Below are 70,596 nucleotides of genomic sequence, written 5' to 3'. Positions count from 1 at the left end.
GGACCAAGATCAGGGACATCAGATAGGATGTTTAGCTTCACCTGGGGTGCAAGGTAAACCCATAGTTTGGGTTTCTTGCTAATCGGCTGGGTGCGGTGAGCAGATAAGTAAGAAAATGTCCATTTTTAATAGCTTCGTGGACTAATGAGGCAACTGTAGTAATAGACAACCAACTAATGTCTTGGCTTTCGGCACAGAAGGAAACTAGTATTTCCTGAGTATGTATTACATGCGGACACTTTATGTAAGCCATCTCATTCATTATCCCAACAGTCCTAGAGAGGGAGTTTGTTATTCCTACACTGCAGATAGGGACCCTGAAGTTCTGAGAGGTTAAGTAACTTGCCCAAGGTCACACAGCTAGTAGGTTGAGGATATGAATCAGTCTTTACACCGTAACTTAGTTCTGAAGAAAGGATGTTCAAGAGCAATCCATGCCGAACTTATTTCAGCTGAGTATTTGGACCTCGTCATTTTAATAGCACTGGATGAGACAAAACTTACAACTGAGGTAGGTACTGTATACCACTAACCACATTGAATAAAAAATGGTGAAAACACACTACATAGGACATAAAACACAGTCCATGGGACATAAAACGGTGAAAAGGATCATGAAGGAAATATAACAAGAATTTTTACTAGAAAATGTTGTATAAAATCTTGAAGTAGGGTCTTTCTGTAAAATGCAGTATCTATAGATTAGAAAGATTAAAAGATCTACTATAAAAGTAAACTATATGAAAGTGGACAGGGTAAAAATATAATATGATATGTGGCATCAAGCTAACTCATTAAAATTAATACGAAGCCTGCCAGAATGACTAAAATTAAAGGGCTAAAATTACCAAAAGTTAATGAAGATTTAAAGCACCTGAACTCTCATACACCACTTGGCTGGAGCATAAATTAGGTTTCATTGAAAACTGTTTAGCATTATCTGCTAAAGCAAAACCTACACCTACATCCTGACCCATAAGTCCACTCGCAGGTAAACACGCAAAACAAAATAAGGGCACGTGTCTGCCTGGTACCTCAACATCCATAACAAGTTTCTTTTATTTTGAATCCTCACCAAGGATATGTTTTTACTGATTTTTAGAGAGAGAGGAAGGAAGGGGGTGGGGGGAAGATGGAATAAGAGAAAGAAAAATATCCATGTGAGAGAGAACCATGATCTGTCGCCTCCTGACTGGGGATTGAACCTGCGCCCTTTTGGTGTCCTGGACAACGCTCCAGCCCACAGAGCCACGAGCCAGGGTGCCAGTTGCTGTACGATAGCCAAACACTGCAAACAGCCCAAATGGTTCCCGGGACTTGGATATTTCCTATCTCTTGGCTTGAAGGTCTTCCATGATTTCCTGCTGTTTTCCAGATCCACTTTTATTCTCTATTCTTCTTGCTTTAAAGCTCACAGTTCCAAACAGGGAAAGAGCAGCACCGAGGTGGGTCCCGGTGGCTGCAGGGGGACAGAACGGAGACACGTGGGTGATTCCACACTTCACGCAGCAGGTCAGAGGATGAGGCAGTGAGAACAAGACTCGGGAGCTGGGGACAGAGAATGAATTACCACGGGAAGGTTTGAGAGGCATCCCGACAATACATAAATTCATAAGAATGAATAATTAGACACAGAGAATTATACTCCTGACCTAGAGTTCTGGCTAGTGCTTAAATCACAGTACATCTGTTATGAGCCACAGGCACAGTAAAAGGTGTAATAAGAATAATAAACCACCTTATATTTCTAGAGTGAGCTTCTTCTAGCAAGTTCAAAGCACTTCCTTCTACTCTCTCGCCCACTTTCATAACATTTATGAGAGCTGTTGTTAGACTTACTTAACAGATGAGAAAACAGATTGGGCTAAAACGAAATTGAATTTGACGTCTCTTAGCTACAGATGACAATATCATTTTTCACCTAATAAGCCTTCTTTGTGAGCAAATAGGGATGCGATTAATAATTACACTCAGACAATGAGGTGGAAACCAGAAGCATCCAGGGCCCACATTAATTCTCACTTTACAAGCCATGTTCCAGAGAGAAACTAGAACGAGAAAACTTTCATTTCTATGCTTTTCACATCATCCCCCCAAACTTCTTTCTTGGGACTTTGGGAGGTAGAAGACGGAGGGAGCAGGTTGTTCAGAAACCACGGAAGCCCAGAAGCCCAGGAAGTGGCTGGGATGCCCTGTACCCGGCCTGGGGCAACAAAGCAATTAGCCCCTCAACGTGTCCTGATTTGCGCAGCAGGAAGAGACCTGAGAAAGGAAGGGCAAGGAGGCAGGGGCGGTGCCTGTAGCCAAAGGCATTTGAAAATCACACCCAAGCCTCGGCTCTGGGGGGTTGAGTAGCTGCAACAGAGATTGGCTGCCTTCAAGCCTGACATAGTTACTGTACAGCTCTTCACAGAAAAAGCTTGCCAATGCCTGGTCTAAAGCAAAATACTTCAAAGTTTTTTGGGGATTTATAAGACATACAGACATAAAACACATATGACAACAATAGCACAGAGGGTGGGAGGCAGAAATGCAAGTATATGGTTGTACAGCTCTTTATTTTTTTATTTATGAGAGAGAGAGACATTGATTTATTGTTCCACGTATTCATGCATTTGTTGGTTGCTTCTTGCATGTGCCTTGACTGGGGATAGAACCCACGACCTTCATGTTCTGGGATGGTGCTCTAACCAACTGAGCTCCCCAGCCAGGGCCTGTTGCAGAGTCTTACACTCTGCCAGGGAGACTGATGATGAAGATGTGTATTGCAGGCCCTAGAACAACGTGAAAGAATAATAATAAAGAGGCATCTCTAATTAGCCAAGAGCAAAGATAAATACAACTGTAAAAAGTACTCAAGTTAATTCAAAAGAAGGTGGAAAAAAAGAAAGAAGCAGCAAAGAACAGAGGGGACAAATAGGAGGAAAATGCAAGGTAGTGATTTTGACCAACTGCATCAAAATTGCATTAAATAAATGGTCTAAACAGGCGGATTTTTTAACAAAGGAGTCTCTATGTGTATTGTCTGTAAGAAACCCACTTTAAATATAAAGACAGAAATACGTTACAAGTAAAAGGGAAGAGGCTGGAACAGGAAACGCCCTACAGACACACCAATCCCCAAAGGACTAGGGAGACTCCATTATGGCCGGCAGAGCCGACTTCAGGACAAAGAGTGTGGTCGGGAACAAAAATGAACACTATGTTATGACTGATGAGTCGATTCTTCAAGAAGACGTAACAAGGCCGGGTGTGTAGTCCCTGCAATAACAGCTTCCCAACCCAGGGAGTGGAAGCTGAGCGAAAAGAAGAATAGACTAATGCAAAGCTATAGTAGGGGGGTTCCAACATTTCTCCATTAGTAGTGGATAGAGCAAGCGGACAGAGAATCAGCCAGGATATGGAAGATTTCCACCACACTCTCAACCCACTTGACCTAACTCACCCAGCACACGCTGTCCAATGACAGAGCACACATTCTTTCCAAGGGCGCCTGGAACATTCGCCAAGACAGACTGCATTCTGGCCTGGAACACAAATCTCCATCAATTTAAAAGGACCGAGTCCAGACAGAGTGTATTTTCTGATCACAATAGAATTGAACTAAAAGTCAATAACAAACGAAGTGTGACGGTAGCCAATGTCTGGAGGGTGGGAAGCCGGGTCCCCACAGGGTGGGGGCAGCAGTGGAAATCAGCGTGGCGTTTCCAAGGGTAAATGTGGCTCGCTGTCTGCACCAGGGATTTGCAAGGTGTGCCCCGTCTCTCGCAGCCACCCGTGTGTAGGGATGATGCTGAGGAAGGAACCAGAGATGTGGATAAAGACTTCAGCACCAGAAAGTTCAGCGTAATGTCTTGTTAATAGAGAAAGGGAGGGGACGGTGTATAATCTTAAATGTGTAATAATAGCAAGTTAAATAGATTTGGATACAGTCACACAGTAGAATGCTGTGGAGTAATGCAAAATATTTTTATAGAAAAATACTAGCATGGGAAAATGCTTGTCAAATACAATGTCGATGTGAAAAAGGTTAGTAGATCACGAAGCAAAACATAGTATGTCTCAATAGTGTGTGTGCACATGTGCATGTAGACGGTCATGTGTGTAAAAGACTAAACAACATGTATCATCATGTCAACCTCAGTAATCTCTGATTATGAAATAATGAATAATTATAATTTCCTTTTAAATTTATTTATTTATTTATTTTTTGGAGAGAGGGGAAGGGAAGGAGAAAAAGTGGGAGAGAAACATCAGTGTGGTTGCCTCTCGTGTGCCCCCTACTGGTGACCTGACCTGCAACCCAGGCGTGTGCCCTGACTGAGCATCAAGTCAGTGACCTTTGCTTCACAGGCCTGTGCTCAATCCACTGAGCTACACCAGCCAGGGCTAATTTTCTTTTTTGTGTTCTCATAAAATCCAAATCCTCTGGACTTAATATGTATTGCTTTGGGAATCAGGCAAACAAGTTTTATTTAAGAAACCTTTTCTCTTATGCCCAGTTTGAAATACATTATTTTTAAACAAAGTGTACTGCTACATTATGCAGAGATGCACGTTTTGTTTCTTGTTTGCTTAAATGAAAGGAGCAACTGTTCAGCAATGTGCCAACATAACACCCGGGCGGGAGTGGGTAGTTAGGGGGCACAGAGAGAGGACAGCTTGAGAATCAGAGGAGGTGCCGACCCTGCAAAGCAGAGGGGGGCGCAGCTCAGAATGCTAGTTAAAGACACAGAGCAAGGGCACACACACACATATGCACACCCATGCAGGGGAGGGGTGGGAGCAGGAGCGGAGACAACGAGGCAAAGAAATAGAAAGACTCAGGGAGAGGAAGAGCTCGCGCTATGGCTGCCTTCGGCCAGAGGGAGTTCCTCTTCTTCCCGTGCCCCGCCCTCCCCCACCACCTCACCCCCACAGAACCACCTGTGACACTATGGGACACCCCCAGCTGCCTCCCAGCAGAGCCCCCCGCCCCAGGTTAGAGAGCCGCTTGCTGGAGGGATGATTTTCTTTGTGCCTTTCTGAAGCCGGAAGCACACTTGTACCCGGGAGGCCTCTCTGCTCTGGTGCAGATTAAATCACCACGTTGTTTCTGTTTAATGTTTTGGTTGTCAGATAATCTTTATTGAAGTATTTTCCTTTGTAGTCCTTAACTAGCTGGGCATCTCACTGCACCACTGTCGATTCATCTATGATGTCATGAGGGGGGCAGCCGTTAAATCACCACGTTTCGGGGTACTGCCTGAAAGACACTGCGTTAAGGGCAAAAATAGACATTGATACCAGGATTCTGGGCCCGATAGGGTCTACAGGAAGCTTACAACGGCCTTTAGAATCAGCGAACGCATTAGAAAGTTGGCTGACAGTCGACTGACTCGTGAGACGGAGGAGCGAGCGCGTGTGAGGTGCAGGAACTAGCAGGGATGGGCGGCTCTGACCCAAGGCTGCGAAGCCTTTAAAATACACCCAAAATCTGAGACTCCTCCCTTTGGGAGGTGGAGCTTAATTGCCTGCCTCCTGTGGGCAGAATGCGCCGGCTTGGCTCTGATGAGTAGAACTGAGCAAAAGTGAGGGTGGGGTTCAGGGCCAGCCACCCCGAGATGTGCCTCTCGGCCCTGCAGATGATTTGGGGCTGCAAACAATCAAGGCCCAGAAGCTTCAGGAAGAACCTCTGACCTTCCCCCAAACTGCCTAAAAGAATTCATGATGGAAGGTCAACTCCAGAAGAACTCTGGCCCCAGCGTGACCTGACCGAGGCGTGATCGACAGGGAGGAACCCAGCAAGGCAGTGATCAAAGTGCCGTCTGTGACCGGCTGTCCCAGCAAACATTTGCTTACTAAATAGTGACTCTCTCTTCACCCCGTGAACGGCCCTGAGGCTGTTCCCCCGAGGCCCCAGGCCTCTGCCTCCTTCTTCCCAGAATGACAACGATACCTCATTTGGCCTGGCTGTCTTCAGAATCTTTTATGCTTATATAACATCCCCATGTGTGAATTTAAAACTTGATTTTCTGCTGTTAATCTGCCTTATGCCATTTTATGTATTCAGCCAGCCATGAGAAACAAGAGGGGAAGGGGGGATTTTCCTGTCCCCTACGGACCAAATCATACAAGCCACAGCGATCTCTCTCTCTCTCTCTCTCTCTCTCTCTCTCTCTCATCGCCTGCTCCAACAGCCAGCTTCTGAGAGGCCCACGTGGTGAGTCGGTAATCCTGAAAGTTCACCTTCTTCAGAGCAGCCCTCCCTGCCCTAGTCAAGCCCTCTAATGACGGCAACCCCAGCCAACAGCCTGACCTTGGGAGAGACACTGAGTCAAAACTAAGCCCCTCCCAGATTCCCAACCCTCCGAATTTGGGGGTAAAGTGTCACGGGCCAGAAAACTAACACAGGAGAAAGGTGAGAGGAACCCTGAATGCTGGGGCTGGGGTGACTATTTCAGCTTGATTCAGATTCACTTCCTCTCCCCTCCCCGCCCCCCCTTTGCCTCTGCTCAGGGAAGAGGGTGAAGGGAAGAAACTTCGTGGGTCGGGGGAGTAGATCTCAAAAGAAAGCCTCTAGCCCTCCTGTTGGAAATAAGAGCCAAGGTTCTAATGTTTAAAGCCACAGAGGTGGGGGGTGGAGGAGTGTTCATTCATTCATTCAACAAACGTGTGCAGAGCACAGGGAGCCTGGCGCCGGGCCATGCTCGGGCGACGCCAGAGGGAGGAGCAGAACAAACACCAGGCCTGCCCTCGTGGCATCTACAGTCCCCTCCTCCTGTGTCCGGTCACACACACACAAAGGTGCACAGACTGAAGGCTGAAGCGTCCATTGCTGGCTGCTCCTTCGTCCAAACAGGACTCTGTTGTGGTAGAAAAGCAAGTGTGTTTTATTTTCTGGAACAGATGCCAATCACGGCATCTTTCTGGAGGAGGCACTGACACCTCCAAGGACCTAGGCACCTGGCAGGGAAAATCCAGCATCCAGCCTGCTGGTGGCCCTCTCTTCCCAGCACAGCCCCCGGGGCACACACAGGCCACTGGGTCATCTCCCGCTTGGGAAACAGCCTCCCCAGTCCCGCCCCGGTGTACACAGGTATCACTGTGGGTTTCAGTCCGAGGTGCTGCTGGGGAGTGAAAGTGAAGCTGAAGCTGAACCCGAACCTGGCAGGGAATCCCGCCAGCACACCCTGGCTGCCCTGCCCATCCTGGCACTGAGCCAAAGCTGTCCTTTGTCCCCATCAGCCCCAGATCGGGTGTCAGGGCAAAGCGAGATGCGTGTTTCCCAGCTTCTCTCCCTGGATCGGGCCTCCGTGGTTCCCGGTTCTGGCTCCACCACCCTGTTGCCTTCACTCCCCCCCTGCAGCTGCTCCCCACCTTCTCCCCCAGATTCCTCCTCCCCTGCATTTGGACCTGGGCCTCCCGGCTCCCTGTGTGGCCACTTGGCCCCTGTCTCGATGGTTAGCGATCCCCCAGGAGGGAGCCACAGTTCCCAGGCCACTCACTCCAGGGAATGTCTGTGAGCCCAGCAGCCTGCAGGTGACCACTGAACTGTCACCTTTCACATGCCTGTGTGATTGGAGACCAGAAATGTCCCCATCGTTGTACCTCAAACAACTCCTCCTGACGGTTTCTGTGACAACAGAGGACGGGACCCTTTTTGTTCCTTCGGTTGAAGGAGAAATAATTTCCCTTTATTTCTCAGCAGTGACGGCCAATCTACCAGATACTGACTGGCACCTCTGTTCCTTCCCCCCAGTCCTCAGCCGTCTGGGGACAGCTCATCCCACTCACACCCCAGCAGAGCATATTCTTCGTAAGTCCTGGAAGTGACCGTCTGCAGTAACCGCCGCGCAGGGGCTTCCGATGCCATCCCTTCTGCTGCTGTAGAGCTTTCTGAGGACACGGTCACTGACTGTCACAGCCACGTTGCTGTCACAAACTACACCCCTCTGCCATTTCCCTTCAAGCTTCCTAAGTCATTCGGACCAACTTCTGTAGCCAGTGCATCTGGGTAATCAAAGTGATTCGCTAAGCCCTTGGATTCTCGGCAGCTCAGATCTTCCGTCAGACGTCAACAGGTAGGTAAGCAACCAGCCTCAGAAGTCACCAGGAAACTGGTGAGCTGTGGCTCCTTCATGCCCACCCGTGAACGGGCAGAAACCATGCCCCAGACTTGGGCGTGAGCTGCCCGGTCCCTGCCCTGGGGCTTTCTTATGGCTGAGAAACTTCTCGGCCTTGGCGTCAGTGCTGACTGACCAGCCAGCCACTCAGGCAAGTCTTAGAAGCAGCACCCAAGACAGACACAGAATCTCAGCGCTCTTCGGCACCAGAGAGCACTGTTGGAGTTCCAGTGTGTCCATTCCAAAGCCGACAGGATGTGGTGCGTACCTGTTCTGTGCCCGGCATTGCTGCGTGCTGGCGCCGCCAGAAAGAGCACCCGGGGTTCCTGTCCGTTGGGGACGGCTATGGGCTCGGGACAAGCCCTACAGGACTATGGAACACCAGCTTTGAAGAGGGGTTGATATTTAAGCTGGACTTGGAGGGATGAGCTGGAGTTTGCCGGGAGTAGACAAACTCTCTCACCCTGGCGAGGTGCCTGGCTGTGATGGGTTCAGGGGGATTTATGCAGGAACCAGACAGAAGAGGGGCGGGAATGCCACTAGGTGAGGCTGGAAAGGAAAGGGCCAGGTTACCTATGAAAGATTTTACCTGCCAGGCTGAAAAGCTTATGTTTCACTCCTTTTTTTTTTTTTTTTTTTTTTGACTGGCTGGCATTTGGTCTGATAATAAAAGACAGATCCGATGCTTCACTAGAGCCTTGGTTTTAAGCTTCATCTGATCTCGTAGGGATGAAAAGTGGCTTTCTCGACTCATTTTTTTAAACCTCTAGAGGACACTTTATCCAACATAATCTCTTGTTCTTTCTTACTCTGACACGAAGTTGCTTAAGAGTGAAATAATTCATTCCTTTATTTCTCAATATTGCCAATTGTACGGGGTTTTAGGTTTTATAAAACTCTGATTGCTTCTGGCTGCTGTTACTCAGGGGAAACCTGAAGGCGCTTGAACATGCAGCAGAGAGGCCAGCTTCCTGAGGACAAAAGAGGCTGCGTTAGGTCTGAAAATGCAGAGTCGGGAACTGAACCGAATTCTGTGTTCCTATGAGGAGTGAGCCCGGTGGCGTGGTACCCACGGACTATCCCCCAAATGCTAAGTTCATAACCATTCAATAAACAGTAGTCAATGCAATGCCTAGGAGTCTCCCCTCCTCCTCATCACCCACTCTGCCTACCTCTCCCCTCTCCACTCATTCCAGGAGGCTTTAAGTACCAGCTGTATACTGAAGCCTGCAGAGAAGGAGGTTTACGTCTTTCTCCGACTGGCTGCTCAACTCACCCACCCACCTGTGTACTCGACATTTCAGTCACACTTTGCAAATCTTGATTTCTGCATCCACCCCATGGCAGACTGTGTTTCCCAGAGATGGGCATAGTAGCTTCCATCCCACATGCTCTTCTGTCATGTGACCTTGACCTTGACACCCCCGACATTGAGGACCTGATCCGTATTGCCTCCCCTTGAAATGTGTGTGTCCTCAGAAGGCTCACTCTCGGGTGCACCCACCTGCTCTGAGGTTGCTGCCCAGAGAGGCCAGGTGGAGGAGTCCTGGCCCGCAGCCCAGGGGAGGTCCCAGCTGACAGCCGACCTCCAGGGCAGACATGAATCTGGGCTGGCCCAGGGAACACCACTGGCACCCACCGAGTCCCCACTGAGCTCAGCCCATCTTGCAGGTTTGTGAGTGGAACTATGACTGTTGGTGTCTGAAGCCACTGTGTTAGGGACAGCGGGCTCCTCGGCTGCAGATAACTGGAACCCCCTCCATATCGGCCCCTCCTGCCATCTTCTCTCTCTCCGAGAAGAGCATCACGTTTGCCCCACTGCTCAGGTCAAAACCTGGATGCATTTTCCTCTCCCATCCACATCTCATCTCTCAACAAATCCAGTTGCTTCTGCCTGCAGAGTCTACTCAGAGCCCCAGGCCCACTTGAAACTCCTCAACTGCGACCTCCAGACCACCGACCCACAGACACTGGGAGAAGCAATAACTGTTTACTGTTTTCAGACTCTAAGTGTTGGGGTAATTTGTTAAAGAGCAATAAATGACCGATCCCTTTCACTTATTACTGCTCCATTCCTGGGCATCCCTGCCTTTGGTTCATTGGAGAATCGAGTGTTCACGACATTCTCCGATATGACATTTCCCCACATGGCCCCATGTGGACTGATTTTGAAGCCTCGCTCAACCGTGACACAGCACCCCCCCAGCTTCCTTCACGTGACTCCGTAACATCTGCACAGTGCTCTACCATGAACATGTGCTTACATGCATGCTCACATGGCATCCTCACAGGAATCTAGGGGTAGGAAAACACGTTGGCATCACTCCATTGTTTAGTCAGTAAACTCAAAGCTCAGAGGAATTGAAGTGATCGGCCCAAGGCCACCAGGTAGTAAGTCATAGCTGGCACGCGGTACGTATCGCAGACGCTCTGTGTTACTTTGCTGAGGCTGCCGTCCCAAAGTAACACAAACTGAATGGATTCAGGCAGTAGCTCACTCACTCACAGTCCCACAAGCTTGAAGTCCAAGGTCAAGGTGTCTGTGAACTTGGTTCCTTCCTGGAGGCTCGGAGGGGGAATCTTCGCCCCCCACCCCTGGACCCCCAGCGTCTGGCATCAATGACAATCTTGCACCTTCCTTGGCTTGTGGCTGCCCCTAATCTCTGCCCCCATCCGCACTGGGAGCTCGCTCCCCAAGTGTCTGTCTCCTCCAATAAAGCTGGATTAAGGGTCCATTGATCTTAACTTCTTCAATTACATCCACAAGGATTTCATTGTCCGATAAGTCACATTCTCCGGTACCAGGGGTTAGGCCTCCCACCTATCTTTGTGGGGACACAAATTAACCCAAAGCACTTTCATAAACCACGGGACTGGGCCTAACTGGGGGTTCTTGGGCCTGTTTTTGCTGGTGGGTCTTGCTTTGCCACAAAGCACCGCTTGGGAAACACCCATCCTGGAGAGTACATCAAAGTGCCACCAGGGGGCACCACTTGATCAGAAAAATAACAAAAATAGCTGTGGTTTAGCAAATTCCCTAATGAATTTGTTCCTTAACTTTGTTTCTTTAATTAGGACCTTAAAAATATGATAGCCCAGGGAGGTTCAAATATTTCCTGATTTTCCGATCACAGACGTCCAAGCAGCTTTAAAGCTCTTTGTTCCCACATGCGTAGCAATGGGGTAGGAGTCGCCCTGTGCTGGCTGACTGTTCAGGGAGAGAGGGGGCACCTCAGGGTCCTGACAGCAGGGCGCCGTGTTGTGAAGCCAGGAGAGGCACATTACCGCGGTCAGGTGCTCCCACTGCGTTTGAGATTTAAGCGAGCTTGTGCATCAAAACATAAGTTGAGCCCTGGCTGGTGCGGCTCGGTGGATTGAGCGCCGGCCTGCAAACACTGAAAGCCACCCTTGCGCACCAGCTTTCGGAGCTGTCTCTAGCCCGGGGAATGATGGCTGCTCCCCGCAGGTAGAAAGCTCTGGCTGACTGGAGGGGTCATGGATGATGACCCCTGACGTGGAAGGGAGTGTCTGCCAAACTCTGTAGAGCTTAAAATTTAGCCCACAGTATATTTCTGACCATCCCTGTTTTTAACTGGGAAGGCACCTGAGAAAAACATCTTCATTACTCAGGCATAAGTAAACATGCTGCCATTCGCTGCATTTAATGTTCTGCCAGCCTCTGCTTCTCTCCATCCCATGTCCCACCCTCAGCTGGTGCTGGAACCTTTAGTAATAAAACCAGCCCCCAGCCCACACCCGGATTTCTCTCATTGTGGAGACCACCTGCACTGGAAACACCTGGGGTGCTTGCTTTTAAAAACGCGGAGTTCTGGGCTCTCACCCAGACTTGGTGAGTCAGACCCTCTGCAGCCGGGATCCAGAAATGTGTTTCTAGCAGGTTCCCCCGGGGTTCGCTATGCTCTGCGGTCTGAGAACCTACAGGAATCTGCACTTTGCTGCTGAGAAGACAACTCGGACCAAGGACGGTGTTATTGGGGTGCTGTGCTTGTACTTTTGTGGGGCACTCGGTTAATAACAAGTGTAAGGGGTTGACTTGTGCCTCCCCCACCAAACTCATATGCTGAAGTCCTAAGCCCCAGTATGTGTCAGAAAAGGAGTTTATTTAAAAATAAGGTTGTTGCATTAAGCAGCAACATTAAGTTGTAATTCATTAAGATGAGGTCGTTAGAGTGGACCCTAATTCATTAAGATGAGGTCGTTAGAGTGGACCCTAATCCCATGTGACTGGTGCCCCTATACAAGGAGAAATGTGAACGGAGTCACTCACACAGGAAGGTTGCCATGTGAAGGTGAAGGTAGGGATCAAGGTGATGCCTCTTGGAATGCCAGACCTGGCCAGCAAGCCACCAGAAGAAGCCAGCAGAGAGGCAGGGATCAGGTTACTCCTCCCAGCCCTAGAAGGAACCAACACTGTTGACAGGGACAACCAGGGTGGTTGTCCTCCCGACCCACAGGACAGGGACACAGCGCGTCTCTGCTCTTCGCACCCCCCAGCCTGTGGAACTCAGTTACAGCAGACCTGGCAGACTAATAGAGAAAGGCTGAATAGTGCAAACATTACCCATCAGCCAGCCTCAACTATGCCATTTCCGGGAGAGGAAAAGAAATCCAAAAGGCAGACCTAAATCTCTCTCTCTCTCCCCTGCAAAGCCATGGGGAGCATCAATAAACCCAGCAAGCTCCTTCTCTTAGGCCTATTCATCTTCCATTAAAGGCCCATTTTACCAAACTGATGGGCGGAAACAGTACTGGCTACCGTTTGGGCCCAAATAATGAGCTGATGTTTGAAGGAGGGAGAGCAGACACACAGGATGTCTGGAGACGGAGCAGGTGGTGGGAGGAGGTGGTGGGTATTCCCTGCGGTGGGAAACCCTTCCCCGAGCTCAGGGAACTTACTGTACTTTCCTATGTGGCCGCCAATGTAATCCTCTATCAAAACTTCTTAAGACCAGCCTAGAGAGGATTGCAAAGGACTTGTGAGGGCAGCATGAAAGTTCTACACCGCGATGGTTGTGGTTGTTGGTTACGTAGTATAATTTGTCAAAACCCGTTGAGTGGTACACTTAGAACTGGTGAAGTTGGTCATATGTAAATTATACCTCAATAAAGCTGCTTCCAGTGAAAAAAGTCAGTACATAAAGAACATTCTGATTGAATGTGCTTGGTTTGGGTCAGGGAGGAAGAAAAAAACACTTGTGGGATTTTTTGTTTGTTTGGTTGGTTGGTTTTTAACAAAAAAACGGGACAAAAATAGACCATTTGATTTGAAATAAGTATGGGAAAGAAAAAAATAAAAGAAAGATCATTCTATGGTACTTTGTCAGAAAATGGGAAGAAAACTTAAATATCTTAGTATCCTCAGTCAGATAGCTAATTTGATACGTAATTCTTGATAAAAAGAAAAGAGGAACAAGAAAAATCCTTTTTTCTGAAGACAGAACAAAAATGAAAGGGACTAATGAATACTCCCTGAGTATAAATGCTGTTAAATGTGGCAATAAGCAGAGAAGTGTCCCCATTAGAACTAATAAGAGATTTGCTGGAAACTTTCAAGTTAAAAAATAAAGGCAGAGAATTAATATGTCACTGAGCTAAGCCACAAATCCACAACTCTGACCTTGACTTAATACTGTCTCCCTGGAGTATTTGCAGCATATTCCTGTCGGGCAGGCCAAAGCCGGTATGTTTTGGGAATGAATTCAAACCTTTGCATTTAGGATGGGAGACCGGGCAGGCGGTGATCTCTTCCCCAGAGCTTCTGATTAGCTGACAGAAGTGCCCTGGGAATGGTCGCTCTCGTGAGCACTTCCTCACTCACATCTCCAGACTCGCTTAGCATCAGAGTGCAAGAGAGCACTGTGGTTTGCAGCTATCCCGCACTGAAGGGGGGTGAGGAGGGCCAAGGGAAGTGACGTAAGGCACCTAGAACAGGGCTTGGCTCAAAAGGGCATTACTTCCTTTAGGTTCTCTTACACTAAGCAACTTGCTGCCTCTTGAAGTTGCACCTCTGTCTTAGACGTTGTATCCTGGATTTTTTTTTTCTCCCTGATACACATTCCAGATGACAAGCAGAGGTGTCTAGCTTAGTAGTTTGATTTTAGAGAAAAACCCCAACATTGAGACATTGGGAGCTTTGTTCCCAGTTTTGAGAACTGGGGCAAAACATGTAAGCCATCTAGACCTTTGTTTCTTCATTACAAAATGGAATAATATTTACTGCTTGAGTTTGTTGTTAAAATTAGGGGTTAGTCCTAGCTGGTGTGGCTCAGTGGACTGAACGCCAGCCTTTGACCTGAAAGGTCACCGATCTGAGTCCCGGTCAAGGCATGTGCCTGGGTTGTGGGCCAGGTCCCCAGCTGGGTGTGTGCGAGAGGCAACCACACATTGGTGTTTCTCTCCCTCTCTTTCTCCCTTTCTTCCCCTCTAAAAAAAAATTAACAAAATCTTTTTTTAAATTAGGGTTTATAATACATGTAAAGTGCTTAGCTCTCTTCCTAGTGTTGATTACAGACTCAATAAATTATACTGGTATTAGATAATACTTTTAAAGGGTCTTATTGCAGCCTTTCTACAATTACGTGGTGATATATAAAAGGTCATCTTTTAAATTTTGCATAAATCAAGAAGTTTAAAGTTAAGTTCATTACATTAAATTCGTATTAAGTAGAGAGCTGCGGAATTCTATGTCATTCATTCCCTCCCTCAAACAACTACTGAATTGTGGAGGGTTTACTACATGCCGAATGCTATTTTAGGAATGAGGGCAGAGCAGAGAATATGGCAGATGCAGCCCCTTCCCTTACGGAGGCTATGGTCTAGAAAGGGGGCAGACAACATGAAAACAATCAATATATTAGTGAGGTGGCATTCAGTGCCCTGGGATCGCGGGGTCCGAAGCAGTGGTTGTGCGGAGTGCTGGGTGGAGAGATTGCTGCGGATTTCTCAAGGGAAAGGCCTCCCTGATGAGGTGCCATAGAAGCAGACAACGCAGAGGCTGTGAGGGCACTGCGTGCAGATATCTGGGGCAAGGCCAGTGTAAGCAGATGAAAAGAGCATGTGCAAAGGCCCTGAGGCCTAAATCTGCTCAACGTGTTTAAGACAGAAGAAGGCCTGTATGACTAGAGCCGAGAGAGTAAGGGGGCGGAGGGAAGGAGAGGGGTCAGAGGGAGGCAGACCATGGTGGATCTTACAGGCCATAGTAACTGAGATGAGGCCTTTTGAGCAGAAAGTAGCAGGGTGGGACTTATATTCCACTCCCCCCACCTCCAACACTGGCTGCTTTCCAAGAGACATATTCCTTTTGTTATTGCATGTTTACATTTTAATAGGATCACTCTAGCAGCTGTGTTGAGAATACACTGCAGAAGACAAAGATAGAAGCAGGAAGACCAGTTTCGGGGGCGTGTTACAGAAGGAGGAGGGCAGGCTTGGACCAAGGGGGTAAAAGGGATTAGATTCTGGATGTGTTGAAAGTAGAGTCAACAGGGAGTGCTGAGGGATCAAATGCAGGCATGAGTGACAGAGGGCCCCCAATGTTTTATTCTGAGTGAACTGCCATCTCCCGAGATAGGAAAGATCGCAGAAGGCACAGATTTCATTGAGAAATTTGGATGCTTGGTTTTCATTTTATTAGTATTAAGAAGCCTAGCACGGCCCTGGCTGGTGTAGCTCAGTGGATTGAGCATGGGCCTGGGAACCAAACAACTGGGGTTCCATCCCCAGTCAGTGCACATGCCTGGGTTGCAGGCCAGTTCCCAGCAGGGGACGCATGAGAGGCAACCATACATTGATGTTTCTCTCCCTCTCTCCTTCCCTTCCCCTCTAAGGATAAATAAACTTTTTTTAAAAAAGCAGCCTAGCAGGAATTCAAGTGGAGATATCAAATAAGTAACCATATACAGAAGTCTAGGCAAGAGAGAAATGTTGACTGCATCAGCTTTAGATGGTATTTAAAGAGATCCACAGGCTGAGCTCTGGGGCCAGAGACGGGAGTGGGAATCAGAGCAGTAGGTAGCTCCAGACCTCAGGGCCCAGGAAGAGGGCAGAGCTGCACAGTGAGAGCGTCAGTATTTCCTTTCTGGTGGAGATATTTGGCTTTTATATTTGCAAACTAAATAACTGCTTTGGGTGGCTTTTCCAAAACAAATCATCCTTCCCAAAGGCCTGAGTCTTTGTTCTCCACAGAATCTAAAGCAGTTCTCAGCTTTGAAATAGCACCTGGATTATATTCCCATCGCCCTGTCCAGGTTTCAGCAATCTCGAGGTCCAGCCTCTGCCACTAACCCAAGCGATTGCTGTGTTCCTTTCTTATCCACAGACGCTTCTGGTAGAAAGAAAACTTAGATCTAAAGAATGGGATCACTCTCTTTCTTTTGAAATAGTTTGAGTTTGAATGAGTCTGCTATACTCAGGAATGTGTCAGACTCAAGGTGCAAAAAGCCACATAAGAAAGCAATAAAGTATCAAGTATCTGAGCCACTGAACAAAAAATATGTGTATATTGAGAAAAAATAAATCCAGCCAATTATAACTCTCACCATATGTCATCATAAGGCCTTCTCTGTGATTTAGAAGCAAGGATATGTATTTGCTACTAGGGTCATAAATAAAAATAAAATGTAGAGGCAAATAGCCATTGGGGAAGAGGAGAGACGGCTTTGGGGAAGGTCTGGTGACAGTTTATGTGCAAGATGGAACCAAATAGACTTGGGGGGGAAATGTACTTACTGGGATTTGCCCCAGGGTCCACATCACTTGAGAGCTTAGCCAAAGCATATTTTTGGTAGTCTGCCGTGTCTTTTGAACAAGGTTGGTTCTTATGATATGACAGGACCTAATCATGTTCCGATGAAACCAACTCCCTCCCAAATTGTCTTCCCAGTAAATATTTATCCCTACATTTCTAACACAGGAGGATTCTGAATTCAATGCGGGACTCCTAATCTTGGAAGTGCATCCGCAGCTGAACGCCAGGGATGCCTCCTGCCCTTAAGCTACGTTCCCCGAAAGTGGGATGCAGAGAGGCACGTATCTGTGGGGGGCTCTTCTGCACGGGGACCCCTTCAGCGTCTGTCGGTTTTCCCCAGACTCCAGCACGGCCCGACCGGAGAGGCCCAGGAAGGTGCAGAGCGCAAGGTAAGGCTGCCCGCGGCCCACGCACGGGCTGGCCTCCAGCTGGACACCTGTTACTGCCTCCGAGTTACCGGTTAACCACGATCGCGGGCAGATCTTAGTAGCTGAAGGAACGCCTTCTCCCGGCCGACAGCCGCACAGGATAACGATGGCCTCTTTACCGAGGCGGGTCAATTTGGCAAAAAGAAGGCAATCGGTCTTTCTCGCCAGGGCAGGTGCTTGGCCTCCTCGGTCCTAAAGCCAGACCCGCGAGCCCCGAGGCCTCCCGCTGTGCAGCTGGGCCCCACCCTGAGCGCCGGCGTGCCGCCGACTGCGTGCGCATGCGCAACTGCGGGCGGGGCGGGGCCTCGCACGTGTCTAGTCCCTTCCCCTCCGGCTCCACCCCGGCTCATCCCGGCGGTGCGGGGCGGAGTGCGCCTGCGCGGAGCCGGCCGTCCGGCGGGGCTGCAGCCGCACAGTGGCTGGCGGTTGCTGTGGGGACCGCGGTCCCCTCCCTCCTCCGTTCCTGCCCTACGCCGTTCCCCACCGAGAAGCGGCGGACCACCCCGGCCCTCCCCTCCCGCCGCCCCGCCTGGAGGTGCAGCTGTGACCCGCGAGAGGCGGTGCCGCTCCCAAGATGTCGCAGACGGCCATGTCCGAGACCTACGGTACGCGGCCCGGCGGGCGGGGAGGCGGGGGCCGGGGGCGCGGAGCCGGGCGGCCGGGCCGGGGTGCGGGGCGCCATCCTTTTGTCGAGTTCCCTCCGGCTGCTCCTCCGCGCGCACGCGGGCGGGGGTTTCCTCCGAGAGTCTGATCGCAGCCGCTCAGGGCTGGGGCAGGAGTCGGAGCCCCAGTTTCCTCCGCGGTGTTGTCCCCAGCGAGGGGTGTGCAGGACTTCGGGCGACGCCTGCGTTTCAGCGTGAGCCTGGGACGTTCGCGGTTGACCTTCCTGGTTTGGGATGCCTTTCTTTGCACCCGGTTGCGGGAGGAGTAGTCGGTAGACTTCCAGTTCCTTCTCCGGAGACCGCTGGCTTCGTCCCTCTGTCTCGCTCGAGGTTTTTAGCCCTTTCTAGTTGCATTATGACTATATATAAATGACTTTTTTTTTCCACCATAAACGCCTTGGAGGCAGTCCTGTGTTTAACCTTTGCTTCCCCTCTGAGTACCCACACCTGGAGTTGCCCACAAATATTTTTTGAATAAACAAAAGCCTTCCCAATACATATGCTGTGTTTTTTAGGAGTCGTTGCTGTTTTAGTCCTGCATGGTGAAAAAAATGAACCACACAGCATACCACTGCGTCCCGTCAGGGCTGAGGAGGTGTTACCAGTCTGTAATCACTTTCAGATGTGTGCATGCAGATTGAGACTTTGATTTGGAGTTTTACAGTCCCTGGCATAGGCTCAGATTCAAGTGCAGGCTCCTCAAGCCCACCCAGCCTTGTCTCCATTTGCGCTGGCGCGCCGCTCTTTCCCTTGGAGGAGGTGTGCGCGGGCATGTGGAGTTTGCGTGCTGGGAAGGCGCGAGCTGCAGGCTCGGCCCTGGTCTCAGAGAGCTTACTGTAGGGGGGGAGGGGGGGCGGGTGCACTATTAATCCAACTATGACACTAATGAATGGTTAAAAACGCTGCAGGAGTTCTGAAGGAATGTGGTCCTTTACAGTATGTTACAAAGAAACCTAACCCAGACTGGGACCGGGAAGGCATTAACCAGGCAGCACTGCAGAACAGCACATGCCCATGCCCTGAGGGAGATGGGGTTCCAATAAGGAGAATGTGGTTTAAGCTCCTCACCAGCCCGCAGGAGGGGGTGAGGGTGAGGCAGGGGGGACCTGGAGGTCCGGAGAGGGGTGGGGCACCATGCATTCACTCCTTGTTGAGCCATTCTGAGATGGGTGCGTGCTTGAGGACAGGAGGGTGGTGGGGGCAGGAGGTCTGTTTCCTAGAAGGCTTTGGAGATCTTCCACAAAGTTGCTGGCTTCATAAGGACCAGTGTTGTCAAAGATGCAAATGCATCCCCGTGGTGTGCTTCTCTGCATAGAGAATCACTGTCAGATTCCATAAATATGTTCTCTGGCAGTTTTTGGTTACCCTTTTGCTTTACTTTTGCTCTTTATCCCACCCTTTTTTTCTTTCTTCGACCTGGATAAAGTTGACGGGGAGGGGTGGAAAGTCGGAGTAAGCATACCCAGGAGGAGGCAGGTATGAATTAGTAAGAAACGACTGGAAGAGTTCAGGGCATAGAGCTTTTATGTTCCATTCTGTTACATAAAATGGTAACCATGATAAAATGTAGGATACTTCTGGCATCTCTACTTCTTTCAAACAGAGTTCATTGACCTTTTGAACATCACAGTTACTGATTCAATGCTGATCATAAGGCTTTGATCATTAGGATTGTTACTTCATAGCAGCTTCGAAATATGTTTTTATTTTTATTTTTTACCAATTCAATTTAACCTTTTCCTCTAGTGCAGGAATTCGAGGAAACTACTAGAAATCAGTTTTAGAAAGAGCAAATGTGGCAGTTCAGAGCGTCAACCTAAAATTAAAAATCATCCCGGACCAAGCCCTAACACTGTCATGTTCTTCCCTTATCATCGACCATATTTGCACAGCATTGTTGCCCAGAAGCAAAATGGTCAGGGGCCCTCCTTCCGGACGTTTGCCTTTCGATAGCTGGTTTAAAAAAAAAAAAATGTTTGCCTAACCTTTAAACTCCTTTCTACCGTAGGCTCATTTTTTTTTCTCTTCTGAAAAAGAATGTTCTGTGTAACTAGTGACAATAAAGAGCCAGGGCTTACAATGTCCTGTTAATTAAAGCAGTATTTCACCTTTGGTAGACTGAGCAGTGTTCAGCATGTTGCTGCATTGAAACCACAAACCACATGAAAACTATATACTTTATATAATATTGTAATACAATATTGCAGTGTTAAATACCTAGGTGTCAGACTGATACCCTCATTCTGAATAGCCCTAAACTGAAATAGTGTTTCCTAAATATTGTTACATTCACAGTATTCTTAAAGCCCTGGCCAGTCAGTGTGGCTTGGGACTCCCAGAGGAACTTCCGCCATCTGAGACTTGGGAGATCACAAATTGACCCTAAAGTCATTTCTGATACCAAAATTTGTGAGACAGACTAACAAATGAGATAGGTAGTAACAAGCAGTGATGTTTAGTAAGGAGCTAAAAAGTTTAAGCAGTACAGAATATGCTATGAAATTTTAAGGGCTGAGGCAGTTTGAGGGAGAGGAAAATCTAAGCCAAATTCTATATACAGGGTCTGGGAGAAGTAACGCCATTGAGCATGGTTGCTAGGATACGTGCTTATCTCACACAGGGTGGGTAGCAATTTGAACGTTTCACCAAAAATGTCATAAATAATATCATACGTGTTTTTTAAATTAAATAATTATTAAATGTTATACACATTTATTAGGGGCATTATTTGTGACAGACCCTGTATATTGGAGTTTATGACTCCTACAGTGAAAATGATTTATGAAACAAGAACACAAATTATTGGTCCTATTCTAATTAATACTACAATATACTCAATATTTTTTTACTTTATGCTTTATTTTTTAAATATAGTGTTTACCACATAATTTTGAGAATTATCAAGATTTGTAAACATACTTTATATGTATATTATATAAGGATATTATATATAATATTTATATATATATATAAATAATAGGCTGTTGTGGGTTGAATTCTACCTCCCAAAGATATGTCCAGACCCTAACCCAGGTACCTGGGACTGTGGCCTTTCTCGGGAACAGCGTCTTTGCGGATGTAATGAGGTTACGATGAGCTTGTATTGGATGAAGGTGGACCCTGATCCAGTGAATGACATTCCTACAAAATGAGCAGAATTTGGTCACAGACACACACACACAGAGAACATGATGTGAAGACAGAGCCTGAGATTGGAGTGATTTATCTACAAGCCAGGGATCACCAGAGGATGGCTGGCCACCCCTAGAAGCTAATGAGAGGCCAGGAAGGACCCTTCCCTAGAGTCCTCAGTGAGAACATGGCCTTGCCAATACCTTGACTTTGGACTTCTAGCTTCTAGATCTGTAAGACAATAAATTCCTCTTTTAAGCCATCTTCTGTTTTTCCCATGTACTCATTCACTGAAGAGAGGAAATTAAAGCCCTTTGCTTTTCTCTCTCTTTCTCTCCTGGGGGAAGGTCCTGTCGCCCGCCGCAACATCCACCAGGCCTGTGAGCATCAGGCACACGCCCCCTCCCTTCACGGCCACATCCAGAGGTGGCTGGGTCCCGTGGGTTCTTCTTTCTAAGCAGCTGCCACACCTGCTGATCCTCTCCTGCCCGCTGCCCCTGCCTTGTTGCCCCTCCCTGCCTGACTCCAACCCCAGGTTTTCCCATCCACCTCCCATGTTGCCCCCAAAGCTGGAATCCATTTTTTTATCTGTCATTGTCCTTGGTCCGCTTGGTTTCTGAGTCTTTTGAACTGAACTTTTCAGAGAGTTTAAGTTACCATTTACCCCCAAAAAGTCAAGGGAAGGTTAAGTTGAGGCCAGGTTAGTGGATTATAAAGCGAGAAACCCAGCCTCCCTAAGTTCACTGCAGCAGCTGGGGCTCATGGCACAGCACCTGCACGGCGGCTGCCGAGAGGTCTCCGCAGCTCCTGCCTGCAAGGTGCAAGGAGATGAGAGAGAGATGCTCCCTGGGCGGGGGCAAGCTGGAAGGGGGCCTGTAACGTGTATTTTAGGGCCCAGGCTACTGGTAACTTATGCCACAGCCTCGTGGAGAAATCATGGTAAGTTAGCGATCTTTCCAACACCTTTTGAGGTCCCTGAACAGCAATTTCATGTGTGTATCAATGTGAACTTTTAACTATGAAAATGGTAGTATCTCTTCTGTTACTGCTCATAGCGCCAACCATCTTTGAGAACCACCTCGCCTTTCTGGCCCTTTCTGCAGAGTTGGCCATAACAGAATTCTTTCGGAAGGCTCGGCATGCCAGAAACCCCTCTGACCGCGTGTTACCAAGCAAGCGTGTTACTGATCTCTGCCTTGGATAGTTCTGTGAAATGCAAAGAACGCTGATGATGTTTCTTGAATTTCTTCTCTCAAAACATCATGGAGAGTGAGCCAACGGATGTTACAGATTTATTCCCCCAGCCCCAATAACTCCGTCAGGATGCTCACAGTGGAAATCGTTTGAAGGAAAAGCCTCAGAACCCTCTGCATCTGAATGTCCCCGCTCTCCCTGTCGGGCTGCTCTTGGTAATGGACTGGGCTCCTTTGTTTGAGGAATACTTGATTTGTGCTCCTCCGTAGCCATGACTGTGGGTTAAAGCTAACGTGATGTGCAGGGTATTGTTACTGAAGGGGTGGATGAAGTCACGCGAGAGGAAGGAATAGGGCTCTAACTTCCTCTCTTCGGTGAATGAGTACATGGGAAAACAGAAGATGGCTTAAAAGAGGAATTTACTGTCTTACAGTTCTGGAGGCTAGAAGTCCCAAGTCAGGGTGTTGGCGGGGCCATGTTCTCGCTGAAGGCTCTAAGCAAGGGTCCTTCCTGGCCTCTTACTAGCTTCCAGGGGTGGCCAGCCGTCCTTTGGCGATTCCTGGCTTGTAGACAGCAGACTGCAGGACAGCACACAAGTCAGATTAACACTGCACATTTTCTTCCTCTGTAACTCCCCTCAGCGCTTTTCACTGAAAATAAGTTTGTGCGGCGAGAGATTTGGCCAGTACAAGTAGGTCCTCGATGGTGATGGTGATGACACCCAGAGATACAAAGCCAGGGACAGTCCTACACTACTCAGAACAGTGGACTCGTATATGACAGTGCTCAGTGTGACATTTGTCCTTTAGTTCTTTGACTTCTGGGCTGTGCTTTTGGCATTTAAGAAATCTTAAAAAGCAGCTAGCAGTGTCTGGAAATGGGGAGGAATATATTTTAGAGGGAAGTCTTTCATTTTCAGATGAATTTGTAATCGTGCAGGAAAGAGATTGGTGGCTCAAGCCCTGGCTGGTGTAGCTCAGTGGGTTGAGTGTGGGCCTGTGAACCAGAGGATCGTGGTTTGATTCCCAGTCCAGGCACATGCCTGGGTTGCAGGCCAGTTCCCAGCAGGGGACACACGAGAGGCAACCATACATTGATATTTCTCCCCCTCTCTTCTTCCCTTCCCCTCTAAAGATAAATCTTTTAAAAAAGAGAAAGAAAGATTGGGGGCTTGAAACAAAGCTTCTCTCTCCTTTGTTACAATGAAAAATACTGTGGTGCGTGGCGCCCTGAGTGCTAACACTGTTTCTCGTGCCCATTGTTTGTCCTGGCTGCTGCGGAGATCAAGATCCTCATCGGACGCAGGGGCTTGCAGGTCTGCCTTTGCATTCAAGCAACTCGAGTGCAACAAAGTTGGTCGGTCTGTCCAGGCTCGATCGTAAGCTCTTTGAAAGCAGGGGACTGCTCAGGGGCTGTCTGTCTGTCGTGCTGTCAGTAGGTCCTGGCCACACTTTCACAGAACAGCAGAAGAGCCCGATTTGACCCATCTGAGAGGGGTTTGTTTTCCTCTCGCTTACAGACTATGGAAGAAAGGGCCAGGATAAATAGAAAACCCAGCTTTAAGACAGAGCTGGATCCTTTTCTCTATGGTGGAAGTCTAACAGCTTTTCATATTGTAACAGAAATGCAACTCTAGTGAGGTCCTCTCTCACAGACAGCCGTGTCCGAATGAAAGAGGTCACACAAGGCATCCTTTAAGAAAATAATGTAGCCCTGGCTGGTGCGGCTCAGTGGATTGGGTGCGGGCTGCTAACCAAAGGGTCAACAGTTCGATTCCCAGTCAGGGCACATGCCTGGGTTGCGGGCCAGGTCCCCCACAGGGGCCATGTGAGAAGCAACCACTCATTGATGTTTCTCTGCCTCTCCTCCTCCCTCCCTTCCCCTCTCTCTAAAATATAAATAAAATCTTTTAAAGAAGGAAAGAATGCAGACCTGAAACCGGTCCCTAGAGCATCGGAGCAGAGCGTGCAGAGAGGGCCTGTGCTCTCCAGAGCTGCAGGCTCGGCTGCTGCCCGGCACAGCGGGGTTTTGTACCCGGGGAGAGAACACGGTGATCGAATGGGAGTCCGTCAGCCGTGGAGGTAAAAGATCCGAAAAGTCAGGCTTCGCTGCGTCCGTCAAGCACCACAGTGGGGACAGGTGCTGAGCCCAGAGCATAGCCTGGGGCCCCCTGGGGCTGACATGCTACTGTGGCAGCAGATGTATCAGGAGATCCGAATCTGTGGTCAGCAGACCTTCAAATGCGTGCCATTTGGTAGTTAAGTAAATATTTGTTGAACGAACTCCCCTAGCCTGAAATCCGTGCCTACTCTACAACCTTCTGATTAATTGACTCCGTGTGATCAAAAGCAAATATTATGCTTGACAGAAAATGTGTGTTTAATATAGCTAATAGAGCCTTAGCTCTTTTGGTCATTTAATCAGGTAGAATGTTTCCAACCACAATTAGTGGAAAACCCAACTGAAAATCCTGTGGGTAACATAAAAATGTGTTTTTTCAAATAAGTAGAGCTGAAGCTTTGGGGCTGGTCAGTCAGTTCAGAAGCCCAACCGTGTCGGCGGGGACCTAGATTCTTCCCCTGCCCCCTCTCGTGGGGTGAGCCCCGTCCCCTCAGAGTTTTAGGGGGCGACTCTGGGTCGTGGGGGCGTGCTTCCTCATTTCCATCCATGGGAAAGAATCCTTTCCTGCATTTGTGAAGTGGGAGTCCTTCCCACCCATCTGACTGGGCCGCATCTGGCAAGAGCCTGCCCCTGGAACACCTTGCCCGAGACCGTGAGCCTGGCTTTCCAGTCCAATCAGTGGCAAGGAGGAGGGAGCCGGGAGTGACCATTATTGGCTTAAAATAACCACCCCCTGCCCTGCAGCTTGCGGGTCGTGTGTCCCAAGGTCAGTTTGGCTCCTTGGGGAGTGGCTGCTAGGCAGGCAACACCGACTGCACCAGCATCTGCTAGGGTCTCTGAAACATGTAGGTGACCGTTCGGCGTCAGCCTGGCCCAGTTCCTGATCTTCCTGAAGAAGGAAGGTGATGCACTTAAATGCTGCTTCTTCACACACACACCCGCTCAGCCGTGGGGCGAGCGCGGGCCTCACAGCAGGCACACGGGTGAGACGCCCTTGTCTTCCTGGAAAGAAAGATGGAAGTGTCTCGTATCGTTTCACAAACACGGTGTTCTTGCATTTGGTCTTAGTTGTTACTGTCTTTTTGTACCCGCTGAAGATAGTTGGTGTTTTGATCAGGACTCCTCCTCAGACTCACTCTGACTGAGAATACTTTTGGGAAGACAATGTGAGTTGGCTATTGGGTGGCCATCAACTGTTTTCCCACTTTTGTTATATTAGCACTTTAGGTACTTTTGTCACGAGTACGGACATCAGCCAGGGTACTGTGCCTGTCACATACTTCATAAAAATGAAGTCCATGTGTTGGATCATCTTGTTAATAGTAAAATCAGTGGAGACCTTCATAACCTAGACATGAGTGGTGAAACTATTGACAAAATTTTCATTAAAGTGTATCTTGTTATTAGGTGATTAAGTTCTTTAAAAATGTTCACAACTACAAGTTATAAGTGACACATTTTAATCCCTCTGGTATATATTATTTAGTAATAAAGTTCATTTTCCTGAGTTATGTTCTCCCAAGAACAGTGTTATTTCTAGCTGTTGAGTGATGGAAGAAGCTTTCGGGTCAGTGTCCTTGAGTATGTTCTGATCAGAGGTTCTCCAGCGTTATCCTGCTGTTGTTTCCATTCTCGGGCCGGGAAATCCTTCCTTATTGAAAAACCACTGGTGCGTCTGTGCAGCGTGGTAACCCTAACTCACGTCCAGGTGAGGGGTGAGGTCAGGACACTGTACACAGCGCCCTTTGCCCCCACTGTCTCTGAGCCTCACCCAGGAGGTAGATACTGGGGCCCACCTGTGAGGAGCCCCAGTAGTCGGGGGCTCTGCCCACATTCCCAGAGCCGGGGAGGACGGGGCTGGAATCTGAAGTCAAGATCGTCAGGCCTCACCTTCCCAAGGGTAGTCAGATTCTTCCTTCCCTTTTATTTCCCCTACAGAAACCTCCATAAACTCTCTGAGTGGCGACCCAGATTTAACTTCCTGGATCTCACTGCTCTAAGGCGTGTTCCGGGCAAACACTGGATGTTTAACATAAGGCACAGTCGATTCTGAACTCGGGGTGAAGCGGGACAGGGCGCGGACCGAAGCCCGTGCCTTCCAGACTAGTGCGGAGACCTCGACATCCGTGAGGGCTGCTGTCAGAGACCTGCATCATCTCGGAAGCCTCGCGTTTGTTTGGGGTATTCGGGGTTTGCCCCGAAAACACAGTTCAGAAAGACGTTTTCCGTACGTAGCCTCAGGAAATTACCGCCTCCTCTTTCATTATGCTAGTTAGAGCGTTCTCTGAAACACTGTGATGAAGCACTCGGCCTTGTTTCTTCACAGAGTTTTCTCCACCCTGTATCTCACTCAAGTCAACATTCTACTCTTCAAAATTCCCCAAACTGGTCTCCTGGTTAAGGATGACTGTTTTTATTAGGTCTCTTCATTTCTGGCTATTGCACTGGCCACCGACTTCCTTTTCTGGGCAGTTTTTAGGAGAATACTTTCTTTTTAAAAACGGATTATTATTACATCAAGCAGAAAGCAACTAAGAACTTGTGCTTTGATGCTGGCTGGCCCTGCCCGCTCACCTGCTGACTGCCCTTCCTCCGCACAGCAGGCCCCACAGGGTGGGCCGGGCCTGATGAGCACGCGGGCCAGACCACAGGCCCCGGCCCGGCCCCCAGGCTGTCACTGGGGAGCCTGTGCCGCAGAAGTTAAGTCCACAGACATCCTGTCCCCTGTGCTGACCCAGGCACTTAGCCTCTGCTCTCTCCCCTCCCTCCTCCTCCCTCCCTCCTTACTTCGCCTGCCTCCATGGGTCACGTGTTGTCCTGCTGCCCACACCTTCCTTCCCCCCAAGCCAGTACTTGGCAGAGGTTTCTGAAGTACCAGCCATCTTACGTCCTGTGCTCTGCTGACTCCTCACTGCTGTCATCTGATAACCTTGGGGCCATTCCTTACCCCACAGGTCCCCTGGCTCCTAGTCTTCCTCTCCACCCTAACTCCTTCCTGACCCCAGGTGACTGCTTCCCCATACAGAGGGGTCGGTCAGCCCCTGAGTGTCCCAGGTCAGTGACTTACGCTCTCAGAACCCTGTCTCTCACTTCTGCTGCCCCCACTGAGGGACTCACTTCCCTGGCTGCTCACTGGACACATCCCATTCTGATCACACCCACTGGTCTTCATTCGAAGAGCTCCTGGCCCCGGGTGCCCCCCAACCCTGTCCCTTCTTTTCAGACAGTGAGCCGCTCCCTCTCCGGGTACGAGACCCGTGCCCCCTCCTTCCACCTCTTCTTCCTCATCCTTCGACTGCACGTACTTCGCAGCTTCCCAGCCCAGCTTCCCAGCTTTCTGCCTTGCCCGCTGCCCTGGCGACGGAGCTCTCTGTCGGTGGAGATCAACGTGGGCTTAGGGTTTCCCCTTCCACCTGGGTGCTGAGGAGGACCTCAAAGTCCTTCCTCTCATCCACTGGCAGTGCCAGCCCTTCACCCAAGCCCTTTCTCTCACTTTCAGCCCATGACAGGGAGGAAGAAGATGCCACCCTGAAGAAACTCCCTCCTCCAGCCAGGCACTTACTTACCTCCTCGCTTATCCTGAACCCTTGCCCTCTTGTCTCAGAGGAGAGGAGGTCTCTCTCCCTGTCGGAGATGGACCCCCGCCCTCAGGGTCAGGGCCTCGCATCACCCACCACCCTGTCTTTTTCTCCTGGTAACTTCCCCTCTGCACCCTTCAGGGGCTCCCCTTCCCTTCTTCCTGGCACAGCCAAGCTTCCTGAGAGTTTGCAGTACTTTTTCTCTGCAGTGGCGGCTTCCTAATTCTTCAGCTGGGTGACTGCATGCCCGCCTCCAGTGAGGGGGATTTTGCCTGGGGTGCTGGTGGTCACCCTGCCGGGCACTTGGCAGCCACGGTCATCCTACTTGGCTCCTGTCCTCAGTCAGCCCTTGTAAGAGCTGCCCCCTCCCCACCTCCACCGTGCTGGCTCTTGGGGGTTAGTGTGCTCTCTCCGGAGAATCTGCACTCCTTATCTTGCCACAAAACGGACCGTCCTCGGAGGCTTTAGCAATTCTTCTCCCAGTGGTGACGTCACAGACCAGCAGGTTCCCTAAGCCAGAAGCCAGGGAAGCTTCTCAGATGACCCCACTGGCCCCGCACCCAGGGCCGCCCACCTTTGCTTCCTTTCTGACCTTTGGAAACCTAAAAGCAGAACCACTGCCTGTGGGAGAGGGTGGGAGGGCCAAGGTCATCTTGTCTGCTCACTGGGCCTGCATTTGCCTGAGCACCCAAGGTCAGGATGGACTGTCGCTGTTGAACAAACACGCTGTGCCCTTTCCGACTGGTTTCCTGCTGTCCGAGTGGGCCGTTGTGTCCTTGTGCTTGTAGCTCGCAGTCCTGCTTCATGCTTTTCAAAACCTGCGCTGCTCAGGGAACTGAGAGGCTGCTGAGAAGACTGTAAAAATGGGGCAGGACTTTCCGAGCGAGGCTTCTGCTAGAGTTAATCCTTTGGCTTAGTCAGCTACCTCCGTGCGATAGTCTCTTCTCTCCCGATCGGTGTTTGTCTTCCTGAATGGCTGACATTTGCTCAAGACCGATTTCTAATCATTTCATACTGTCCCTATTATCTCATTTAATTTTAAAAGCACATTAGTAGCATATACCCATTTTAGATTTCCTCTTTTGGGTTATGATCTTTTCCCTACCTCAAGCTTAATTCGTTCTGATGAAACCCTCATCGGGTGAGTATAATTATCAGAAATTGGATGCAAAAAATGTCTGTGATTTTGAGCCCACAAATTAACATTCAGTGTAATAAAACCACATCAAAAGTAGACATGATTATTTAACTAGTTTAATTATACATCCTAACTGGGCATTTTCCCTTTGTCAATTACTTTGTCATGTACTGTGCACTCAACATTTAAAACACTTGCACATGCAATTTGTCATTCAAGTTCAAGCAAAGAAAGAAAAAGAAGGAAAATCCAGATTAGTTGGTAAAGTTAATGCAGATGGACGTGGGGTGCGGTGTGAGAGGCCCACTGTTGTGAGAAACCAGCAAACCTGGAGCACTGAGCACAGAGCTCCAGGCTGCTCCCCTGGCCTCCAGGTCTGGGCTCCCTGCCCGGGGCTCCCTCTCCTGGAGCTCAGGGGCAGGCGAGTCCCCGTGTGTTCACTGAAACTCCCCGTAGAGCTGGTACTTCCTGCCTGCACGGGGTATTCCCTCTTGGTCCTTGGCTTCTGTGCGTGTTGGCCGGACACGAACGTCTCCCGACAGGAGAGGCTCGGATTCTTAGCTGATGCCCCTTCCTTCTTGGAAGCACGTCTGTGGGAGCTTCCTTCAGTTCAGGACCCTGCGTAGTAAATTGGGGGTTGTTACCTGATGACATTGCCTACTTTATTTTTTAGAAAACTTTTAGTTTTGAGATAGATGCACAGTCGGTTTTCAGGAAAACAATGGAGATCTCCTGGACCCTTTACCCCATTCTCCCCAGCGGTGGCATCCAGGAAACTCGCATAAGATCTCACCTCCAGGACCCCGAGGTCCGCACAGCTGCAGACACAGCACCTCTCTGTCACCACAGGGGTCGTCCCATGCCCCCATCACGGGCGCACACTCTTCCTTCCCGCCCCCGCCCCCCTTAGCTCCCCGGCAACCACCGACCCGTTCTTCACCGCCACCACGCGTCTCTGCGAGAGCGTTACATGAGTGCAGTCACGCCGGGAGTACCTTTCAGGACGGACTTTTTCCCTCGGCATCGTTCTCTGGAGATTCAGCCAGGCTGGGGCACACCCCAGCGGCCTGTGCCTTTCCCCGCTGAGCGGTGTCCTGAGGTTAACCCTCCACCGGCCGCAGACTGTGTCGGTGCCGGGCTCGGGCTTTTACAGGTACAGCTGCTGTCAGCGTTCGCGGGCAGGGTTTCTTATAAACACAGGCCTTCCGTTTTCTGGCGCAGATGCCAGGGGTGCAGTCCCTGGGAGCTGCGCGTTTAGTTTTTGAGAAACTTCTGAACTGTTTAACAGAGTAGCTCTGCCATGTTACGTCTCCAGCCGCGGAGCGTGAGCGCTCCCGAGTGTGCGCGTCCTCCCAGCCTCGCGGTGGCGCTGCTTTCTGGGTGAACGCTGCGATAGGTGCGCAGTGGTGCTCACGTGGCTTTAATTTGCATTTCCCTAATCATTACCTAATGATGTTAAAAATGTGTTCCTGTGCTTATTTGCCATTTGTATATCCTTTTCGGTGAAATGTCTCTTCGTGTCTTATGTCCAAATTTGATTTTTTTTTCCTGTGGACTTTTGAGAGTTTTTTTAAATGTATATATTGTAGATGCCACTAGCCCTTTGCTGGTTATGTGTCTTGCAAATCATTTTCCCGGTCTGCAGTTTGTCTTTTCATGGCCTTAACAAAGTTTTCTACAATGCAGAGGTTTGGGTTTTGATGAAAACCATTTTATCAATTTTTCCCCTTCTGGATTTGGGGTGTGTGTGAAATCTAAGAACCCTTTGATTAGCCATAGTTTCTCAAGCTTTTATATTTTTCTTAAAAGTTTTAAAGTGTTGCTTTATTTTTAAGTCAGTGACTTATTTTGAATTAATTTTTCTTCTTAAGATATGAGACTTAGGTCTTAGGTCATTTTCCCCTATTATGGATGATCACTTGCTTCAGCACCATTTGCTAAAAAGCTAACTTTCCTCCATTAAATTGTTTTTGCACTTTCGAAATTGATTGTATAGATTAGTGTCTGTCCATTTTTTTAGTTCTTTGTTCTGTTCCACTGATCTGTGGGTCTCCCTCCCTTCCGATAATACACAGAGTTGTGAAAACTGTCGCTGCATTCAAATCAGGTAAAGTCGTTCCTTCCACTTTATTCTTATTTTTCAAAATTGTTTTAGTTATTCCTAGTTTCCTTGTCTTTCCATTCAACTTTTAGAATAATCTTGTCTGTATCGACCAAAAAGTATTGATAGCATTCTAATAGGGGCTTGATTAAACATATGTATCAATTTGGGAAGAGCTGACATCTTTACTAAGTCTAGCCTTCTAATCCATGAACACAAGATGTGTCTTCATTTACTGAGGTTTTCTTTTGTTTCATCGGTATTTTGTAGTTTTTAACGCAGAGTCCTTTGCATATTTACCTTGGCCTTGCTGAACTCATGCATTGGTTGGGGGAGGGCTTTTTTTTTTTTTTTAAGATTCCTTGGATGTTCTATGGAGACAGTCATGTCTGCTAGTAGGGAGCATTTTACTTCTCCCTTTTTGATCTGTAAGCCTTTGTTTCTTTTTCATGCCTAACTGCGCTGGCTGGACCTCCCTGCAGGACCCGGAGTGGGAGAGGTGAGGGTCGCCTCCTCACTGTGCTCCTGGTCTCAGGGGCAGAGCAGTCTTGCACCAACAAGGTCAGCTGCAGGATTTTTAGACACTCAGTATCAAGTCAAAGAGGTGCCTCCTCTGTTCTCGTTTCGGAGAGTTTCTGTCATGGGTGACTGTTGGTTTTTTGTGAAAAAGCCGACTGATGCAGATAATAATTATCTGATATGATCATGTGATTTTTTTTTCCTTTCACCTATTTCTAGTGTAAGTATATTGATTGATTTTCAAATACTTTAGACTTTGATCCCTGAAATAAAGTCCATTTGGCCAGTGTATAATTTTATATTATATATATATATATATTACTGAATCCAGTTTGCTAATATTTTATTACATACTCATAAGGGATATTATTCTGTAGTTTTTATTCTGTTTGTCTTTTTCCAGTTTTGGTGTGAAGGTAAAAACAGCTTTATAAAGTATCTTGGGAAAGTTTTCCTTTCTTCCGTTTTCTCAGAGAGGTCGTGTGGATTGATGCTGAATCTCCTTCGTGTTTGGTAGAACTCTCCAGTGAAACTCTTCTTGTTTTAAACTTACAAATTCAGTTTTTTTTCTAGTTCTAGGGCTCTGCAATTATCTGTTTGATGTTGGGTGAGTGGTTGTACGTTGCGTCTTTGAAGAATCGGCCCCTTTCATCCAGTCGTGCAGTTTCATGTGTTGACTTGTTCCTGTCGTTGTTTGTTGCCCTCTCGACGTGGCGATGTGCCTGTTTCATCCCTGGCATTGGCTGTTGGTGTCTCCCCCCCCCCCCGTTTCCATGTCAGTCCTCGTACACACGTGGGTGAAGGATGGCCCCTGCGTGTCGGCCCCCACGCTGTTTCCTTCTTCCCGGCAGGGTGGGACGTTGGTGCACAGCAGCCAGCACCAGACTCCCGTTCTCACCCACTCAGCTGTTAAACGCCACCCAAATAGGCACGCGTTAGCTGTCTGTAGCCGGCCTGCTCTGAGTCCCCCGTGACACTGCATCCACCATCCGGTACCCTCTCACGAGACAAGTCCTCCACCCGCCAACGCCCACCAGACTGCTGAGCGACACCACCCAGACACCTAAGTCCCTCTCTGAGGCCCTGTTCCCCGTCTGGGCACCTTGTCAGGACGGTCCCCTGCGGTGTGGGGCTGCCCCTCCCACCAGCTGTCCAGTACCGCCCAGGTCAAGTGTGTGGGGTCCGGGGCCTGGCACAAGCAGGTCTGTGTCTCCATTCTGCATCCGCGTCCTCCGTGCAGCCCCAGACCCCTGGGCCCAGCACACTGGTGCTTGGTTTGTCAGTTCCTATGGAGCCTGCGCTGCTTTTCATGGATTTTTTTCTCTTTTGTGTTTCCGTTTTCAGTTTCATTGGTTTCTTCATTAACAGGTATGATTTCTTCATACCTGTTTTTAAAAGAACAAAAGGAAGGGAATGGACTTCTCAAAGCCCCAAAACAAGTCCACCGGTGTTTTTGCTTATCATACATATTCATATTTCTTTGAACAGTGGCTAGCAAAGGGATTCTATTTATTACAAGAGTAGTTTTCAAGCTTCCAGCAACAAAGGACGTTGTCCCAAAAGCACGGTTTAAAAACCACTGAACTACCGTGTGAGCCAAATACCAAAACTGTGAGAAGGTGAGTCAGCGTGTTCCTTGTTGTTTTCACAAAGTATCGGTACTGCATTTTGTTACATTAACAGATAAGATTTCATTAACCTTTATGATTGTAATCTAAGAATAAATGTATAGCACCTGTTTTAAAATTATTTTTCATGGTCTCTTTTGTTTTTCAGATTTTTTGTTTAAGTTCTTGGTTATTGGAAATGCAGGAACCGGCAAGTCTTGCTTACTTCACCAGTTCATTGAAAAAAAATGTGAGTGACGTGAAGTCGTGGTTTCATGCACATCTTCTCAGAGTACCCTCTCGCTCAGCTTTGCCTGGTGGCTGAATTCTAGTGAAACGTCCGTGCCAGTTAGCTCTGCACTGCCCGGGCCTGAGGCCAGCCGGTGTGGTCGGCATTAACCTTTTATCCCCTGCACCCCCAGGAAACAGTGAGCCCGCCAGGCAGATGGCATCCCTGATTGGAGGTGCAGTGGCGTGTCTCTCAATGGGGGTGTAAGCTGTCAGGGGACTGTGCAGGCCCGTGAGCTTTTAGCTTGTCCTTTCAACCTCGCAGCTCTTCCTCTGCAGACAGCACGCTGCAGCTGGGCTCGGCAAGCCGATGCCGCCTGCCTCCCTCCCCATTCGCACCAATAGTGTGGATTTCTCCAACAAGCCCCTTCCAAGCTATTGCCACACAACACTCAACTCCCCGACACCTCAACAGCTACAGTATGCCTCAGGTCTCGTTCTGGACGTTTGATTTTTGTTTTGTTTACTCTTTTCCTCTTAATCTCTGGTCTCCAAGTTTCTTTTGAGGACTTTTGGCTCCCTTGTATTTCTTTAGAATATTTCTCCATTCAGCTAGTTGAAACCCTCACTCCCTCACCAGTGACGGAGTTGGAGATCTGTCCCTGGTGGCACCAGGGGTCTCCGTTTGGAGCACTGCCACAGGGGATGGGGCGCCTGGCTCTCGTTTATCGTGACCAGGTCCAAACCCAGGTTTCACTGTGTGGGGTTTGTTTTAGGGGTTTTGAGGAAAAGCTTTATTGTCTCTGAGGACAGGGGCTGTGCATGTTGTGTTTAAAACAGTGAACGAGTGCCAGCTGCCCGCCAGAGAAACGAGGGGTTGCAGTGAAGGACACTGTCCATGGCTTTACCCTGGACTGGAGTGTTGCTTGTTTAAGTCAGTCGGCCTGTTTCCATATGGTCCTTAATTAAATGTCTTGTTCTTTTTCTTTTTCAGTCAAAGATGACTCAAATCATACCATAGGAGTGGAGTTCGGTTCCAAGATAATAAACGTCGGTGGTAAATACGTAAAGTTACAGATATGGGACACAGCAGGCCAAGAACGATTCAGGTAGCTCTTTCTCTGACTCAATAAAAATATTGGATCATCACATTTGAAATAATCAATTATGTTCTCTTAATATATGTGCCGTCCCCCAGCCCCCTCACACAGATGTTAGAAACTCCACCTCTGGAAGCTTTAAGACGAGCTGAAAGTCAGTTTCTCCCCACAGAAATCAGTTTGCCAGAGAACCCACTCGCGTCTGTCCTGAGCGAGTGTGTCCACATGTCAGGGCTCGTCTGTTCACAGAGCCAGTGAGGCCATCCAGGTGTGCTGTTGCACATTCCACAGTGTGCTTAGAGATACAAGGCCACGTAATAACACAGGTTTTCTATATTTCACTTTTTAAAGAGAATTTTTTAAAATGTCTTAATTAAGAGGTTTTGTTTTTTACATTAATAGAGTGTGTTCTTGTGGTCACTGGACACCCCACACAGCATTATTCTCTCAACCAGAACTGGTGCTCCCGGCGGTGGCCCTGGGTCACTGCAGACACGGTTCTGTGTTCCGTGGGCTGTAGCTACTAGAGCAGAGGCAGGGCGGTGCTTTAGGTGGGCAGCTGGGACACACACACAGTCAAAACAGAACAGATATTCAAGTTGCAGAATTCGGTTACATAATATTAACTCGCACTGCAAACATTTCACTTAATTATACACTGATTAATTGACATTAGTCAGGTCCATGTTGTATTTCTAAATGCTCAATAATTGTTTGCCTCAAAAGTATTGTAACCATTTTTAGCCACGACCATTCATCTGGATGCACTGGTTAAACATGTGCATTCAACTAGACTTTTATGTCTTCTCACCTCCAAAGCCCCACTGAAATGACTGTAAAATAACTGAGAAAATTTTAATGAAAAAAGGAGAATGCTTAATTGTGATTAAAACATTTTGAAGAGAAATGTTCGAGGTACGTCAGTGTGGTGACTGACTTAGGGAGAGGAAGCTGCATGTGAGAGCGCTGGTCGTGGGGGAGGCCACGCCTTCCTGACCAGACCCAGGACGGGTCAGGGCCTGGAAGCTGCTCTGCAGGAGGGAGGGTCCAAGTGTTCACGGCACATGCACAGTGAGAGGTTCGGTCTCTGAGCTGAAACGAGGTCTTGGCTCCAGGTCAGAAGGCACAGAGGAGGGCCAGGGTTAGGCAAGGGCTGGAAGGAGGGAGACTAACAGAAGGTCTGGGACCCTCACCCTCTTCCCCCACTGCTTCCAGAGTTGCCAGGAGCCAGGAGTATATGTTTCAAGGAGAAACGAGTCCTCTCCACAGAAAAACAACAGCTGCAGAAGGAAGGTCTTAAGATACTAACATTTCCGTTTCCCCAATAAAACAGCCCAGTCTCTGCCCATCCATCTTACAGCGGGGTCTCCCCGAGTCGAAGTCTCGACTTAAATTGCTGCTCACGGAGCACGTTTTCATTCCTCACTCATGAATATAAAGGTCCCAGGCCCACCAGGCATTCAAAGAACATTTCTAAAATAGCGCGAAGTAAAGAAAACAGCAACTTTCCGGGAAGAAACACTAAAACTACAGTATCCTCAGAAATAAGAACAGAGATTGCATTCAAGTAATGAGAGCAAAGTTATATTTTTAAAAGAGCAATTAAAATTATATTAAATAGAGTAGTGATCTAGAAGTTAAACAAGAAATTTGAGATGAAAGGGGACAGACAACATTAAAAAAAAAAACCATGCAGAATTGATTCAGGAATTACAGTGCCTGGCCACTAGGGGTTCCAGAAGACAGGGGCAGAGGAAGCAATCAAAGAAAACTTTCCATTGAAGGGTCATGATTCCAGATGTATTCACCTGCCTTACCCCAACTACGAGTAAGTGAGTGGGAAGGATGTCCAGACGATGGCATGTCCTGTGAAATTTCAGAGCACGAGGGATAAGGTGAAGAAACAGACTCCACGAAGAAAAAGTCACCCATCATTTGGAAGCTAGAAGATACTGAAGCGTTGCCTTCAACACTCAGCATGGAAATCTCTTCTCCAATCCAAAATTCAAAGTGTAACCAAACTCAGGTGTGAAGGTAAAATCAGAATGCCTTCAGACATGCAAGAAGGCGGGTGGAGGTTATCTTAGAAACTTCCGGAACTTGTACTTGACCCAGAAAGAGGAAGATGGGGTCAAGCAGGCAGGGGACCGTCCTGGGCAAGAACAGAAGTGTCATGCAGGGACCTCCTGAGCTGAAGCTGCCAGCTGGCAGCGTGGGCGTGGGGGCGCAGGTGAGCAGAAGGCCCTTTATCCAAGCAGGAAACTGACAAGCTCTAAAATTAATAACTCAAATCATTGATGAGCATTTTTAGAAGTAACAAATACCAGAAAAATGAAACTATAAGATTCTTCAAAGTAAGGATTTTTTGCGTTTTGGGTTTCTTTCCCCAGAGCCCAGAGCATTGCCTAGCACGTGCCTGACCAACATGATTGAGTGATTCATCCAAGAACAAAGGGAGTTCTGAAGGAGAGCGCTCTCCTTGGGGCGGTGGGGGCGGGACTCAGAACAGGCAGGACACAGCCGCGCTTCATTTCCAGCCTCTTAGCGGTGCTTTACTTTAAAACTCCGTACTTGTATTGCTTTGGCCTAAGTAACCTTCGGGAAGACACTTTATACCTCAGAACAGTAACCTTAAAGCTTAAATTTATATACTTGAATAATTTCTGCAAGGAGCTATATATCAAGATACAGTGTTGTAAAATAAATTTTAAAGGTATCTTGGGGAGAACTTAGATACTTCTTTTTCTGGAAACTAGATGGCTGCTGAAGCTAAAATAGAAAAAGGAGGGGCCTCTTAATATGTGTGGAAAAGAGCCCCCTCCCCCCACCAACAGCCCCCCCTCCCATCCTGGCCCGGCTGCCCTTGGCTGCCCTTGGCTGCCCTCTCTCTCAGCCTGTGCCCTGTGGTAGTGAACCTGATAATGGGAGAAAGGGGGCTTCCCTCACACCCTGCCCTGGAGGTAAAGCTAAAACAGCAAATTTAAAAACGGCTGCCTTTTCGACATGTAAAGCAACCGTGGGTAGTCCTGGGTTTCCCTGGAAGTTCAGCGGTTTCCCCAGACGTGGGGTTTATCGCAACTCTCCAACACCAACTGGGTGCCCCACAATTCAGTTCGGTTCTGACCCCACCTGGAGTCAGCTTCAGCTTCCCCCCCAGAGTAAGGGCTCCATCCCACAAGACTGCCCCCACTAATGGACCCCAGTCCCAAATGGGGTGCCTAGGCCACCCTCACTTCTGCCCAGCAAACTACAGATTTAGGGGGTTCCATACCGCCCCCCACAAGGCTTTGGTGGATTATTGGAACAACTCACAGAACCTAGGAGAGCACTGCGTGTGCTGTTACCAGTTGATTCTAAAGGATGCGGTTCAGAAACCGCTGAATGGAAGGGATGCATGGGGCATGGCGTGTGGGCAGTGAGGGCTGAGGCCGGTGACTGGACTCAAGTCCACCACTGAGCACAGTGGGCCACACAGGCTTTGACGAGGAGTCGCTGCTCTGGGGAATGGAGTGAGGGACACCAGTGGCTGTGGGGACACCAGTGGCCGCGGAGACAGGAGCCCTGGGCAGCTGCAGAGGTCCTGGCCAAGACCAGGCCGTGGGATGGGGATGGTGCTGGGAAGACAGGCACAGTGTGCGATGTGGCCGCACAGGGCCCAGCCAGTAGGTCCAGTGTGGAGAGGAGTGAGAGAAGAATCAGGGCTAAGGAGATTTCCGGCAGGTTAAATACCTGCTCTGCCCTCTCCCGCCAGGAAGGGCCTGGAGCGCAGGAACCAGAGCCTTTCTTACAAACCTTAAGTGTATACTCTGGTTTCTCTTCAAATCGTATAAATCTTTCGCCTTTTACAAACCTTAAGTGTGACTTGTTCCCCGGGTGGTCACGTGGAGGTGCTGGGGCAACAGTTGGAGCTTCCAGATGTAGTCTGAGGTGAAGGTTAAATCTGAACCGAGACCATTCATGTAAGAGAAAACCGAGGACTCAGCCCGGGGGGACCGGGGTACACCCAGGGCAGAGTCAGAGTGCTCTGGAGTTGGAGAAGCCGCAGCTGGCGAGAGGAGGAAGGCCAGTAGATGGGGCTGCAGAAGCTGGGCCAGGAAGGCGTCCCAGAGTGCAGAGTGACATAAGGGATGAAGACCAGGAATGCCCCTGGGTCCAGACGCGCAAAGATAGGTGACCTCGACCGGCTGTTCCAGCCAAGGAGCGGAGATGGGCACCAGGTGGGAGGTGAGAGGGAGGAGGCAGCTGGTGAAGCCAGCTCCTGAGAGCTCTGTGCACAGGAAGAGCCATGGTCCGGTGGCTGAAAGAACTGGGTGTCCTGTTTTTTTTAAGATGAAAGACCCCAGTACAAATTTTATGATGTTATTGGGAAAAGACGAACACGAGGGAGATTGATGATGCAGGGGAGAGAGTGTGTAAGCAAAAGAGAACAGTCCTGCAGAGTGTGGCCGACCAGAGCGCCGAGGGACTCAGCTGCGATGGGAGAGGAGGGCGGTGGGGTGAGGACAGGGCACGGGGCTCTGGACTCGTGGTTCCCACCTGGGGGCCTCCTTCGCCCTTTGCCGGGGCCGCTCTGCGGGGGCAATGGGGGTGATCAGAAGTCCCAGAGGGAGCAGAGTAGGACTGCCCAGGGCTCGGTGCCACCTCGGGTGCGTGGTGGCTCCTTTCCCGCCTGCAGAAGACTCACGCTCCTTGGGAGTTCTCAGAGGACTCACGAGGTCTGCGGAAGACCTTCATCCTCCTTCTAGAGGACGTACTTGTCCCAGCCTAGTGTCCCCACCTCCCTGTCGTTTCTGCGCCGTGATTTCAGACAGAAGAAGCTCCTCATACGTATGTTTACATGTGTTTGAGTCACTTTTTTTTTAAGGGGAAGGGAGGGAGAAAGGGAGAGAAACAGCATCAATATGCAAGAGAAACATCCATCGGTTGCCTGTCACATGTTCCCCAGCTGGCGACTAGCACGTGCCCTGACAGGGAGTCCAACTGGCGACCTTTCGGTTCGAAGGCCAGCACTCAGTCCACTGAGCCACATCAGCCGGGCTGAGTCGTGTCTCTTTTAAAGCAACATTTGCCCCTGCGTTGCAGTTTGCAGAGCAAACATGGATGCTTTGGTGCGGAAGAGGGTGCTCAGCAGGGAAGGACCTTGATTAGCTGAAAGTAAAAGCTGTAACTCTTTCAGGTCTGTGACCCGGAGTTACTACAGAGGTGCCGCCGGGGCTCTCCTCGTTTATGACATCACCAGGTAATGCAGACCCCCCCAAACTCCCCCACACACACACGCCCCCAGTGGAAGAGGTGCCGGGCTGCCCCCAGCTGCCCGCGACGGGTCCAGGCACATCTGCATGCAGTGTGTGCTGTGTGTGCAGGGGGCCGCCCAGCTGGGAGTGGGGAAGCCCCTCGGCCCTTTCATTTGGGGTCTTGGAGGCTTTGGACCAGCCTCTGCCACTGCTGTGCCGTGTAAAGAAGTATCTCCATCAGCATTTACCTAGATAAGCATCATTGTGTTTCTCAACAAGATGCTTTGACACTCTCCCTAAGGTTCACCAAGTGAAGCTTCACATGCGGTAAATTATTGGAACTACTTGACATTGACCGAGGTTGAGGGCACAGGCTGTGGGCTTAGATGGCCTGGCCGCCTGTCTCAGTGCTGGGCTGCTGGTGGGGTGATGTCCTCCGGCACGGTGCCCCGGCTGCCTGGACTCTAGTGTCCTGGTCTGCAGAACGGGCAGTGGTGACTGCGGCACTCGTGGGCTACTGGGCAGGCACGCCGGGTGGTGTAGAGCTCTGGACACTCGTCAGGATCTAAGGCGGCACTGCCCTCTGTGTCACCATCACCCACATGTCACAGTGAAACAACAGCAAAAAGGCAGTTCCTTGGTCTCGCCCGCCCCATTTGAGGTGCTCGGGAGCCACATCCGAGCAGGTTACAGAACATGGCGGTCCTGGCAAAGGTCCCATCAGACAGTGTTGGCCTCGGTGTTCGCTGCGGGGCCTTAGAATCCTGTCATCTAAACGGCCCCCCAGGGGCTCTTTCTGGGTAGGAACTGGCCCCACTAGAGGGCATCACCCGGCTTCTGTGACACACACCTGAGTGGGGACGAGGCCCCCAGCCCAGACTGCCCCACTTGCCCAAGTCCTGAGGGGCTCCGCCTGCTACAGTGCGGAGTCAGGAGGCTGTCACGGTGCCAGGAGGGGGCGTCTGTCCTTGGCTGTGTGAGGGCTGGGAACGGCAGGTCTGAGAAAAGACCTGGTCGCGTCCTGGCTGTGTCACTGGCTGCCCCGTGACTTTGGGTAACCTGATTAATCTCCCTGGGCCTCAGAGTCTGTGTCACAGAGGCCGCGATAAATTCCCACGAGACAAAGTGCCAGCGCATCGCACGGAGTGATCGCTCGATGGCAACAATTACCTGTTAGATCTTGTGTTTCACATCCTACAAGCTCAATAAATATTTGTAAATCTAACGAAGGACCTTTGTTTCCTTTTGCACCTTGATTGGGCACACAGAAGACGACAGAATACCTGATTTGCTGTCTCGTTTTTCTGGAAACAACAGAGCCAAGGCGGGGGCACTGTGTACACTGGGGTCGTTCAGTCTGTCTGTCTGAGTCGCTGTGAAGGTTGCCAGCATTGCCCTGCGTGTTTGAAAGCAGTGTGAGTAGTGTGAATGACCGGAAAGAGTTGCTAGTGTTATAAAATACATGTATTATTTTCACAATCTTGTATTATGCAGCCGCGAAACCTACAATGCGCTTACTAATTGGTTAACAGATGCCAGAATGCTAGCAAGCCAGAACATCGTCATCATCCTCTGTGGGAACAAGAAGGACCTGGACGCAGATCGCGAGGTCACTTTCTTAGAAGCCTCCAGATTCGCTCAAGAAAACGGCAAGTGACCTTTGACCTGTTAGTGCTGTTTGAGTGGCAGATTTGGGGGTGATGACATTGCTTTCAGCTCAGAATAGCTACTGGCGTTTTGAGATTAAACTGTACTTAGGATATGCAGGCTGATTGCCTACTGTGAATGGAGACTTAGCATATTTTCACAATATTGCATTCTGCCTGTAAGTTACTGTAATGATGAGAACAAATGCGTTACTATTGTGTAACAACGTTCCAGCCTGGTGTCTCCGGATGTGACAGGTCTTGGTTTAAAGTGAAATTGACAGCACAGTTCTTAAAGACTCTCGTCAGATGATGTCATCTTTTTAACGTAGTTTGCGGGTAAGATAGTAAAATATTAGATCTAAATAGAAAGAAGCAGTAGGAGAAATATGGGGCTTAGTGGCTTTATCTTGGCCCCATTAAATTTAAGTTGGAGCTGCCTTTGAGACCTCTCCGAATTCCATGTAGAATACACAAGATTTGCACGTGAAATTAGCGGTTGCTTCCAGGTAACGGAATGATAGGCATTCAGATATTTTAAAGAACTTTAATTTCTAGAAACAACCAAGAACTAAAATAGCCCGATACCCATTTTCAGTTCAACTCTAGGACGACCAGACTATATTCTTGCACACTGACTGGCTTTCTGCTGGGAAGGTAAATATGAGGGGACACAGGAGCCGCCGTACGTGTGTGAAGAAGCCATTTAGAAATGCAGAAGTATAGAATGTAGCAGCTCAGGAGCTCAGAGGTCATGGAAGGCACCGCTGTTCTACCGGCGAGGGAGCTGGGGCCTGAGGCTGAGGGTCGTCGCCAAGGTCGGGGAGAACCGGCCTTGCTGCCAGGCCGCAGCTGCTCTGGGGGACAGGAGGAGCGTTGATTCTTGTTATAAGACCTTTTCATAGTCAGAATGACAAACAGCAGTACAGTCCCCCCCAAAATGTAAACGCTTGTACATTATATTTGGGGTGACATACAGCTTATGGGAGAAGGACGTTGGTACTTCATCTTGGGTGGGGAGCTGGGCCATCTCAGCCAGCCTGCATTCTCACCAAGAATTGCTGCTCACTCCATGTCCTCCACAGATTTCGGTGCTGGTACAACATACTGGTACTTTTCACAGAAGTCTAGGCTTCTGGTAACATTTAAGAACACATAGTGACAGCCTCGGCTGGTGTGGCTCAATTGGTTGGAACGTCATCCCGTACTTGAGAGCTTGCGGTTCGATTCCCCACTCTGGGCATGAATAGGAGGCAAGAACTGATACTTCTCTCTCACATCAGTGTTTCTCTCTCTTCCTTCCTCTCTAAAAGCAATGAAAAAATGTCCTTTGGGCAAGAATGCAAATAAATATGTATACATGTGTGTATGTATTTATTGGTTTTATATTTGCAAAAATGCATGGTTTTAAGTAATAAGTTACTGAAATTTCACCTGCTACTTTAGGATAATACAAAACAGGCTGTTGGTAATTGAATAATTATGATTGGCTTCTAAATATGGCTTTGTACTGTGTTTGATGTCAATTTTAGAACTGATGTTTTTGGAAACAAGTGCACTAACGGGGGAGAATGTAGAAGAGGCCTTTGTACAGTGTGCAAGAAAAATACTTAACAAAATTGAATCAGGTAACCTTCATTTATTGAATCCGTCTACTTTGAACGTTTGGGGTGTTGCCAGAATCTGGCTCTTGCAGATAATGCTGCAGCAGTAACCCTTGTGTACATCCTTTCACACGCGCGTGTGTGTGGAGACCGCATTCCCAGAAGTGGAATTGCTGGGCCACAGAATGTAAGTGCATTCGGAAAACACGCACAGGCCGTCCGGTTCCTCCCGCCAGCCCTGCAGCGGTGCGCCGCCCCACTGGTGATGCATGCACGTGCTCACTGCACTCAGGCCCTGCCCACAGCAGTCTCACTGGACTCGGGTGTAATTTTACCAGTCTGTTTAGGGGAAAATGATACCTTTGTAGTTCAGTTGTACGTGAATTTACCTTTGTGTACATAATATATTCACGTAACTCCAAACTGCACAGAAAGCGTCACCCTCCACTGGCCCCGCCCTGCCCCCTAGCCGTGCAGAACTCCTTGGTGAGGTCAGCCATTGCTGTCAGTTCCTCAGGCACCTTTCAAAGCTACTTTGTGCCCAAGCAAGCAAACACCGATGTCCATGTTTTCCTTCTTTAGTAAAAACAGTGGTGTATGCACACCGCATTCTGCACTTGTTTTTCTTTTTCAACTTACTATATTTGGGGGATCACAGAAACATAAAAACTTGTTTTAAAAGACTTGTTTGTCCCTCAGGTGAGCTGGACCCAGAGAGAATGGGCTCCGGCATTCAGTACGGAGATGCTGCCCTGAGACAGCTGCGGTCGCCGCGCCGAGCACAGGCCCCGAGCGCACAGGAGTGTGGCTGTTAGAGCAGCCGGGGAGCGCAGAGGTAGGTGCCCACGTGCAGAGCCTCTGCTGGCCCTCAGCCTCCTGCTGCGTTCGCTACCCAGAGATCCACACATGCTCTATGTAAAGACCCTCACTGCTGTTTGCTGCTACATTATGGAAAGGGGAGGTGACTGCATCATTAAATGTTAGGCATTCTCCATTGGAATTTCCCATTCTTCTCAAGCTCACATGGAACACTCGGCAAGGGAGACCAAATTCTGGGCTATAAAACAGTTTACCACATGTAAAAGAACAAAAGTCATACAATGTCTGTTCTCAGACCACAGTGGAATTAAACTAAAAATCAATAATAGAAGGATAGCTGGGAAATCCAAAATACATGGAGATTAAACAGCATACTTCTAAATAACGTATGGGTTAAAGCAGAAATCTCAAGAGAAATTTAAAAGTATTTTAAACTAAATGAAAATCAAAATATAGCATCAAAATTGGAGGTGGGTGTAGCAAATGCGGCACTTAGAGGGAAATTCATAGCATTGAATACATATATTGAAAAGGAAGAAAGATCTACATACACTCACTTATATGTACACTATAGAAAACTAGAAAAAAGAAGGCAGAAGAAATGAAATAATAAGAATTAGAGCAGAAATTAATTAAAAACTAAGAAATCAGTAAAAAAAAATTAACAAAACCAAAGCTGGTTCTTTGAAAGATTAATAAAATCAGTAAGCCTCTAATCAGTCTAAGAAAAAGAAGAATGCAGGTTACAAATATCGAAAAGGAAAGGGGAAAGACCACTCTGCAGATCCTGTGGACAACTCTAAGCCAACAAAGTTGATAACCTACCCGAAATAGACCAATTGCTTGAAAGATACAATTTGTTAAAACACACAAAAAGGAATAGACAATTTGAGTAGGCGGATATCTATTAAAGAAATTGAACCAATAATTAACAACCTTTGAAAACAGAAAGCACTAGGCCCAGATGGGTTCACTGGTGAATTCAACCAAACATTTAAGGAAGAAATTATACTGATTTTCACAGTCTCTTTCATAGGATGGAAGTAGATGAAATACTTTCTGACTTACTCTATGAAGCCAGCATTACCCTAATTCCAAAACCAAAAAAACACATTACAAGAAAATTACAGACCAATATCTATGATGAACGTAGATGCATAAATCCTAAAAAAAAATAATATTAGTACATCAAATCCAACAATGTATGAAAATAATTGCATACCACCTCTAAGTGGGATTTATTCCAGGTATGCAAGGTGGTTCAACATTCCAGAAGTAATTAATATAGTCCATCACATCAACAGGCTGTGGAAGAAAAATCAAATGATCATGTCAAGAGATGCAGAAAAATCATTTGACAAAGTCCAACTCCTATCCATGAGGAAAATTCTTGGTAAACTGAGAATAGATGGGAATTCCCTCAGTTTGACTAATATCTACAAGAAAACCTACTACTAACATCACACTCAATGGTGAGAAATTTGAAGCTTTCTCACTAAGATCAGGGACAAGGCAAGGAGGTTCCCTCCCACGACTCCTTTTCAACTTCATGCAGAATGTTCTAGCTAACACAATAAGACAAAAAAAGGGGACTATAAGGTATACAAACTGGAAAGGAAGAAATTAACTTGTCTTTGTTTGCAGGTGATGTAATTATCTGTGTAGAAAACCCGAGGGAACCCATGAACTCCTATATAAGTGGCTGTGTAGCACACTTGCAGGATACAAGGTGAACATGCAGAGTCAGTCACTTTTCCAGATACCAACAATGAACAAGTGCAACTTGAACTTAAAAACACAACCCTGGCTGGTGTGGCTCTGTGGATTGAGTGCCAGCCTGTGAACTGAGGGTCACCGGTTCAGTTCCCAGTCAGGGCACATGCCTGGGTTGTGGGCCAGGTCCCCAGGTAGGGGCATGCACAGGACATCCTAACAATGCACCTCTCACGTACCGATATTTCTCTCCCTTTCCTGCTCCCTCCCTTTTCCTCTCTAAAAATAAATAAAATCCTTAAAACACACACAACATCCAGTACCATTTTTGTTAGCATCCAAAAGAAGGACACTAGCTAAACATACTTAACAAAGCAAGAGCTATTTGTGGAAAATCAGACTGATTCTAACATGTATGTGGAGGGGCACAAGACCCAGAATGGCCAGCACGATCCTGGAGGAGAAGAGCAGAGTTAGCAGACCGTCACTACCCAACTTCAAGACAGTATAACCATAAATCAAGACAGAGTGGTACTGGTGAAAAAATAAGATGAACAGAACAGAGAGTCCAGAAGCAGACCCCATAAACACAGCAGCCGGTCTTCCGTGGAGGAACGAAGGCAAGACAGTGGAACAGGGACAGTCTTTTCCACAGATAGTGCTGGGACAACCGGCCGTTCACATACCAAAAAAAATGACGTAGACACATCTTCCACCCTTCACAAAAATTCATCCGAAATGGATCACAGACCTAAATGTTAAATGTAAAACCATAAAAGTACAGGATGAGATAGGAGAAACATTAGATGACCGAGGGTATGATGATGACTTTTTACATACAACACCAACCAGTAAGCTAGACTCCATTACAGTTTCTTCTCTAAAAGACAATGTCAAGATAATAAGAAGGCAGGCCACAGACTGGGAGAAAATAGTTCCAAGAGACATATCTAATAAAAGACTGTTGTGCAAAATATACCAGGAATTCTTCAAACTCAGTAATAAGAAAACAAGCACACCAGTGTTATGTTTTTATTGATTTGGGAGAGAGAGAGAGAGAGACATTGATGTGAAATAGAAACATCAGTCAGTTGCTTCCTATACATGCCCAGATTGGGAATTGAACCTGCAACATGAGTATGTGCCCCAACTAGGAATCAAACACACAGCCTTTTTGGTGTACTGGACAGTGCTCCAACCAACTGAGCTAGCCATCCAGGGCAACAAGTGACCCAATTTTAAAATAGACCAAAGACATTATAAAACACCTCACCAAAGAAGACAGAGAGATGACAATAAGTCTATGAAAAGATGCTTCACATCATATGTCATAAGGGAAGTGCAAATTAAAATAAGTCAGCACTACTACGAACCTGTTAGAATGGCCAAAATTCAAGACACCGACACCACCAAATGCTGGCGAGGATGTGGAGCACAGGACTCTCGTTCATTGCTGGTGGGAGTGCAAAATGGTGCAGCCACCATGGAAGACACTGGAATTTTCTTACAAAACAAGGTGACTTACTATGTGATTTAGCAGTCTTCCCCCTTGATATTTACCCAAAGGAGTTGAACACTTACGTCTGCACAAAAGCCTGCACACAGGTGTTTATAGCAGCTCTGTTCCTAATTACCAAAACTTGGAAGCAACCAAGATGTCCCTCAAGTAGGAGAATGGATAAACTGTGGCACGTCCAGACAATAGATTATTCACCACTAAGAGGAAATGAGCTATGAAGCCTTAAAAAGGCTACGTACTGTATGATTCCAACAGTACGACACTTGGTAACAAGGCAAAACTATGGAGATGGTAAAAAGATCAGTGGGTGCCAGGGTTTTGGGGAGAGAGGGATGAGGAGCCAGAACACAGATCAGTAGGGCAGCAAAATACTCTATGTGATGTCATGGTGATACACCCATCATACACTTGTTCGAACCCATAGGACGTCCAACAGCAGGAGTGACGTAAACAGTGGACTTGGGGCGATGATGTGTCAGTTTAGGTTCATCGGTCGTTAGTGTTCCACTGTGGTCAGGATGGGGGGGGCGGGGCGCTGTGCGTGTACGAGGGCAGGGGGTACATGGGAAGTCTCTGCTTTTCCCTCAGTTTTGCTGTAAACGTAAAATTTCTCAAAAAAGTCTTAATAAGTTTTTAAAAATCCTAAAACCACCACACCAATACCACCATAAAAAGTTGTGGCTAATAAGCTAAAATAGGAATTAAAGTGGAATACAATACATGCTATAAATAATCCAAAGAAGGCAGAAAAAAGAGGGGAGTAAAGAACAGATGGGACAGACAGAAAACAAATAGCAAAAGGATAAATTAAACTGAACTTTACCATTTTTAGGAAAAAAGTTGTATGTTCTCCTTGAAAGAACTGGAAGCCCTTCTACACTTGCTCAGGAAGAAAGTGGGGGCCGTTTTGGTGGGAGACAGCGACGTCTCTGCCCTCAGGTCGGGGAGGTGCCTTCTGGGGCTCCCGGAAGCCCAGGTGCCTGCTGCTAAAGCGGAAGGCTCATTCAAAGAACTTGCACACAGATTGTAACGTTTTAAAGCCCCCTCTCTCTTCCCATTTACCACGGTGGACTTTTCACGTACAGCCAACATTATCTAAAAGGTGTGACGTTTAACCGAAAGTGGGAAGTATCCCCTGCTCCCTTTGGGGTTTTAAGCTGTGTTTGTACATTTATGGATGTGATGTTTCTAACTTCTTCTCGCTGTTTTTTAGGTGATCATACAGTGGTGTTTGGGACCCAGTTTTCGGAGGTCGAAGAAGTTTTTTACCACCACCTTTTTCTACTTTATACAGAAGTAGATCTCTGTCCGGGGGCGGGAGGGGGGAGGTTTGGGTGTTATGTGTAAGCTAGTGAGTGTGGCTCAGCAGATCACGTGGTGACACTCCTTCAGTGGACCGCACCGTGGGATGTCTACACGTGTGTAAACATGTTCCGTTCCAGTGTCCTTTCGCCTCCGGTTCAGACCCTGGCCCACACTGTATACACTCCAGCCCTGCGACTCTGCAGCTTGGTGTCTGACCTCGTGGAAGGTCACACGAAATGCAGTCCCGTGTTTTATTTCCGCTAATCATGCGACCTGAGATCTGTTGGCCCAGGCGTGCGGTCCTCAGGCTGGTTAAGTCGTTCCCACTCTGGCGTCACTGGCCAGCACGGTGCTCGCTCGGTTCTGTGCACGGTCCACGGGGTGTGTGTGTGACCCCACCGACACACTACACAGTCGTTGCTCACGTAGCAAAACAAAATCTAAAGTGTTCTCCTGTGAACTTGACCCTGTCCAGCAATCTGCTGATGTCCAAGCACCTGCATCAGGATCACATCAGTAAGCGCAGCCGGCAGCTGCTGCCCCAGGCGCCGTGACCAGCCCCGCGGACTCGGCACCATCCTCCACGCTCGCCAGGCCGCCGGCCCGCGGGTCCCTATCGGCGCACGTGATGACAGACCCGTCACCTGGCTGCACTCCCGGTCTGGTCTTCCTGCTAGAAAACCCTCGGTTTGCTCCTGTGCTTTTTCTGGGGTCACTGCCTCTTTTGTAAGCCTTTTATTGTTTCGTGTTCCTCTGAAGGAAGCCCACTAAATCAAGTTAACAGTAAAGGGATACCACTAAGAAATTCTGTATAGCTTTTGCTGAATACGTAAATGCCTTAGGACAGTTATCAAGTCAACACATTGTTAATTCACGTGAGGTTTATTGAAGTATAGTATGTATTGTATTGCAAAGACTTGTTCTAATATTTTAAAGTGTCAATGCAAAAAATATATAATACAACTTCTCTGTAAAATTGAAATACAGCATTATTTAAGGCTGAAAAGTTAACAAGTATGCTTCACCTCAGATGCGTTCTTCCACTTGACTCTTTAGCTGCAGGCCGACTGGTAAGTTTCATTTTCCCATCAGCAGCAGGCGGCACTACCAGCGCCAGGAAGTGACGTGGATAAACTATCAGTATGTATCTGTTTTAGATATTTTAATTCTGCTTTTAAAAAGCCTTGAGTATTTTACTTTGAAAAGTCAGAATATGGAGCAAATCCTCAGACGGAACCACTCCTCGGACCTCTCTGGACGAACGAACGATTCATTCCGTGTCCCGTTTATGACGGTTTTGCAAGCTGCTCTTTGAACAGCTTCCTGCATGGGCGAAGAGCATGTCCATTCCACCACATCAGTTTACTCATACGCAGAAGTTTTTTAAATAACATGAATGTTCAGTTGACTTATAAATGAGCCTGTTAATTAAACCATAGATAACCGCACAGGAATTCCACATCCTTTGACCAATAAAAGTTGCTGGAGAACCAAACCATGGCAGTTCTTAAAGTCTTCAGGGGAAAGGAAGAAAGGGGGTAATTTTGTACTACCCGTCAGTGCCATGTTTTCCAACACCACCGGCCAATTCCCTGGGTCTCCAGGCACCAGCTGGGTGCCCTGCAGTGAGTTCCACACGGTCCACCTGGAGACAGTATCAGGTCCCACAGATTGAGCGCTGAGTCTGCTGTGCGTGTACACACACATAAAACAGACGCCAATCGCAAGTCCAGGTGCTTCTGTCCAACTGGCCATAAAGCTGAGGTTCCCACACCCCCTTCCTTGGGTTCCTTTAATTTGCTAGAGTAGCTCACAGATACTTGCCAGTTGCAGGAAGACAAGCAGCAGGCAACGTTCCAGCCATCAGTGTTACATTAGATTAGAAATCACCAGCCTGCTCCCCACCCCCACCCCACGAGCCCACCCACGTTTTGCTTCCCCCACAGGCATGCACCTCCCAACCTCTGAGGGTCCCCGTGACACTCAGTACCCGGGAGCAATGGGCAGTGGAGGCTCCTCCAGGCCAAGCCCTGACCCTGCCCCGCAGAGGCCCAGCCCAGGGAACCGAAGCAGCCCTGCCCAGACTCTCCTGTTGCTTTCTCCGCCCTCAGCCCTTCCTCGTTTCACTATCCCCAGCCTTAATAAGTGCACTCTCAAGATCGAGAAAAGAAAACACTGCTTACTGCTATAAAGTAATGTGATCGGCGAATCTACATGTGTGTTGTTTTTGATTACGAAGGTGTTCAGTCAGCATGCACAAGTATGAAGAAAACAACACATGAGCCTCTTTCTGGTTAGCTTCCACAACTGTCTCCATGACGCCAATCTTGTCTCATCTTCCTCTGCCTCAGTTTTTTCTGCCGTAGTATTTGCAAACATCCAAGGCTCCTTATTCAGTATGCAGCCCTGGTATTTTTTTAAAGGTTATGTAGCCACCATAACACTGGGAACTTCTTCAGAGAGGCTGTTGCAAAGCCAAGAATGGTGGTTTTCTTACCTTGCAATTACCTGAAGCTGGTTTTCTGCCATGTGTTGAAAGCAAAACGCTCCTCTTTTATACCGCATTATTGAAGGTGATTTCCCAGCACATGGCTAGTTGGACCAGAGTGCTGTCCCCTAACACAGGTGACAGTTATCTTCAGCAGGGACACCAGGGCAGCTAGCCTGCTACCCGGGGCCAGTGCAACTTCCAAGCATCGGTGCCCTCGCTCTGCTGGCTGTGAAGTGTTTTCAGCATCACCCCTTCCTGTGTAACCACACGAGGGGCTGGTAATTCCAATCATCTCAACATGTCTGTAGCCCAGAGTGAAGAAGGTATTTAACGGTGACGCATGCGCCTCTGGAACTGGCTCACCAAGCAGGAGGCGGGGCAAACCCCACCAAACATGCCCTCGCCGTGATCCGAACTCCTCCCTGCGAGAGGAAGGTGCCCTCACCCTTCTGTGGGGGACTGAGTGACAGATGGGCCTCTTGACAGCTTTAACTTGACGAGTACACTTTCTGTTCAAGAACACCAGCATTAAGAAAAACTTGCTGTTTTACATGTCCAAATACCATGGAGGTGAGCATGTTCACTAAGTAGGGAAGGACCTACTCATGATGTATGAGAGGAAAATACTAATTTTCTTTTGTTGGGTGGGGTGACCTCAAGTCATTTTACACTGACTAGGAAATTCTGTGATAGGATTAATTCAGGGTAAGCCTACTATATCATTCCCTTTTCAAGAAAAGTCTTCATTTTGGTTTCTGTGGGCAGAACTGACATCGCATGCCCTCACACTGTGCCCATTTTGGGGGGGAAAACAGTGCGTTGCGGTTCTCTGACTGCCCGGAGCTCTCTCACTGCCTTTGCACTTCTGTAGGGACCCTGCTGCCCTCTCCTCTGTGGTGCGCCCGCGAGGCCGGCGCAGCCCTGCAGGGGGCACTGTAACACCTCTCTGCGAGAGCCTCTCCAAGCGGGACTACACTCTGCTTGTCATTGGCTGTCCTAACCTTTCTCTTGGTCTCATCCCCTTCATCCACACATTGTCCTTATTTGTCGTCTCTACTGGGACAGGACGCCTGGCACCTAAGGAGGGACCCCAGGGCCTGCGGGGAGGACAGATGGTCAGAGCCAGCTGTGTCCTCAAGTCTTTCTAAGGTACCTGCGTATCCAGCCTACCTGCTCCAAGAAGACTGTTGTGCAAAATCCCCAAAGGGCAGCAGCGTGATCCTGCCCAACCCCTTTCCTTCTGGGAGGGCGTTTCCTAACAGCCAGGTGACCTCACCGAGATGGTGAAATAGGAGACCCCCAGCCTCCATTCCCCCCACCAGGGTCAACAGTAAGACAGCTGCCCCACCACCAAAACAGGCCTGGGAGGGGTCAGGAGCTCACTTAAGAAACTTCAGCAGCACAGTAGAACAAGACACCTGAGAGCGATGCACCACCCAGAAAGGGCAGGAAGACCGCCTCCTCACCCCTCCCCGCAGCCCCAGGTCCCACTCTGCTCAGCACAGGAGGGAACTCCCTCCCCAGCTGGAAGGACTTCTGCCCGCTGGGGAAGGGAGAGGGGTGAGCGACTGGCTCCCGAGCCTTCCAGGGAGGGCACCACGTGGACCTGCTTCCCTCTCACTGTAGCCAGAGACCACGGAGGGGCCAGGAACAGCGGAGGGGGAAGGCTGGCCTGTGCGCCATGCACGCAGTGGGAGCAAACGGGGCTGCTGGGGGCCTGCTCCGCAGGGGACCCCGGCAGTTTCCGCCTCTGGGAAAACCCGTGGCCAGCACACCTGCTGCAGGTGGATGCCCGCAGACCCCACCCTGGGCGTGCCCATCCGCAGGTGCCAGCCACCTGCGCGCCTCCCACCCTCCCCCACCAGAATCCTGCCCAGCTCTCTGCAGCTAAGAGTTTTCCCTTTGAACCTCACAACAGAATTTCAAAGCCAAAATATAGGCGTTCCTATGCGAACAGTGTCCTCATAAACATGGTCAGCGTTCCCAAACCCTGGTGGACTTTTGTGAGAGTGGCAAGCATCGCCCCCACAACATGACAGAGCGAAGAGGAACAAGGGTCTCTGATGCCCAGGGAAGGCAGCGCTGGGACGGGGGGGACAGAGTGGCTGTGGCGGGCAGCCTGCCCCCATCTCCCAGGAAAAGGTGGACGCAGTAACAAGACTGTCCTGAGGCAAAACACAGGAAGAGGAACCGGCGGGAACTGAAAGGAGAAGCAGTCAGAGACTCGGCTGTCCTAACAGTGACAGAACGAGTGGACAGAAAGTTGTTACGGATACAGAAGAGCCAGACGGCAGCGTCCATCATATACACTGGCACTTCCAGAACTCTCCCCCCAGCAACAACACACACGTTCTTCCTGTGCGCATGAACATCCATCATCAAGACAGAGGAGATCATGGCACATAAACGTTTACAAGTAGAAAATAAATCGTGCAGAGTATTTTCCGACTATACTGTCATTACACTAGAAATTGGGGAAAAGGTAACAGGAAAATCTCCAATCTGTTGGAAATTAAACAATATACTCATAAATAATCCACCAAAGAAACTGACACGTACTCTCACTGGAAGAAGAATGAAAATACAACATGTTGAAATTTGTGGGGACAGCTGAAGCAGTCCTCCCTCCTGTCACCAGACGGGGCCGTCTTCCTCCCATCGGGCAGTTCTGCGACCCCAACGGGGACCCTGCAACTCAGTTCTGTCACTGTGCACAGGGTGGCCTCGGACCCCGCAGGCTGAGGGCCAGGTCCTGCAGCTGCTGCCCTGCCCCACTCCCGGGGCCAATCGCAGGTCCAGGTTGTCACCTGTGCCTCCAACTGGCTGAAAATGGGAGGTTCCTACGACCTTGTCTTTGGGCCCTACTGATTTCCTAGAGCACCTCAGCGGATTCGGAAAGACAGTTTTACCTGCCGGATTTCTGGTTCATTATAATAAGCCGGAACTCAGAACAGCGGCGTGAAGAGGTGCGCAGGGCGAGGTGCGGGGGGTGCTCCGCTTTCCCCGAATCCCCACACGCCGTCCTCCAACCCAGTGCTCTGGGAACCCCATCCTTGGAGGTTTTAATGAAGACTTCATTACATAGGCCTGACTGAATCATTGGCCACCAGCTACTGAACTTACTCTCCGGCCCCTCTTCCCTCCCTGGAGGCCGGGGCGGTGGGAATGAAGGTTCCAGCTCCCACCCACAGGTGCGCTCCAAAGGTCACCTTGCTGACACAGACCCAGGTGTGGCGAAGAGGCCTTTTTAGTTCTTTCCTCTTCCCGGCTCTGCCTGTTTCAGGGCCGGAGAACCGCCCAGAACGGCTGCCGTTGCTCGCTCTTCCTCCCCCGTGTTCCTTCCACATTTGGGGGGTATCACTTCCCTCTGTCTGAAGAACCTCTTCTACCTGTTCTATTAAAGCAGGTCTGCCGGCGGCGATCCGTTCTCTTGGGTCTGTCTTCACCTGAGGAGTCTTTGCTCCGCCCCCACCGTCCGGAGGGACGCCTCCCTGGCTGCAGAGTCCCGAGTCAGCACGTTGCTGCTGGCACTTTACCACATCGTCCTGGCCTGCGTAGTCCTTCAGGTGAAAACACTGTCTTCTGAACGGTCGTTTCGCGGCAGGTAAACCTTTTGTGGCTCTCTAGCTGCTTTCAAGACGTTCTTTAGTTTTCTACAGCTTATCATGTTTCTGGGCTGGGATTTCTTTGGGTTCACTCAGCTTACTCGGGACGTTTCTGGCCATCATTATTTTAAGGTTTTGTTTTTTTTTTAAGATTTTAGTTTTACAGAGAAAGAGAGGGTGAGAAACATTGATGTGCAAGAGATACATACATGGACCCCAACTAGGGACCTGGCCCCGCAACCCAGGTACATGCCCTGACCAGGATTGAACCTTGCCCCCTTGGGTGAAGAAAGATGTTCCCCCTTCAGACTCACTGGCAGCCTCGGGGTGCCTGGGGGCTCCAGCAAAACAAACAAACAAAAAAACCAAACGGGAAAAGGGGCGTGTCCCCCACTCTCTCTGCAAGTTCAGTTCCTTTTCTGTCCCTCCAGCCAGCCCGCGGCAGGGCCCTGGAACACCCCACCGAGCTCGCTGCTGCGCTGGGGGCTGTGCTGTGTTGGGGCTTGGAGACCCCCGGGATCCCTTTAAAGGGTGGGCTCGCCACTCAGGTTGGACTTAGGACTCTGGAGCTGCTCCCCAACCTGCAGGCTGGTATCCGCCCTCCCCGCCCTCCGGAGCTGGGCCAGATCTTGCCCAGGCTCATGCGTGTGTTCAGTGAGAACAGAAGGGGGATGCTGATTCCATCTTACCCGGAACCCGAGCCTTCCCTAAAACAAGAGAAAAAATATTATAAAGTGCATGTAGCATGAACCCACAGTTCCGCGGGGAAAGAACTGGGTACTTGTGCCCCCAGATAAGTGCTTAGAGAAAAGGTCTCTAAGTTTACACACCGGACTTAGCACTGGTTTCCTTCAAGAAGGGGCACAGAAGTTTGGGGATGGGGTGCTACCAAAGGGTATTTTCATTTTTTACGCTGTACTTCTTTTGAAATTGTAACCATACACTACTCCTTTTGCAATTTTCAAAGCAATAGGAAGGTATGAGGTAAACAATGGGAAACATTTATAATTCAACTACACACACACACACACATATATATAAAGTATCTTTTCGTAGATGTACCTAACACATCTTGTAAACATTTCTCTCATGACAAACCCATTTAGGAATCACTGTGATCACATAGTTTTTCCAACCATTGATGTACTAATCAGAATTAATTTCCCAAAACACAGAAGTTCCAGCCTGTAATATCAACTACCTTTATTCACATTTTTCCAAGTAACTGCAACATTAGACAGAAGCAAAAAGCAATACACAGGTCTTATAAACTACAAGCTAAAATTCCCACTGCCGAGCTTTGGGACTGCCCATGCTTTGCTCCTTTGGAACGTTCAAGTGCGTGGAACACTCAGAATGAACTTTTAACCTGGGGAGTGCTGCTAATTATTTTTTCAAGTCCAAAAGGAAGCCTCTAAGGTCTTCATTCAGGTGTCCTTCCAAAATGAAAATAAGGACTAAAGGCGCACCTCTTTCCCAGTCAGACCAGCAGGCTTGGACGGAACCAACCTGAGCCCCAAACCTACATGGGGCTCCTGGCTCCGGGTTTGGGATTGAGCATACACTCACGCCGAGCAGCTCCCTATTCCAGCTACTGCACAAACTCCATTCCAAATGCACGCATTTGAAAATGACCTGGTCCCGTTTTTCAGATCACTTTTAAATTATTTCATGATGATAAGGACTGTGGGAGTTAGGCATTCACAATTTGATACCAAATCATCACAGAATTAGGCTTTATAAACATTAGCACCATTTTTAATCTAATCCAATGGAATGTCAAGTTATCCACTACACAATATTTTACCAAAGTAGTCAAGTTTTGATTTCTAACATGTGCTTCACCGCACGCGCTTTTTGCCAAATATACTTCTATTTTCAATATCAAGTACTGTAACATCCATGTTCGAAATTTCTACCCAGGACAATATTACCAATTTACAGGAGGAGGGGAATGTACTACAGATTTTTTTTAACTTGCAAATTGTGCAATACTCTGTTTTGGATATATGATTTCCAATAACTCAGTGGCCATTCTATGCAATTTAGTTAGCTGAGTTTCCTAGCACAGAAATGATAAAACTATTAATATGTGGTAGGCATAAATCAATGCCCACGACAAGATGAGCAATTAAGATAACCTATGCCTTATTATAACTTCAGGAAACTTACAAAATGTTGATATGTGCTTAGAAATTTTATGGGAAGGGTTGGTAGACATATACCCAGAAGTACCAAGTAAGTAAGTTTAAAACTTTTAGGTTTTAAAAATTTAAAAAGAATTTAATTCCTACTTACTTATTCACCTAGGTCCAGTAGTTGCCAATGTCATTCAGTATTCTATTACTTCTCTTAATAAAAGTAACACAGAAACACGTGTGTGGAAACTGTTTTAATTAAAACCTTAAAACCAAAATTTTAAAAAGAGAGTCTGTGTAGCAATGATTTTATTCCATATTTTAAACATCACTGGGTTCTCAAGCAGTTTGACATTTGTTTCACATGAAAGGTAATTTTAAACTATCCTGCTGTCTTGCAAGTTGTCCCAAGAATTAGAAACACGATGACAACCACATTCCTTTCTAGTCCGTCAAATTGTTACAACTGGAAGTATTTCATAGGCTCAAAAGTTAACCTGCACCCCTACAGGGGAAAAAAAAAAAAAGAAACCCTAACCTAATGACTTAAGTAAGACATTGGAAGGGGAGTCACAATTCATTCATGATGTATTCGTCCTTCATGCACATTAAAAGTACTTTAAAAACCTTGCTCCATTGTCCTCTATTTAAAAAGGGCAAACATGGCCAATATTGCCTCCTAGGTTTTTCCAGATCTCCCCCTGGAGTTTTCACTAGGAAGCTCTCTAAATACAAGTCTGTTTTCTAAAGGAGAGAGAGGCTGGCTTGTTCCCAGCCTAGAGCAAGCTGGGTTTCTAAGGCAGTCTGTCCACGGGGGGCTGCGCGACCCGCTGGGGTTCCCTTCCCTTCCCTAAGATTGTCAGGTGCGACATGAAGGCCTGAACAGCGGCTGAACCCCAACACGCAGCAAGTGGTTTAAAAGGACAGTGCACCGTGCAATCACCACATTAACTTGACCTCTAAGAGACCTGCAGTGTTTGAGGACTTTAATAACAACAGCAAAAGTCACCAGAATTAACTCACCTCAAAATGATGCAAAATATTTTTTTAAAGTCTTTTTTTCTTAAAAAGCTCATGATTCTTCAGTATGGTTTTTCACAGCTTACTACAGTTGTAAGTTGACGTTACGTGAAGATTTTATGTGGACTAAAACATAGTTGTGTTCTAAAAAGGGATCATAATACTTCGGGGAGCCAAAGTACAAATATCAAGGAAACGCTCACACTCACACCAAACACCAAACTTTCACTCCCACACCCCCAGGTGCTAAGTCGGCAGGCAAAGTACCCTTCTGCCCTCTTACAAAGACTCTAGCACTCACCCGTCCTGTAAAGTCCGTCTCCACTGGATGGAAACCAGAGGTTCTTCAAATCACTTCTCTGTCCCCAAAGCAAATGTATTTACTACAGAGAAAGGGCACATCATTCACACATACACACCCTTACATTTGGACCTACATACATCCGTCCTCACGTGAACTTCCACACAAGACCTACTAGCTAGGAATGCATTTCCACCAAAAGGGAGTATGTACATTATCGAGGCTGTTATTAGTGAGTTCCGGGGAGGAAAGAGTGGAGGAGGCAGGGCGGGCCACATCTCTGAGGGACTCCCGACTGTCCTGCCTCCCGAGAGCAAGCTGGACCACTGCAGTTTCATTCAATAAAAGTTTAGAGAAGTTCTCAGTGTCGCTGTAACAGAAGAGACCAACAAAAGCCCACGTGGCTGAGTGCCAGCGGCCAGCAACCCACTCCTCCTTATGTGCTCTAAAAACAATTAAAAAGTGGCACAGCCACCTTTGATTCAAAAGAAACTTCAGTCCTGCTCTAGACACACTGCACTGGAATGCACTTGAACTAGTAAACTATTAAATAATAAGTGCCTAGAATCTAGATGATGATTTAAAGAGAAAAGATAACCCTCACCCGGCCCAGATAATTCTTAAATATCGCAGTCTGTGTGAAGTGCTGAACTGAATACAACTAAGTTTAATTGCTCAGAAACTCCCGAAGTTCTAGTTCCACTGCGCAGGTGATCACCGTGAGTGCCGAAACACACATTGGATGTGACGTTCTCCCACAAAGCTACTCGGAAGGCAGATGAGTCCTATGCTGATGTTGGAATGAACTTGCCTGCTCCGTGATCCGGACAGTTACTCAGGGCAGGACAAAACTGGCTCTGCCTAAACTTACGGAAAAAATACTGAGTGTTAAGCATCTATAGCCATTTAAAGGCATTCGGTGTCAGTACCTTAAAAGATTGAGATGCTCTGAAACAAAACCCTTACAAGAATATCAAAGATTATGGGAATTATCATCATAAATATCCAAATGTCTATGGCTTCAACTTCACCCGACTGCAGAGGTCGGGGATCAGAGTTCCTCAAAAGAAAAAAATCTTTCGGCAATTCCCTAAGAATCTTGCATACTCCACTGGTCCCTTAAACCTGGTTCCTTCTGATGCTTTTGTTTTGCCTGGTTGTGTTTGCTCTTTCTTTTATTTACACTGCTGAAAGGCGCCCGCTCCCCTCAGGCGCGGGCCGAGTAGCACCTCATGTACTCCGTCACCCACGGGTCCTCCGAGGAGGACGGCCTCAGCCTCCTGCTCTTCTCCACCTCCACGGAGTGAGCTCGCTGCCTCTGAGCGAGCAGTTTCCTTTTTTCCACCTGCCTTCTGTTCTTGGCCCGTAATGCTGATTCATGAATCTAAGGAGAGTCCAGAAATAGAAGCATAATAAAGGAGAGTCCAGAAATAGAAGTATAATGACCCGAGTGGCTTTTGAACGGATGTGCAAGAATATTTGCAATGACGCCACCCCGGGCCACCTGAGGCAGGGCAGCGGCAAGCCCAGCCCCTTGGTGTGCAGCTCTGCTCACCAAGGCTTCTCCTGAACGGCCATTGCCCTGGAGGCTGTGGGGCAACCACTGTCAGCAACAGAGACACCAAGCAACCGAAAACGTGCACGGGACTAAACTCAGGTACAAATGCTAAGCAACGAATCTGCATGGCTCTCTAGAAACTGGCTCTGGAAAATCATGGGATCTGCTTAGCATTAAGCGTGGCTAAGTAGTCCATTAAAGGACTTGAAATGTTTTACAGCAAAATAGTTAAAAAAAAAAATACACCCTCAAGGGACTTTATCACGTGAGACATTTCATACTGCAGATATAAACCCGGTTAAATGTAACCCTGCCCACTTGTTTGCTAAACCACGGCTTTGTTATCTGAGGCATCGCTTCCAACACCATCTGCCACTGGGGGTCAGAAGGCTGTTCAGGGAGAGTGTGGCTAGGGAGTCCAATCAGAATTCACACAGTCTGCACCTTCTCTTTGTTCCTTTCCTTCATTCTTTGCTTTGGGCAGTGGTCACAGTAGAACCACTAACACACGCAACTGTTGGTGGCCGTACATGTGAGGACGCCCCAGCCTGACCTGTTCTCGGGACACCAGACAGGGTCAAGCCAGGCCCCAGTCAGAGGGGAGCCGAGGCCCCTGGAGTGGAGGGAGGCGTCTTCCAGTGTGTCTGGGCTGGGGAACAGCCTTGTTTGAACACCCTCGTTCGAATTTAGTCCCAGGGGCAAAGGGGGTCTTTGGCAGAAGGCAAGAGCTACGGGGGTAGCAACCTAACAGGCAAACCAATGACAAAGAAGCCCAGGAAACACCAGCTGGCAAAGCCCCAGGGACTGGAAACCTCTCCAGACGCCCAAGGCAAATCTGGGCGAGCAGCCCCAGCCCTGGCTGTGCCCCCCTTGGCACCTCCTGGCACCCCCGGAACTCGAGAACCCAGACTCCAACCACTCCTTCCTCCAGGTTCTCGTGAATTCCTGGCAAAACCCCCTGGTCTCCAGGCAGCCAACCTCCAGAATCCTGCCATTTGCCAATCAGATGCCCAGTTCTGGACTTTCCTTGGCCCACTGCACCACGCCCTACAGCATCTCTGTGACCACAGGGTGGGAGAGCCAAGGCCAGGCCCGTGGCCGAGACCACCCCCCCGAGTAGCAGCAGAGAGGGCGGTGCACACGCACGTACCTCGTGCACCGGGGCCGAAGCGCAGACGTTGTGCGTCTTCTGGCTTCCGGTGTCCGTCTGCCGCTCTCCCCACCCGTAAAGAGCGAACGGATGCTTCTTTTCTCTTATTTTACTTGATGATCTCTGAGGGCTTTTCACCGCCTTCCTCGTTCCTCTAGCAAACAAGGCACTGGGCTGCTGTCGAGGCTTCGGGCCGCTGGGTAATCTGTCAGTCTCTGTTGTCCTGACCTCTCGTTCTGGTTTTTCATTTACATCTTTGACTGGCGATGCTTTTTTTTTAAAAAAGGAGACAAAACAAGATGAAAATGCTTTAAAAATCAGGTTTATACAGAATCCCCTTAAATATTTCAGTTGAAAAATACATTATGCTGGGCTCAGGGACATTTCACACAGTTCAATTCACAGGTTTCCCTTCAGGCAGAAATGCAGGAATATGTCAGCCTGATAATTTTCAAACAGTCTATCCCATTTTTTAAAAAAGATTTTATTTATTTTTAGAGAGAAGGGGGAAGGAAAGGAGAAAGAGAGGGAAACATCAGTGTGTGGCTGCCTCTTGCACACCCCCTACTGGGGACTTGGCCCCCAACCCAGGCACATGCCCTGACTGGGAATCGATCCAGTCACCCTTCGGTTCACAGGCTGGCACTCCATCCTCTGAGCCACACTATCCAGGACAGTCTATCCCATTTTTAAATTAAAAACAAATACGGCAAGGCTAAACCAAGCCTATTTAAAAGCTCATATTCTGAGATTAAATATTAAAAGTAAGAGAGCACTGCGGCCTCATGGCTTTCTCCAAACTCCCAGGAGCAACCGCGATCCGTTCTCAGAAGGTCTGGCTGCAGGGAAGACCTGGATTTTGCGGTAATCACCCAGCGGCTACACAGGGAGACTCTGTAAGTTACTCAACTCGAGTTCCAGGATTCCATCACTGCCCGATGTTCCACAACTAGGGAAGGTGCTCTGTATGGCTCTTACATGCTCCTTGCAAGAGCTAGCTGGTGACCTCAATTTGAAGGCACGCCCCCACCCCATCACAATAGGGTGTGGTTTCCATAGTTACTCACCTGGTGCACAGCTTTGTATCCCCAGCCTGACCAGCCAGAGAGAGAGCTGGTGGGGTAAGGCGGCTTCCCCTCCACTTGCAACAGAAACGAGCACCGTCTACACACCATCCTCAATCCACAGGCAGAGCTGGGAAGCCCGGTGGGGGATGGGGCGCCCCCCCCCCCCGGGGTGAACACTCCCAAACATAACCATTTCCCTTCACTGCCTTTTATGATTGTGCCATTCGTGATCGTTTATAAACCCTTTATTTTTTCTAAAGGTTATGTTCTGTCGTGTGAACCCTCTGTGAGCCTTTGTTTCATGTCAGCCCAGACGTACCCTCGCAGCGGGGGCTCCGTACCGCTCCTCCCAGCTCTCGGTCTTGAGAACGCCCATCACCTCTGATGCTCCGGAGTCCGGGTCTAGTGATGACTTCACAGATTGCTATGCCAAACTCTCTTCACTTTTTAAAGAGACTTTAATTCCTGACTACTTTTTTGTCACAATTCTTTTCTTGCTGAGGTCCACGTCCCCTTCAAAGGACAGCGAGCCCCTGCACAGCCCACCCAGACACCGGGGGACGGATGTGTCGCCGGCAATGGCCTTGACTCCACCACCCCACTTCATTTACTACTAAATCTTTTAAGTCAGAGACAATGCACACCCGACGCTGGGGTTTAATGCTCTGCACCGCTGTGCCCAGCACCTCAGACCCAGCACCTGAGCTGCTGCGGATAACACAGGATGGCAACCTTCCGCTCTATCACACGTTCACAGCTCAAACGTTTCTCTGAGTGATGTGTCCACACAGTCTCCTCTCCCCTTGATCTAGGAGGTGGGAGAAGAAGCCCACTGGGGCCAAGACAAAGGGAAAGAGAAGGGGGCCAAGACTCGTGCAGCTGTAGTCCCGAGAAAGACAGAAAACGGCCCCAGTCATTCTCACAGGCTCATCGTCCGCCCATCTCTTCCTGTCCCGTCCCATCTAACCATGTCTTCCAGCCAAGCCTGCCTGCAGAAGGTAATAGAGATCGGTCCAAAGGACAGGCTGGAGCCAGCCAGAACAGAGGGATGGGAACCCCAGGAAGAGGGAACGGCTGTCCAAAGGCATGGGGAGAAGAACAAAGAGAAATAGCTCAGAACGACAGGTACAGAGTCCCTGGATGAAGGCAGGCAGCAGGTAGCAAGGGGGAGAGAAGACGCTCTCTTTCAGATTTTGCTGCACCCTGGAATTGAAGGACCACTGAAGAATTTTGAGCTGAAAAATGAAATGGCCCTATTTCCACTTGAGGAATGAGGCCTCTAGCTGTGAATGTGAAGGACGGTAGGGGCAGAAGGGCCTGCTGGGAAAAACCGGCAGAGCCAAGTGAGTCATCAACAGGATGGCAGGTTGGGGAGGCAGGAAACGACCAGAACAGGGCTCAACATACCTGGCCGGTGCTCAGACTCACCCGGGCGCTGAGAACCACACACTGATCAGACCAGCGGGCAGCTGGTACCAAGGATGCTTTCTAAGAAGGACCCTCTGGAGCAGAGAGCCCACAGCGCTGGGTTAGCCTCACAGGTAAATGGAGAGCGGACATGAGGTGGGCGCTGGGAGGCAAAGGGGAGGCCTCGGCTCCCACAGGTGTTTAGAGCGGACGGTCGTGCCATCCTCTGACGGACGGCTCCCCAAAGGTTGAGAAAGCGGTGCCTGGCACCTCGGTGTGGATGCTCTTGGAAGAACAAAAGAGGCAGCAGCTGGACCTTTCATCAGGGGCTCGGGAAAACCAGTGGGGTTGAGAAGGTTGTGAGTGAGCAGATGGGAGCTGTGAATGCGGTCCCCTGGAAGAAACTCGGAGTCAGAGGAGAGAGGAGCAAGTCAGACCCTGGGGACGCCACTGTTCACGGAGCAGGCAGGCAGAGGAAGAAGGCCCCAAGGGGGAGACAGAGAAAGAGGAGCTCAGGACCTGGAAAAACTACCCCGCACAGAAGCTGAGGAAAGAGCTTCAGCAAAGGAGAGAGCCGCTAACTGTGCCAAAAGTCAACAAGAAGTCAGCAGGATGAGGACCAAGACAGGCTCAGCACCGGGCAGCCAGGTCGTCTCGTGCGTGACAGACGGGAGTGCGAGGCAGGGGACAGACCACGGCGGGCTGCAAAGTGAGTAGAATGGAGACCACCGTTCTGGTAGCAGTGGGCTCCTGGGCCAACCCCTCCATCACGGATAACTACAAAGGGTGACGTTAACAACTAACAGTATCCACCAAACACAGGAAACTAAAGTCTTCTCTGGGGACCAGAGGCCTGAACTTGTCCCTACAAACTACTTGTCACACACTGTTATGAGTGTGCTGTGCGGGGTGGCCAGTGCACAGGGAGGAAAGACGGCAGGGAAGACCGGCAGGAGCAAAAGACTAGGGATGATGGAAAGGTGACTACCATTCACAGACTGTAACATAACTGTGTTTATCCCCCTGGATTTAAAGAAAAAACACACATTCCAAAGTGTCTGCATCAGCAGGAGACAAAAGATGGAAAGGACTGACGGGACCGAACTTACTGCTGTAACATTAATATTTATAAAACCATGGAAATAGAGCCTGGTACAAGATAAGTGTATCTAAGTCTACGTTTCAAAACCTTATTTACAAAAAATAAAGTTTCAAATAAAGACATTTTCAGACAAACGAAGACTGTTCACCACCTTTATGGTAGAAGATTAAATAAAACCCCCCTTCTCAGTAACGATCATTCCAACAAAAGTAGATTTCATCTAGAACTGTGCTGTCCCGTTTAAAAGCTCCTAACCCCACGTGGCTGTTAAATACAAGTTTAAATCGATTAAAAGTAAAGAGTCAGTTTCTCATTCCACCAGTCAGAGTTCAAGTGCTCCGTGAGCACATGTGGGCGGGGCCGCCCTGTACGGTGGTGCACAGGGCACGTCCATCAGCACGCAAAGTTTTACTGAACAGTTGGATTTATTTTAAGTATTTGAACAACACAATGAACACTTCTGATCCATTGGATATGTGTATGTGTCAATCTCTCCAAACATAAACACCTACAAAAGTTTGCATACCCAATACCATAAAGCACATCTTAGCGCATTTACAGAACTGAAATCATGTAGAATGTATTCTCTACCTTTAGTGTAAAACAGACAATACGGCTGCACAGAGATGTGAACGCCCTCAATGCCAGAGTTGCATGCTTCCAAACAACCAAAATGGTGCAGCCCACCATTTTTTAAAATTAAAAAGAGCTGTGATGATGGAGGGCATTTCTTTCTCAATCCTGATCTTATCAGCATAAATATTAAACTTTATTAATTTGGGGGGGAATATTTTTAAAATCATAATGAAAATTAGAAAGTGTGTTTAAGGGAGTAATAATACTATATAACAAACCTCGTATGGAACAGCAAAAGCAGTAACCAGAGGGAAATTCGTGGCTGGAAATCAGGACAGGATGGGGCAAAAGTAGGTTCGCTGTTGGGAGTATGCAAAAGAGTTTATCCTGCCTGGCTGGTGTAGCTCAGTGGATTGAGCTCGGGCCTGCAAACCAAAGGATTGCGGTTCGATTCCCAGTCAGAGCACATGCCTGGGTTGCAGACCAGTTCCCTGTGGGCTATTTCCCAGCAGAGGAAGTACTAGAAGCAACCATACATTGATGTTTCTCTCCCTCTCTCCTTCCCCTCTAAAGATAAATAAATAAAATCTTTAATATATATGTGTATATATATATTTTTTTAAAAAAAGAGTTTATCCTGTATTATTATCTATTAACTATTGTATTATTTTCCATATGAACAACTGCAATCCGACTTTTCCCCACCCTGTATGTATCAACAAAGAAAGGCAGGGCAAATGATGAGATTCCACCTTCAAAAGTCAGAAAAATAAGCCCAAAGAAAATCACAGTCAGGGGAAAAAAGATCATGAGTCAATGAAAACACATAATAAACAAAGGAGACCAAACACGAGCCTTGATTGGCCCGATAAAAGCCACAGGCACAAGTCCGCAGCTGAGCAGGGCCACCGCGGCCGGGCAGTGCAGATGCCACTCATTCCCGGGGCCGCCGGAGTCAGCATGTAACACACACGCAATGAAGAAAACCCACGCAGCCGTAGCCAAGAGTCGGCTGGGCAAAAGGCTGATAGAATTCATATGCCTCTGGTGCTGCTGACCAGGAGAGAAGGAAGTACAAAATAAAAAGTGAAAAGAGAACAAGCGGGGAATTCAGGTTAAATGTGCACTCACATATGCGTGTAGTCCCTTCCTCCCAAAACCTCACCAGAGTGAAGGCAACAGGTATGAACCCACAAGAACTAGGAAGGCGATGACCTCAGACCGATGGTGTCAGTAAAACCCTGGAAGATGGAGTGTAGCTGGAGAGGCACAAGTGGCCTGGTGGCAGCACGCCCCCTACCTCCCTGCAGGAGAAGGGCCCACAGGACAAGAGCTGACCCCCAGACAGAACGGGCACCTGAGGCGGCAGACTCCCCAGCAGGCTAGGGTGCTGGCTTGCCCTTTCCATAGGTCCAGCATCCATCGGCGCCCTGCCCAGATGCTCTGACAACATCATAGAAACACGCCCACGTTGAGAATTGGGGCCGATGCTTCTTCCCCTTGAACCCAGGGTCAAAGAGGTGTTACGTGCAGTCCTAAGCTGTAAAGAACAATACAGCACCTGCCCAGCTCTCTCTCAGGGTCACTTTTTCTTGGAGGCCAGCCAGCATGTTAGGAGGAAGGCCAGGCACAAGAAGATGTCACACGCCATGTGTCCTAGCAGATAGCCACCAACCCTAGAGCCTCCCAGCTGAGGTCACAGACAGCACGGGGCAGAGACAAGGCACACCCTCGCACCTCCAGATTTTGAGAGACAATTGCTTCCCACCTAGAATTCCCTGCCCAGCCACAGACTCACTGAATTGGGCGGGTAGAATAAAGCTATCTTTTCACACAGCTATCTTTCTTTATCTCAGAAAATTAACCTCTCACACACCCTTTCTCGGGAAGCGACTGATGATAAGCCCCACCAGGAGGCGGTAAACAGAGAGAGATGATGTGACATCCACACAACAGAGGCTCCTACCCAAGAAAGAAGCCACGGAGTCCCAGGGCGGTGGCCAAGGGCCCTCCCAAGATTCAACCATGCAGCAGCCGCTAAGAACAGCCGCCAGGCCAAAAGAAGTAGGTCAGAGGCCCTGGGAGAGATGTCTTCAGATGTCCAGAGTGATAGTGAACCTGATGTGCGGGTTGGATTGTGAAATAAAGAAAAGGGAATCGCAGCAAACAAGGTAGGTGGGACAGGTTTGAGCACAGGTGCAATACTGCAGACGCCACCTGTGGAGCTAACACACTCCCCCGTGCCTATCCTGCACCCCAGAGGGTGTGGCATGGGTGTGCATGGGTGTGCATGGGTTAGGGCAGAGGATAAAAAAGAGAGAGCCAACAGGTCATGTTAAAAACTTTAAATGTCAAGACCTGTCGATGACAGCAATGTTACCTTGAAAGATAGAAATAAACACCAAAGGGAAAACCAGAGGCACAGGAAGTGGTACCCAAGGAATGACTACTGGTATGTGTGTTTGGTAGGGACCTGCTCTATCTTTGTAATGAGCCAGATAGAACTATACGATTTGGCACTGGCTAGATAGCTCGGCTGGTTGGTTAGAGCAGTGGTTCCCCAACCCCTAGGCCCAGGACCATGGCTTGTTAGGAACTGAGCTCTGCCTCCCATCCTCCCCTCCCCACCAGCTGATGAAACCAGTCACTGGTGCCAAAAAGGTCAGGGATCACTGGGTTAGAGCATCATCCAGAAACTTGAGGTTGCACAGACAAGAATCAACCAATGGACGCATAAATAAGTGGAACAACAAATTGATGTTTCTCTCTCTCTCCCCTGCTCCCTTCCTCTCTCTAAAACAAACCATAATCAATAAATAAAAATTAAAAAAAGAACTATATGATTCTATGTGTCTATATGGCTTCAGTAAAAATAAGAACTAAATGTTTACATTTTATAAAAACTCAAGAGTGCTCATCATTCTAGTGTATAAAGCCACCCACTTAAAATCAAGGGTTTTCAATCGCACCAGACACAGGCATCAGGAGAGGCTGAGACAGGCAGGACCAAAGCAAAAGACCCTGCGCATGGCAGTCCTGAGAGCAGAAATCGTCCCACCTTCTCCCTGATGCTTAAACCAGAGATATTAGGGAAAAAGAAATAACTGACCTTAGCCATTGGCAGGATTCAGTCTCTAAGGAAACCATACTAATCATGAACTCAGGCAACAACACAGTCACCATCCAAATGACAATGATGTCTAAAAATTGTGCTTTTATACTCAGGAACATAACTGACAGTTTGAGAGATCAGCGCCCACGGGAATAAAGTGTCCCCTACCCCTTCCGTTAGCCAAATTTCCAGCACTGATCGCTGAAGCTAGTCGTTATCTACCTTCTGTAACAGGGAGTCAGGAGTCTGTGGGGGTTCACGGGTAACACGAGGATGGCGAGGCAACTCGGCCACATGCACCGAGGGCAGTAATAACAACAGCAAAGTAGCCCAGCTCAGGGACGAATTTCCTCCCCTCCTCAGCCTCCCTGTGGAGCCTGACTTGATTACCACTTACAGTCTAGTAAATAAACAAAAAGTCACATCGTTTATCCTGCGCTTCCACATCTTCATCTATCAAATCGAGATAAAAATCATGGTTCTACCTCTTAGAATTGTTTTGAATCTTGACTGAGAAAATTCATATTCTAAGATCAGTGGGCATGTAACATGCTCTCAGTAAATTTAGTTATTTTTCTCACTAGAGCCTCTTTATAAAATCGAGTGACCCTCTCTGGTGGTGCCTGGCCAACGTTGGAGGGTGGCAGGAAGGAGGCACTGGTAACTGCGTCCGAGGCTTTCAATTTGGCCCCCTGCACCAGCGAGCATCCACCCGGCCTCACATGCTGAGAGCCCCCAACTCTGCCACCCTCTGCGCGGGAAAGGAGGTGCAGCGTCAGCGCTGAAACGGCACGCGCGCAGCATCCAAGAGCCGAATTCCCAGCCACGGCTCCCTCGGCACGCGGCGGCAGCCGGAGGATGCGCACCTTCGGTGAGTGGGTGCGCACGAAGCGGAGGGGACCCAGCACCGGCGAGGCACATGCTCCCACCCACCCGGAGTTACGCAACGGTCTGCGTAAACAAATGCAAAATGCTCTCAGGGACAGCGCGGCTGGGCCCAGGAGTTCACACAGAAAACAACAGCCCCATTCACAAGACAGAAAGCTTAGCTCGGTGGTTCTTAACCTCTTGGGGTCACCTTTGAGAATCTGATGAAAGCTGGGCTCCTCATTAAAAAGTGGGCGCTTAGGAATAAACAGATGGGGTTCACTGGCTCCCTAAGGCCACCTCGGCCCTCGCGTGAAGACCCGGACCTCGCCAAGGGCACTTCAATTGAGTTCGCGGCCGGCTCAAGTCACCTGATTAGGGAAATAAAGGAGGGGGGCGGGTAACGTTGGCGGGTTGACATCTTCCTTATTTTGTCGGGGGGCGGGGGGGGGGAGGGGAGATTCTCTATTCAAAAAAAAAAAAGAAAAGCAGAGCGCTGCAAGAAACGGACAGAGCGGCGCAGTTCAGAGGCCAAGAGCGCATCCAGGCCTGCGAGCACCCCCTCCCGAGCCCGGTACCTGGCGCAGACGTGGCCTCCGCGTCCCGGGCCTCCGCGTCTCGGACCTCGGCGTCCCGGGCCTCCGCGTCTCCGGCCTCCGCGTCCCCGGCCTTCGCGGCCTCGGCGGCCGGCCCCTCCCGCGCCGCGGCCTCAGCGAGCGGTGGCGGCGAGGCCCGGGCGCACTGGGGCGTGGGGCTCCCGGCGCCCGACGACGCCGAGTCGTCCGAGTTGCCGGCCGGGCCCCAGTCGTCCCAGAGCCAGGGCGCGTGCGCCTGCTCCAGCAGCCGGCGGCCCAGGCGGTAGTGCAGCAGCTCGCGGTAGCACGCCGCGTACTCGTCCCAGCGCGGCTCCCGGTACCGCTTCATGTACTCGCTCTTCACCCCGCTGCCCGGGGACATGGTGCCGCCCGCCGGCCCCAGTGCCCGCCACTCGGCGCCGCCGCCGCCACCTACGGGACGGGGACACGACACAGAGGCCCGCCTCGCCCCTCCGACCGCCGGGCCCGCCGCGACATTTAAACCGGGGCCCCGCCCGGGCGAGGCAGGCGGGGGCGGAGCGCAGGGAGGGGGCGGGGCGAGGGGCGGAGGGGGCGGGGCGGGGCGCGGAGGGCGGGGCGAGGCGCCGGGAGGGGCGGGGCGGAGCGGCGCGGGAGGGGCCGGGGAGCGGGCAGCCAGTCTCGGGGAAGGGCGGGGCCCCGGGGCCCAGTCCGCGAGGCGTCTCACCCAGCGACCCGGCCCGGAGATCCTGGGCGGTGTGCTAGGCGGGCAGTTTGGAGGAGAAGGGCGAACCCCTGGGCTGCGGGGAGGGGGCTCATCTCGATGGCGGCTCCGGAGCTTGGAAGTCAGAAGCTGCGGGCCGGGCCACAAGGCCGCGGGAGGCCGGGAACGAGCGGATAGAGGGAGGCCGAGGAGCCCTGGGATGCGGGAGCGGGGTCGGAACGGGGAATGGAGTGGTCTCCGAGTCCTCTGAGCGGCCTCCGGGGAGGGGCTTACCTCCTTCCTACCGCGCGGGCCGGTCCTCTGCGCGCCTGGCGCTGCAGCCCGGGGCGGCCTGCTGTCCCCCGCGCTTTCCGCCTGAGCAAGATGTCGCAGCCGGCGCAGCGGCCCGCGTTCCTGCGGCAGCC

General features: G+C 49.1%; 2 protein-coding genes across 3 annotated transcripts in view; one reads left to right on the top strand and one right to left on the bottom strand.

Moving 5' to 3' along the window:
- Positions 1 to 17,652: 17,652 nt before the first annotated feature.
- RAB4A (RAB4A, member RAS oncogene family) lies at positions 17,653 to 50,015 on the top strand. 2 transcript variants are annotated; one of them, XM_037144108.2, is made up of 8 exons: positions 17,653 to 17,905; positions 33,522 to 33,602; positions 34,575 to 34,689; positions 39,857 to 39,919; positions 41,409 to 41,563; positions 43,093 to 43,188; positions 43,864 to 43,999; positions 48,429 to 50,015. In XM_037144108.2, exons 1-7 carry the CDS (start codon positions 17,875 to 17,877, stop codon positions 43,977 to 43,979), a joined length of 657 nt encoding a protein of 218 aa, XP_037000003.2. In that variant the 5' UTR covers positions 17,653 to 17,874; the 3' UTR covers positions 43,980 to 43,999; positions 48,429 to 50,015. The 2 variants fall into 2 exon arrangements, with proteins under 2 accessions (XP_037000003.2, XP_037000004.2); XM_037144109.2 differs by lacking the exons at positions 17,653 to 17,905; positions 33,522 to 33,602 and having other exon boundaries at positions 34,601 to 34,689; positions 41,447 to 41,563.
- A 5,807-nt stretch (positions 50,016 to 55,822) lies between these two features.
- CCSAP (centriole, cilia and spindle associated protein) overlaps positions 55,823 to 70,596 on the bottom strand; it is a 14,814-nt gene continuing 40 nt past the window's right edge. Inside the window, exons 1-4 of the mRNA XM_037144110.2 lie at positions 70,466 to 70,596; positions 69,493 to 69,921; positions 60,784 to 61,052; positions 55,823 to 59,459 (exon numbers count right to left, since the gene is read on the bottom strand). The exon at positions 70,466 to 70,596 is cut by the window's right edge and continues 40 nt beyond it. Coding sequence (XP_037000005.2) covers positions 59,283 to 59,459; positions 60,784 to 61,052; positions 69,493 to 69,871 — 825 coding nt within the window. The 5' untranslated portion in view covers positions 69,872 to 69,921; positions 70,466 to 70,596 and the 3' untranslated portion in view covers positions 55,823 to 59,282. The remainder of the gene's footprint in view (positions 59,460 to 60,783; positions 61,053 to 69,492; positions 69,922 to 70,465) is intronic.

This window comes from Artibeus jamaicensis, unplaced genomic scaffold (assembly GCF_021234435.1).
Source record: "Artibeus jamaicensis isolate MK-2021 breed Jamaican fruit bat unplaced genomic scaffold, CSHL_Jam_final contig_467, whole genome shotgun sequence".
Classification (NCBI taxonomy): Eukaryota; Metazoa; Chordata; class Mammalia; order Chiroptera; family Phyllostomidae; genus Artibeus; species Artibeus jamaicensis.
This window is presented reverse-complemented; position numbering and strand designations above follow the sequence as displayed.

Coding starts and splice junctions, on each gene's coding strand:
- RAB4A (XM_037144108.2), top strand. CDS start 17,875: ATGTCGCAGACGGCCATGTCCGAGACCTACG. Junction 34,690..39,856: donor GCAGGCCAAGAACGATTCAG/GTAGCTCTTTCT, acceptor TAACTCTTTCAG/GTCTGTGACCCGGAGTTACT. Junction 43,189..43,863: donor ACTTAACAAAATTGAATCAG/GTAACCTTCATT, acceptor TTTGTCCCTCAG/GTGAGCTGGACCCAGAGAGA.